Source organism: Phoxinus phoxinus (assembly GCF_949152265.1).
Source record: "Phoxinus phoxinus genome assembly, chromosome: 13".
NCBI classification, from domain to species: Eukaryota; Metazoa; Chordata; class Actinopteri; order Cypriniformes; family Leuciscidae; genus Phoxinus; species Phoxinus phoxinus.
The window spans coordinates 3,135,519-3,196,748 of NC_136888.1; the positions used below are offsets into that span (position 1 = coordinate 3,135,519).

The window sequence follows — 61,230 nt, forward strand, 5'->3', positions numbered from 1 at the left end:
TCATTACATGTAATAAAATAAAATAAAAATCTATAAAACAAATATATATATATATATCTATACATACATATATTTACGTTAGTAAACGAGTCGTTTTGTGTTGTAATAATTCTACACAATTCATTAACCACGGGTTTTGTTGCCTTTTATATTTTTGCAGTTTTCCAAAATGTTATGTTTCATAATTATTTTACTGTTAAAAAAAGCATAGAAATTAGATTTAACATTTTTCATAGTCAAGACCTTAATGTTTTTGTCTATAGATACAGAAATGTTCCAAAAATAAGAAACATTCAATTGTGTTCATCCATTTGACACACTTTCATCCACACACAGCAACTTACTTTACATTTCAAGTATGCATTTGTATCTGTTCGTGCAATCTGCTGATAGAAGCATGATGTTTGATACACACAAACACCTCTAATACAGCCAAAACTAATATTATTCTTCAGACACCAGATATAATTGTTGATATTATTTTTTACTAGTGTGTGCAGGACACTATAGTTAATTTATGTAAGTGAGGAGAGCAAAATAAAGTAAACTGTGACATATTATACCCAAAAATTATTCATACAGTGACTACCAGTAACATTTATAAACATTTGGGATCAAAAATTATTCAGGTACTTTGAGCTGTTCATGTTTTCTTCAGTGTTTTGTCTGTAATTGCTAATGCTCTTTTTACACACACACTGAACACAATGAAGCTTTGCTTGGTCACTGGTTGAGCTAAACTGGTATTATGTAATTGTGTAGTTAAATGTAACAGCTGACAGATATTCAACATAACTCATGTGTGAGACAGTCTAACAGAAGGATGGACAAAATCAGTGAAATATCAACTTATTTTATAACTCATATTTATTACCATTTTTCTAAACTATAGTGAATAAACTGTTATAACGTGAGAAATGTTGAAGGAGTCTGAATAGATTTTGGTTTGACTGTATATATTGGTGTAACAACTAGCCCCAGCACACACACACACACACACACACACACACACACACACACACACACACACACACGACATCGATATGTGCATTACCTGTGTGTGTTTCCTAAAGAACACTCCCTGCACTCTCCCATACACCTCATAATCCACCGACAGCAGCTCTTCTTCAGTGGACATGATGATGAAGAGCACCTGAAACACTCACAACATCATTATAACAGCTCCGACACCATCTGACCAATGCGATCCACAACTTACTCAACTCTGTCGAACACACTGTATGACGTACCGGTGGATGGACGACAATAAACGGCTTTCTAGTTTCTGAAATCCGGCGTGAAATCGACTTTATTATCGTTTCAACCTCAACACACAAGTTTCGCTCATGAAGTGGCGCATGCGTAGCATCATCATCACCACCACAGCGCGTCCTTCATCCGGGTGACGTCATCGCGGCATGACGTCGGACGCAACTGGCCAATAGCAAATGTGAAGGGAGTTTGCGTTGTCTTGTTGCTAAGCAACTAGTGTAAACACAAATGGAAACTGACCTGAGGTGACCCAGCAGTTTACATTCAAAGACAACACGAGTCGGTGAGTTTAAAGCTAAGCATACATTCAATATTCTATAATGTGAATGAAAATGATAATGAAAATGGCAAGACACTAACTTACTGGTGAATATATAACGTTATATATATTTTTACAGTCAAGCTGGTCAGACCCAAGGTCTGGGTAATGTAAAGACATGCTAGATATTAACAGTCACTGTATCATAATTTTCTCCACAACCTAGTTTTTCCTGGATTCACAGTTTAATATAATATAATATAACCGCCTTATAATATTGGATACAGATGTCCTTTTGATTAATGATGGTTATCAGCAATCAAAGATCTAACGTTACAGAACAAACTGAAATAAATGATAAGTTACCTGGTAACTTAAATGAAAATTAAAAAAAATGTCGGTAAGTTAACACTTTACAATAAGGTTCATTAGTTAACATTATATAATGTATAACTAACAATGAGCAATACATTTTGTACAGTATTTATTATTTTTTGTTAAAGGTGCTCTAAACGATGCTGGATTATAAACAAATCTTGCTTGTCGGTTTAATCCTTGTTTTTTTTCCTTGCTAATACATTTTCATAAAAAAATGTATTAGCATTAGACTAATAGTTTATATAAAGCTGTTTTATTCAGTATTTAAAATGGTATATTAAAAGTGCAAAAATAATTAAATATAAATGTTAAGACATAAACAGAATTTCAAATCAAGAAAACTTAAATATAGTATATTTTTGTGTACATTACAAAATAAATACAGTACATTAAAAAAAGCACAGCACCATATATAATCTCTTGAACAAAATACATAAAGATCAGTGAGATAATATGGCAGAGCTATATTTATAATTTTTTTTGTAGAACATTTCAGTTAAACCTGTATTAAAAGTACACTATGAATATTAGGCCTACATCACTAAATAAATAAGCATCACAATCCAATTTTCTGAAAATAAAATAAAAATAAAAAAATTACAGAAAAACAATGTGCAGAAGTGAATAATGAAGTTTGAATATATGTATAATAATTAGGGTAACACTTTACAATAAGGTTCATTTATTAATACATTAGTTAATGTATTAACTAACATGAACTAACAATGAGCAATATATTTGTTACAGTATTTATTAATATTTGTTAATGTTAGTTAATAGAAATAAAGCTGTTCATTGTTTGTTCATGTTAGTTCACAGTGCATTAACTCATGTTAACAAGATTTTAATAAAGTATTAGTAAATGTTTAAATTAATATTAACAAAGATTAATAAATGCTTTATAAGTGCAGTTCATTATTAGTTAATGTTAACTAATGTAGTTAACTAATGTTAACTAATGAACCTTATTGTAAAGTGTTACCATAATTAGCATAGAAATGCATTAGAATTCCACTGACTTCTCAGTTTATACTTTTCTTTTTATTCTATTTTTTTAATATTTTATTTATTTACATTTTTTTAAATTAAACAAACAAAAAACAAACAAACAAACAAACAAACAAACAAACAGGGCTCAGATGCAGCTATTGCCAGTTCATTTATACCTTTTAAAAGCTTTGACTATATTTGATTTAGAGACAAATATTCCACCGAACTGTTATTTGCTCGTCAAAATGAAAGAATCACTGGATGAAGGACCTCAAAAAGGCCTTTGACCCTGTTACACAGTATCTTGTTACATAAATTAAATCAATTTAAAATGTCTTCAGAAGCTTTGCAGTGGTTTAGGTCTTATTTGAGCGGGAGACGGCAATGTGTCAGGGTCATATTATACATTATCCCTTACTTTTTTATTTATTTATTTTTATTTAACCTTTATTTAACCAGAAAAGCTCTCTGAGATTAAAAATCTCTTTCGCAGGAGTGTCCTGGCCAAAAATGTGCAGCAGTACAATCAATTCCATCACAGATAAACAGCACACAAACAAATGAACTAATTAAAACACTTAAAAGCAGTTGCATAATGTTAGATCAACTTCCATTTGCCGAATAACTAGTTTAAAACGGTCTAGAGTCAGCAAATTCTCTCATTTTAATTTAGATTGGAGGCGATTCCAATAAAACGGCGCTGCATACATAAAGGACTTCTTCCCTAACTCAGTTCGAGTAAAAGGTACAGAAAGAGTATAGAAATTTTGCGAACGGAGAGAATAATTCTTGATAATTTTCTGCTGCATAAAACAACAGAGATAAGAAGGCAACTTAACAAATACAGCCTTTGATTTTAATAATGTAGGCCTATTAGTAAATGTTGAAACTAAGATTAATAAATGCTGTAGAAGTATTGTTCATTCTTAGTTCACGTTAACTGAGGTAGTTAATTAATGTTAACTAATGAACCTTATTGTATGGTGTTACCAAAATATGTGTTTTCTATCCGTCCACAGGTTGACAACACTGTTATAACACGATTAACCTCTGCATGTGTGAGTTTACAAACGCTGCCCAACATCACCTCACACTTCTGGGAGAGAGAGACCGTATCACCAGAGCCACAGAGAGAGCATGAGCAGACCGCGCCGTCCCTCGGGAACTCATCACCGCTCCAGACTGGACGTTTTAGAGATCTCGGAGCAGAACGAATACGTTCCTTCCCGGATAGAATTAGGCAAGATATTCCCCCTCAAGCCAGTCATCCACAAGAGAGGGTTCAGCTTGAGTAATGAGTTCAAATCAAAACATCAAGACATACGTCACTCATCTACACTGGCTGATCAAGCTGCGGTCAGACAGCAACGGAAGACCGCCAGGGAGATAGATCCCATCAGTGCATCCCATCTAACCGGGAGAAAACATCAAGACCAGAATGTCCAGATGCTCCAGCAGAAGTTTTCCAAAGCAGTCGAGACTTTACAAAGAGCCCAAACAGAGAAGAATAGAGAGAGAGATCGATGTCATTTCGAGAACAACACGTTTTATGGCAATGGATACGGCGAACGGGATGAGGAACGGGACACGTATGGGACTGGGAGAGATGATATGGAACGATGGGAGGAATGGGAGCGAGAGAGGAGAAGAGAAAGTGTGAAGCGTGAGGGACGGAGACGGCCGTCGGCTTCGGACACGGCAAAGAGTCACAAGCCTGAGGAAGAGAGAGAGTGGGATGAAGACTACGGACACACCGGGCGACGAGAGAGAGGAACGGGATGGGATGATCATGTCAGAGGAAGAACCGAAATGCACGACCTCTATTTGGACCGAGATGAGGACGTGAGGCGTGAGAGGAGGGGGAGTGAAGAGGGGTCTGGTCAAGCGAGGGACAAGCGGCTGCAGCGGGTCGAGCTCACGCCGAAGGAGGATCCCGGCGCTCCTCAGCGGCTCATGCCCTGCAGCGTGTGCGGACGATGCTTCGCTGCTGACCGGCTGGAGACACACATGAGAGTGTGTGAGAAGAAGAGGCCTGAGCGCAAGATCTTCGACATGTCCCGGCACAGAGCCAAAGGAACCCAGATCGAGGAGTTCATGAAGACCAACGGCAGGAGCAAAACACCGGTAAGGAGAACCATCACCACATGTGTGACCCTGGACCGCAAAACCAGACACACAAAAAAGAAGAAGATGTACAGGACACATCATATGAAAGTTGAATGAATAAGCTTTCCATTGTTAGGATATGATCATATTTGGTCGAGATACAACTATTAGAAAATCTGGAATCGAGAATGCATAAAAAATCTAAACATTGAGAAAATCTCCTTCACTTTAAAAAATGCTGGGTTGTTTCAACCCAATTTTGGGTCAAATATGGACAAACTCAGCCGTTGGGTTAAATTTGTAAATGAGATTTTTAACCCAACGTTTGGGGTTTGTCCATATTTGACCCAAAATTGGGTTGAAACAACCCAGCATTTTTTAAAGTTGTGCATTTATGTTTGTGCTTTTGCTTCATCCACTCACCAATTTTATATATATATATATATATATATTTATGGCAGGAAATTTACAAAATATCTTCATGGAACATGATCCATGATCTTTACTTAATATCCTCATGATTTTTGACATAAAAGAAAAATGGATAATTTTGACCCATACAATGTATAGTTGGCTATTGCCACAGATATACCCGTGCGGCTCCAGACTGGTGTGTGATCCAGGGTCACATATTTGATACACAAATGCTCAACATTAAACCTGTCGCACTCGATCTCCTCAGCTCTTCTGTCTCTGTGTGTGTGTGTGTGTGTGTGTGTGTGTCCTTCTGTCTCTGACTGAGAGTTTACACTCTTTATCCAGTAAAAGTCTTTTAGTGTAACTGTAACAAGGAAACCCAACAATAACTTTGATATTGTTAGTAATATTTCAGCTGGACTGAAGCAGCGTCGCTTTACTTGATTATCATACATCATTTATTATCATAATCATGCGTATCAAATATGATCATCAGGCTTCTGAGGAAGGTTTATTTCTCCATCTCTCAATCATCATTGTATTGCATTATATGATTTAAAACTAGAGATTTGATCATAAAACTAAGCATTTAAGTATCATCCCACTAAGACATATTATTGGCAGATATTGATATTTATTTACAGTTTATGTAACGATCTGTTAAACTGTTGTAAATATCTCACTTATTCACATTACAAGCATTATATGTTCCTCACAAACTTTAAAATAAAACGAAATGATGACCAATCTAATCTAAAAAAATATTCACTTTGCCTTGTACTGTTCGTTCATGCACATTTAACCGAAAAAACGTTCATGACAATGTTTTGTTATCTTCAGTCTGTGTGAGATGAATGGTTTGGTTCTGCTGAGGTAATATTAACTCTTCACTGATGTGTCTTCACCCCCAGCCGAAGAAGAACACGTGGCAGCAGAAGCACCAGGCCTTAATTCAGGCCATGCGTCAGGGTCAGGATGCCAGGCCACAGCCGGGGAGCGACCTCCACCCGGAGTATGTGTCCTGTCCTCACTGCGGCCGGAGATTCGCCCCGGGCCCGGCCGAGAGACACATCCCCAAGTGCCAGAACATCAGGAGCAGACCAGCGCCTCTGAAGCCCCCGCCGAGCAGCGCCAGGAGGACCACGGCACGGTGAAACCCCCGCAGATGCACACTTACACCCGCATCACATCCGTAGAGAGGAATATAGTGCTGCATACCTCAGAATAAAGATACAAATAAAAAAACATAATAAAAAAGATGTGAACGTGATTCATGCCTTTGAAACCAAATCACATTTACACTCGCATAACATCTATAGAGGAATATAGTGCTGTATTTCTGGAAAACCCCATAGAATAATAATAATAATAATAATAAATGCCTATAAAAAAAACATAATAAAAAACAGGTGAACATGATTCATGCCATTGAAACCATATCACATTTACACTCGCATAACATCTATAGAGAGGAATATAGTGCTGTATTTCTGGAAAACCTCAGAATAATAATATTAATAATAATAATAATTAAAAACATGTGAACATGATTCATGCCATTGAAACCATATCACATTTACACCCGCATAACTTCTATAAAGAAGAATATAGTGCTGTATTTCTGGAAAACCTCAGAATAATAATAATAATTATAAAACCATAACATAACAGTATAAAAAACATGTGAACGTGATTCATGCCATTGAAAGCATATCAGCTGTACATAATAAAACATTTTTATATGCTAGATAGTGTTTTCTACTAATGTAACACAACTTCAAACACAAAGCAACAAAGACATTCAGTCAGAAGCCTTTGATGTGGGTATATATATATATATATATGTGTATATAATTACAGTAATTATACTGAAAGTTACAGTATGTAATTGAAGGTAAACTGATTTATGTTCATAAATAAAACATCAATCTCACATTCAAATGTCTAATGTTTACATTTTTATTTACAATTTTAAATAATATTTGGCTTTTTGCTATGCCAGTAGTTCTCTATAGAGCTTTTTTCTGTCGGACACAAAAGAAGATATTTTAAAGAAAGTTAGTAACCAAACAGTTTTTGGACCCCATTGACTTCCATAGTATTTTTTTTAAAATATGCAATTGTTCAAATACCAACATTCTCGGTCATATCATTGATTTTTCTTTCTTTTTTAAATTTCTGAATTTTTGTCCTTTGTCCTATAGATCATTTGTTTTTATTGACACCATACATCCCACTGTTTTTAAATATACAGAAGGAATAAAAGACTGGTAACACTTTACATTTGTTCAACTTATTTAATGCAATATCATGAACTAAAAATCAACATTTTACAGCATTTGCTAATATATGTTATTTTATGAATTAACCATTGATTATTGTTAACTCATCTTTGTTCATGATACATTGTGACATTTGTTAAATGCTATTTATGATGATTTATTTGTCCATCAGTGATATATTCACTCACTCATCGCCATCTACTGGTGTAATGATGGAACAGAAGGAGAAGAAATCAGGAAAGGACTCAATATGAGTGTTTTTGGTAAACTGACACTGAAGAGGACATAACTGGACAACACTATTAAATCACATAATTAACTAACATTATTATCTTTTAAGTCATTAGGGAAGTTATTAAAGTCATGGTACCGCAAGAATAAGAATCATATAATACAAGTTACACAACAGGCTGCTCATGCCCACAGATTGGCATAAGAGTTTCACTTTTATACACTTTTTTATATTTAAGTTGAACAAAATGTTCCTACAAAGATGACAGTATCAGAAATCTGTTTCCTTCTAGAACCATTTTTTTGGTCCCCATGAGGAAAACAGTTTAAAGGGTTAGTTCACCCAAACATGTAAACTCTGTCAGTAATTACTCTCCCTCATGTTGTTCAACCCCGTAAGACTTTCCTTCATCTTCGGGACACAAATGAAGATATTTTTGATTAAATCTGAGAGTGTCTCACTCCTCCACAGGCTTCTATTGTAATTGAAACTTGCCCGCCCAGAAAGTTAGTAAAGACAATGTTTAAAATTTACATTTTTGGGTCAACTAACCCTTTAAAGGTGTGGTAAAATGCTGTTTTCACAAGATGTAAAATAAGTCTCTTATTGTGTATGTGAAGTTTTAGCTCAAAATACCCCACAGATATTTTTATACAGCATGTTAAAGTTGTCACTGTTTGAGGGTGAGCAAAAACGCTTCGTTTTGTGTCTGTCCCTTTAAATGCAAATGAGCTGCTGCTCCTGGCACAGGGGGCGGAGCTACAACAGCTGGTATCCTCAACATTTAAAAAACTTTTAGCCTTTTATGTTCAAACTGGAGTCAGAAAAAGATGGAGAGACTCAAGAAGAAGTGACAACATAGACAACATTTCTGAATGGTTAGTTGATGAATTTATGTAGCTTATGTGTAGTTATCTTCTAGTCATTGATTAGCATATTCTGTCTTGATAATCTAATCTATGTTATCTATAAATCGTGTCCCGGGAGCGGGGTTTATGTACATTTTAGGGTTGGTGATGTCACTAACCCGGGAGGAATGTCGTGTAGTTCCTACCAGCCGTTTGTTGTAGTCCTTAAAAAGCAATTTCTGTAAAAGCAAATATCTCCCTTTACTTTGAACTTTGAGCGTTGTAACTTTGCAGATGTTGTTTAGGATCAAACAGCAACATTACACACTAACTACAGTTAGAAAAGTGAAATCATAATCAACCACCCCTTTAAATGTCTATGTACAATCCCAGTTTATGTCTCCACGTCAGTGAAAGCTTCACACAAATGAAAGTTTTTACTCATGCCGTTTGCACTGACGCCCCCCAATACCAGGACAGATGTTTGCTTTTGCACCGTCACTGAGGACAGTCTGGAAGATCCTTGACTGAGACCTCGATGTCCATTTCCCCATAAACAGCTGAAACATGGACTCATCTGATCACAGCACACATTCCCACTGTCTGAGATGAGCTCGCACTGAACTGATGTACAGACATGGGGCCCTATTTTAAGGATCTGAAACGCAAGTGTCAAAGCGCAAGTAACTTTGTGGGCGGTTCCCGGCGCTGTTGCTATTTTCCCGGCGGGATAAACAACTCTTGCGCCCGACGCAAATCTAAAATGTGTGTGTCTGAAGTCGCTTCATTACTCATAGGTGTGGTTTGGGCGTAACGTGAAATAAACCAATCAGAGTGTCCTCTCACATTCCCTTTAAGAGCCGGCGCGCTTGTTCCACGGCGAATTGCTATTATAACGGCGGGTTTGCCGGCGCACGCCAGGAGCGATTCACAGCCGAGGAGACCGACGTTCTCGTCAGGGCCGTAAAACACAGAGAAGTGACATTGGGGGGGGTGATGGGAGAAACCCACAAATTAGCTTCGGTTAAACAGGCGTATAATAATTTGGGTAAATGTGTAGCCTAATCTAGATTTTTTTTTTTTTTTTAAATCTAGATAGATCTTTTTCACATCTTCACGGACACAACAATGATTTCCCTCGTGTGTTAATATTTTTCCTTGTAATAATGTATGATTTGCAAAAATGAAAACTGCTGCGTCTGTTTATATTAGAGAATCAAAGTGGATGCGCGTTAACACACTACATTATGGCCAAGCACGCGCCCTTAAAATATCATATCACTAACGCGCAACGCACCACTGTCTTTAGACTGTTTTTTTCCTGGTCAATGGCGCAATTGCTTTCTAAAACTGGAAAATATCACCAGGGAAGTTTTGCGCCGGAACACGCTCCTCTTTGCGCTGAACCGCCCCCGCGAGCGCAAGTTCATTCCCTAATTTACTGATGTGCGTCTGTGGAGGGAAAAGTCCGCTGTGCGCGGGTGCAGAATAGGAATGAGACATGCGTCGGTGTACAAAGTCAATTGCGCTGGATGCAAGATAGGGCCCAATGTCTTTTGGCTTGCTTAGTTGGGGACATCAAATTTAATATTTACTTTTTAATTGCATTGACAGCATTATGTGAGAACTAAACTGAGCTGGACGATGACACCACGGTTTTCTCCAGAGCGGCTATATATATATATATATATATATAAATGAACAAATTAAAAAAAAAATGAAACATCACTGAACTTACAACAGAAGTTACGGTGGCTAACAGGAAGTGATGTCGTCGTCTGGAGACAGCAGAGAGTAGCCAGTTTCTTTACAAAGATGAAGTAAGAAATTATGTTTACTTTATTATTCAAGCAAAACTAAATGTTGTTGCGAATATTATTGTTGATTGTTCATCATTGTGTTTTATTCGCAGGCTTTAGCTTCTTTTGCACGAAGAACAACACCGTGACGAAACGCATTTGTCCGCTCAGGGCCACCGTAGAAACATGTCGATGTGTGTAGACAGAAATCATTCTAATCTAAGGTAATAAAAACATAACGGTTCATTATGTAAGGGCTTTACACACCACTGAAAACAGTTATGTGTATAATATTGCATTTCTGTCAACAGATCCTCCTAAATATTTACACAATGCACCTTTAAGCTGGACTATCTCTTCTGTAAACAAACTTTGTTGCATTATTTTCCTGTGATCTCTGTAAAGCTGCTTTGAAACGATCTGTATTGTAAAAAGCGCTATATTATAAATGTGACTTGACTAAACTATAGCTTTCATATGCAGCGTCAGACTGTGTTAGGTGAAAACGGGTTTCTAAAGTACTCCTGATGTGGCTGTATTTCAGTAGCATGATGGTTTCTCATGCGATGCCGTCTGAGGGGTCAAAGGTCACGCACATTCACCGGAGGTCTTCTGCCTTAACACAGACTGAAGGTGTGAGCATTCCTTAGAACACCCTAGCAACACCATAGCAACCACCCAAAATACCTTACTGTGCGTTCACACCGCACGCGGCGAGAGCGTCAAAGTGGCCGGAAGCCATTCATTTTCAATGAGAGCCGGCGGCGAGCTCCGGCGAGAGCGGCGCGGCGCGTCTTGGACGGCGAGAGCGGCGAGAAGAGTTGAAATCAAGTCAACTTTATGGTAATAAGCTATGACGCGGTTCGGCGGCAACCAGCGGCAACCAATCGGAATGTAGAAGTCCTCCGCCTGAGAGGATACCAGAGAACACAATCCTGTAAACTTTGGTTCCGACCACATTAGTTCCTAAGCAAAATGGAGGACAAGTTAATCATTTCTGTTGCGGGTTTCCCGTTATTGTACGACGTGTCCCTGTTTACATACAGGGACATTAATAAAAAGAACGACGAATGTAAAAGGTGTCTGAAATTGTTGGTGTTTTGTTACTTTCACATTTAAAATATTTTAATAGGTTAATTTATACCCTACGTGTGGCCAGAATGCACAAAATAGGATACTGATTTATGTTCAGTTCTTATTTGCTTTGCGGCTCCTTTAAATAAAGTTAAAAAAAATCACGCATTCTAAAATATACGTCAGAGCGTCAGAGAGTCCCCGAATCTCACGGCGTCGATGGCAGGGCGTCAAGAGCGAATTTTGCCGCTCTCGCCGGCGGCGGTGTGAACGTACAGTTAGAACTCCCTTGCAACACCATAGCAACCACCCATAACACCCTAGCAACCACCCAGAACACCATAGCAACCACCCAAAATACCCTAGCAACCGCCTAGCAATACCATAGCAACCACCCAGAACACCCTAGCAACCACCTAGCAACCACTCAGAATACCTTAGCAACCCTCTAGAAACACCCTAGTAACTTTAAACTACTTCAAACTATACTTTAAACTATTTTAAACTTTAAACTACTTACACTTCAAATCACTTTAAACTACTTTAAACTTAAATCTACTTTAAACTACTTTAAACTTCAAACTACTTTAAACTTCAAACTACTTTAAACTTTAAACTTTTTCAAACTATCTGGACCAAACTTTCACAAGCCAACTTAAAGTTTGTCTCAACAAACTTTTTAATCTAAAAGTGGACTTCGCTGACAATAATCGCTCATTTGGGAACGCCCTGCAGACGTCATCAAAGAAAGTCAACGACGGGGTCGCGCAGATTATGATATAACCAGAGAATGTCTAATAAGGGGAGAACATAAGCTGCGTTTCCACCGCAGGAACCTTCCTCAGGAACTAGGAACTGTGGGCTGGTACTCGGTGTGTTTACACCGCAGGATCAGGGTCTAAATAAATTTCCAGGTAAATATTTCCCCCTCCGAAAGTCCCTGCTGGCGAGGTAGTACTTTCTCAAAGTTCAGGAACTTTCGGGGGCGGGACTTGGTGGGCAAGTTGGCGTCACTTTGACAGCGAATAACTTTACATCTGAGGCGTTTAAAGACTCCATTTGTCCATTATTTATTCCTAAAGAAACACGACAATGTATAAAAGGCTCCATTACCTTGTATCTTACGTTATGGCGGCGTAGAAGCTGTTTTTGTAAAAATAGGCTAACGATTGCGTCATAACCACGCGACTCTCTGTCGCACAGTCGAGAAGTTACTGTATAGACCGGTGGAGAAGCTCACGGGCAATCGGGGGACGTGGAGGCATAAAGTCTGATAAAGTCAAGGGAGAAGCCCACAGAGCAGGGTTTCTCAAACTCGGTCCTGGAGGGCCACTGTCCTGCACAGTTTAGCTCCAACACTGACCAAACACACCTGTACAAGCTAATCAATGTCTTCAGGATCACAGATAGCCTCCGAAGATGTCCACTAGTCCATCACTAAGATCGCCAGGTCAGCATCGCTGTTGCACCCATTGTTGCTTTTTAGCTCTCGCCATCGAGTGAAAGCCTGACCGAGTGACTCTTTTCTTTTCCTCGACTCTTCCGACCGCGTTTTCTTCATCAACTCTGCCATGATTCACGTCTGAAATGCCTGCTAGTGTCTGTCATAGAGGCTGCTTCATATGTTGTTGATGTGTGTGACGTTGTGCTGTAAAGCAAGTTGTGATTCTCGTGGGATTTGTCGGGGGTGCTCCTCTCAAACTTGCATTGCTGGTTTTCCCCAGGCTTTGCTTTCAAGATGATTGCTCTACTACGAGTTTGTTTGCCATCGATATGATGTTAAAGCTGTTATATTAAGGTACAATTCTTACATAGTGTGCCTTTAAAGGGGTGGTAAAATGCCCTTTTCACAAGATGTAAAATCTCTGATGTCCCCAGAGTGTGTGTGTGAAGTTTTAGCACAAAATACCCCACAGATATTTTTATATCGCATGTTAAAATTGTCACTTTTTGAGGGTTTGCAAAAACGCACCGTTTTGTGTCTGTCCCTTTAAATGCAAATGAGCTGCTGCAGAGGGCGGGGTTTCAAGAGCTCATGTGTGTGTGTGTGTGTGTGTGTGTGTGTTACCTGCTGCGATTACCTCACACACACACTAAAATGAAAGAAACTGTTCTGCCTTTAATGTTAAACCGGAGTCAGACAAAGATGGAGAGACTCAAGAAGAAGTGACAACATGTAGAAGCAACAGGACGTCTCTGAATGGTTAGTTGATGGATTTATGTTGCTGATGTGGAGTTAACTATCTTCAATTAGCATATTCTGTCTTGATAATCTATAAATCGCTCGTATAGGAACTGTTGTGAGACGCACACAGAGTGGCTTTCTATTGCATGTGAAAAGATGGATGCTAAAGTTTGAGCTGACTCACAAATGTGCTCGACTACAACAACTCTTCCTCTTCTCAACATGGACTCGTGTTCAGGGGGCGGGGCTTATGTAAATTTTAGGGTTGGTGATGTCACTAACCCGGGAGGAATGTCGTGTAGTTCCTACCAGCCGTTTGTTGTAGTTCTTTTCTTTAAAAGCAAATATCTTCCTTTGCATTGAACTTTGAGCGTTGTAACTTTGCAGATGTTGTTTATGATCAAACAGCAACATTACACACTAACTACAGCTAGAAAAGTCAAATGATACTGTTAGCAAGGATTACCTGTCCTCGTGTCTCTGCTTTGGCTTTCCCCCGGGCAGATCAACAGCAAACGCCATCCTCGCTCTCAGACTTCTGTCAGAAATACACCGGGAGTTCATCTCATAACAGCCTGTCGACCTCATTGACCTTACAATCCCCCTGTGGTGAAAATCAAGCTTTTAATGTTGTTTATATGTCTGTGGTGTTTTGAATATGATAAAGTCCCCCTGCAGGCAATAATTTATCCCTTAAAACTCATCTTTGATCACCAAAATTAAATTAAATTTTTTTTTTGATGCCTTAAAATTCTTGCCTCATTTAGTATGCACAGTTCTATGAATATGCAAATGAGCCCCACCTCCACTCACTCACTCACTCACTCAGAGATCCACTGGTTGACGATCACACGTTGATCTGATTGGTTACATGGTAGTTTGTGACGTCAGAAACACCAGCGATTTCAAACCGTGTTTTTGAGACTGTCTTTGGTTCACTGCAGTTTTAAGCAGAAAATACTCAGCAATGCTGTTGACTTATGAACTTACACATGGTGTGTGTAAAAGCAGATTAAAAACACCACATAGACACATAAACAACATTAAAAGCTGGATTTTCACCACAGGGGGACTTTAAAGCTACACTGTGTGATTTTTTCCCCCATCTAGCGGTGGAAAGGTATATGACCATCCAGTGAATATTAGTTTCTGTTCCTCTCAATTCCGATTTCGTTTTAACTCCTACGGTGGCCAATGTAGTCCAAGATTAACATGGCTTCCAGTTCGACCTCGTCCATTGTGTTCCTTCAAGTGATGAGGTTACTTTAGAAAACTATTATAATTTGCAGTAATTTAATTGGTCAGTTAACATATAGGTTATGACATCTATGTAAAATGAATAATAGTTTTATGTTTTCGTTATTTTTTTTACCATTTTATTGCTAACATCAGCTATCAGGTAACTATTGGAAACTATGATACAAATTTTCATGATTCTTTGATGAATAAAAAAATAAAAATAAAAGCATTTATTTACAAACGAAATATTTTGTAACATTACACACGTTTTAATGTCACCTTTGATAACTTTAATGCATTCTTACTGAAAAAAAAAAATCTGACTAACCAACACATTTTTGAACGGCAGTGTACATTCAGTAGGTTATTATTTATTGCAATATAAACACTGTCAGAGTGATCAACAAGGTATCTCTTCATTTACCAGTCGAAGACGGAGCAACTTTCTGCTCTTATGTTTACTCCGTGCACTGTCAAGGTCTTCATCATGTTTGTCGTGGTACCGGTCTTTGCAGCAATTATTTTACCCACACTTTTGATCGACTTTTCCACATCTTTAAGGTATTGTGTGTGCTCGCGTCTCAAATGGATATGTGCGCAGAGAATTTGTGTGTGTGTGTGTGTGCTCGCGTCTCATATGAATGTGCGCGGAGAATTTGTGTGTGTGTGTGTGTGCTCGCGTCGCATATGAATGTGCGCGGAGAATTTGTGATTGTGTGTGTGTGTGTTTCTCGCGTCTCATTTGTCTTGTTGATTTGCCTGTTGCGTTGCCGTCTTAATTCTCTTTTTCGCTTCCTTGGCGACTCTGATACATATCCTCGAGAATAAGAGTGATCCTCCATCAGCAACAGACATTTTTAAAAAGGCTTTCAGGTTTTTATATAGCAGTCTCAAGCAATCCCCCTCTTCACATGTGCCGACACGGTGCCGTTCCATCGAGTGTTAAAACGCGAAAGGCGAAGCTTGAATTAACGGGTATGTCCCTCTTTGGCTAATGTACTTTCAAGATGGAGGGGCAACATGGCGACCGGCATTCGAACCCCCCACCCGTATGTATATTCAATGGCATATTATACACTCACGAGAATACTTTATTACTTGAACGAAGTAAATATACATTAATGAGCACATATATTTTTGAAAGAACTAAGTGTTTTTAGCTAAGAATAAACTAAAGAAGTTACACAGTGTAGCTTTAAGACTTTAATCCTGTGTTTTCGCTGGTTCGACCTCATAACAAATGTGGCTGTCACTTTGCGTACGGTCAACAAATTAAAATGTCAAAATGATGTACTTTGCAGGGATCTCAGCGTATCACGTTGAAATACAAGTTTGAACAGGAATGAAAACCTCTACCTGAAAATCTAGTGCCATCTACCAGAAAATAGGAAAAACGAGACGAAGCTGCAGCACCTTTTCACTTTTCTGACTCGTTAATTACCTCCCTTGTGAATATTTTATTCATATTGATAGCATTTTATGCTGCAAATTCGTGACAAAAATTTGTTGTTTGGCAAAAAGGTCTACTGTACAACACAACAGTGCAGTGATGTAATGTATAAAGCTCAGCTCACACAGAAGTCTCTTCAAGCAGCTTTCTGTTGGTCAGTGCGGTGAATTCGAGTGACCAACATAGACCCATGGGTAAGCGTGCTGATATACATATAATTCGTAGAATTCTGAACACCCTAGCAACCGCCTAGCAACCACCCAGAACAGCCTAGCAACTACCTAGCAACCACTCAGAATACCTTAGCAACTGTCTAGAAACACCATAGCAACCACCCATAACACCATAGCAACCGCCTAGCAACACCCTAGCAACCACCAAGAATACCCTTGCAACCACATAGCAACACCATAGCAACCAACCAGAACACCTTAGCAACGACCAAGCAACGTCCTAGCAACCACCCAGAACACCATAGCAACCGCCTAGCAACCACCTAGCAACCACTCAGAATACCTTAGCAACCACCCAAAACACCTCAGCAACCACCTAGCAACACCATAATAACCAGCCAGAATACCCTAGCAACCACCGACAATGCCTTAGCAACCCACTAGAAACACCCTAGCAACCGTGCCAAATTTTGCCACTGCCAGCACCACTCACATTTTCTTCAGGAAATGTACATTCTAGTATTGTGATTACTATTAACCGACAAAATTTTGGCACGCATCAGTATGCATACTGACATTTTTGGACCTTACACGAAATGCCTAATTTCTTTAGAAACGACTGGAATTCACCCGTGAAAATCCGCCGAACACCAGTAAACGTGACTGCACCTTGAGCAATACTGTCCCGGTTCAGACCTCTACTCGTTTTTAGTGAGAATTTTCAACAGCCGTTTATGAGCACTGTTGATTAATATCACACATTTAAGCTAAGCTTTATACACACTTTTATAATACAGTGAGCTAAGCACACTTTTATAAACTCATAGTGCACAGTTGAGATTTCAGTATGGAGACAAAGGTTATGATTTTTCAGTACATCGCGTGTAAATTAGCACCGTTTGTTTGCTTTTGGCATCTTATGACGTCAGATTTAAGCGGATTGAGACAAAAATGTCTTAAAGTTAGAAGTATACAAAAATATTTGATCCACTTTTAATTAGTGTTGTCAAGATGTTAACGCCATTTTTTTTACATTGATTTATTTAATGAAACATGGGTGTTTACATAGATGGTTGATTATTAATGTTGTTTATGTATTATATATATTTTTTATAACGTAGGCTATTGTTATTCAGTCTATTACTAACCTTTTTCCAAGTGTATGTATTAAAATGTAGGCTATAACATATAATAAACAATTTTGTATTTGGTTCAGTTTTTATTTTTATAATTATAGGTCTAATAGAAGTTAATGATAATCATACAAGAAACAAACAAACAAATAAACAAAAAAAAAAAAAACGAATTCGGTTCCTGGAGTTATATAAGAGTTCCTCTGGAATTCTTAAACAGTCATAGGCCTAATTATGTATAGAAAAATATTAATCTGATGATTTTGACTGTTTAATCCCATAATTATGATTTAGTAAGGCATACGTCATAATTTTCACTTTTTACATCTAATAATTTTTTCCTAAAAATGTCATAGTTATGTCATAACTATGAAATAAAAAGTCAAAATTATGAATTAGTATGCCCTAACATCACATTTTATGTAATACATGTGACTTTTTCAGTCAGAATTAAGTGTTACCAACGAGTATTTTTCTTATGTAGTGGAAATGGGCTTCCTTACGATAGATACTGCACACACAGTTTACTTGTTGTTCTTAAAATAGTAAGCAACACGCTGTACATACTTTGCAGTGTGCAGTGAGTCAGTCTGTGTAATGTGACCCTCCAATGGCTGTGTGAGAAACCCCGTACAACCGGAAGCGGAAAAAAACTCCCGCGGCATGAGTTTCGCCGCCATTTTGCATCAGAGCTATTGAAAAGAGTGAGATATCAGCAGACACGGCGGGATCTGGCCACTTTATCCTCTTTCAGTACATTTCTCTCTGGATTTATCCCAACATAATCCAAGATATTAACTGACAGGTATGAGAACGCTCTCTTCAGATTTCATAAACGCGGTGAAGTGATGCTTTGGCTTTCCGTAGCGAGTAGAGAGTGATCGCACCGGCACGCGCGCGGCTCAACTCATCACATATCAGACGAGCGGCATTCTTACACATTTTATGCATAATTCACGGACTATTGTTTGCTTTCTGTGCACGTAAAAGTAGTGTGGTAAAGTCATTGATGTGGTTGCTGGTCAAACACGATGGCGCCCCCCCCTCCCTTCCCCTAACAAACACACACACGTTGTCAAATAAACACATTTAACACGTCCAGCCATGACTATGAACTTGTTTTGTTCTTTTGCCTTTAAAGAAAGAAAACGTGTGATTTCTGATTGAAAGACTTAGTGGAGGTGCTGAAACAGGCTTTATCAGAGTGTCCACGTAGCGAGTGTGTGTTGTGGCCTAGCGAGTGTGTTCTTGTCATCACTGACACAACAAAGAGACACGGCCCGATGAGAATACATGATATTTACTCATTTTATCCACCCTGACTTGTGTGTGTGAAGTTGATTTTAAACGGGTTGACTCAGTCGCTTACTATCTAAATAAACGAAATCAATCATGTTATCCAACAAAGTAATGAATTGTCAACGTTAATGTGTCATCGGTTTGTAAACTGCACTGATATATCGTGACCGACCGTTTTCTCGCTAAACGTCATGTGCTCGTGCTCGTGAAGCGGGAGTTATTCGGAACACGTGGACGTCTGAGTGATGAAATACAGATAAAAACCACGAAACCGCTAAGGGTGTTCTTTAAAGTACTATTGCAAATATAATACACTAAAATATTACTATAAATACGATGGAACATGAATGCGAATATTATTTTCGTCAAACACGAATTTTCTGTACAGAATTAGCGTTGCCGGATTCGCCAAAGGAAAATGAGGGACCGTATAAAAAGGGACACTCGAAATATTTGTACTGTACCACATGGTGTATGTCATTTCGGTGCATTTTTGACTGAATTAAATGCTATAAAATTAATATCAGACATTAACACATTTCTGTCTTTACGTTTAAACGACTTTTTTTGGCTGGAATATTAAAAAAAATTTTTTATTCATGCATCATTATTGTTTTAAATTCATTTTTTCCTCGTAATCTTGAATCAGAATATCTTCCCCTCCCTCTTGCAGCGACATCTCTTCTCTGAGACGAGGGCGTGGCAATAACCTGTCACTCACATGAGATCCGACAATAGCAAACCACGCCCACCCAATCAGTTCCCAACTGACACAAATCAAGCCACGCCCTACTTTTTTTTATTTCGCTCAGATATGCGTCACATTAGGATAGTTACGATGGCAACTTTAAATTGTTGAAATTAATTGTGCATAAATAATTACTGCATTCATTCTCACAGTTGACACAAGTACTGTATAGCATGTGCTTATCAAAGCTGTTTAGTACATACAAGTAACATGAAAGTTGATGTTTGAGTTCTGCCAGTTTTTGGCCATATTGATAAATAAACCAGACAATGCTTTGAGTCGATGAGCAGCCTCAATATCTCAATATGGCAAAAAAAGAGCTATATATCAGTGGCAATCGTTCATATCTGAGACCATCTCTGTGTCCTAAAAAAATATTAAAAGGGATGAGTAGCTTTTTGTCCTTTATCAGCAGTTTGTAAGATTAAAATATCTAAAGTATGCGTGACGCGTGAGAACCAATGAGGTCTGTTTGAGCATCCATGATTAGCATATTATATGTGCACTTTTGTAACGAATAACTCGTCGGGTTTTTTTCATGTCAATTATAGACGATAATTTTCAGCCTATCTTGAGATGATGTTGCCATTGCGTGTTGCTATGGGTTGCGTAATTATTCGGCTTATTGTACATAAAATACAATACATTTATTTCAGTAGACTCATATTGACATTGTGACAGATGTATACTTTATATAATGTCTATAAAAACAATTACTGTAATAATTGTTATATTAGAAATATTATAGTGATGTAAAATATTATAGTACATTTGAGCTATTGAACAAGTTTGTGTTTACATGTGTGTGTGTGCACTGTTTAATTATTTTGTGTAGCCTATTTAAATACACACATGCAAGTGTAAGACAAATGTGCTATTTATATATATAAATTATTAATATTTAATATAAATATGTATACGGTATACATGCAAATATTTCTTAAATATAGCCTACATGCTTGTGTGTGTATTACTAAATAATTATACACCGCACACGCGCATATATTATGTAAACACTAACTTTTAATTAACAATTTTGGATGCGATTAATCGTTGCACACACAGCACTACTACTAATATAACAATATAATGCACTAAGGATTGATGAGCTGCTGGATTCATGAATATTAATCACGTTGTCAGTGTTCGCTCGAACTGATTTGCTGAAATCAAAACAGCGATGAGCGCCAGCCAATAAGATGTAGCCGTTTACGCATTAGTCCCGCCCACTAAAGAATATCGTTTACATGTAGCGCGTCGATTCTAGTGCTAGTGGGCGTTCCCGCTACTGGTTGCCTAGTAATGTTTGTGAGTGACATTCACGGATGTTACTCCATGTTGTAGACAACATATCCGTTTTCATGCTGTTACAAACAAATATTTTGGAAGGAAAAGTCTAAACATAAATGTAATCAGTATAACATGCATAATATTAAAGATGAACGAGAAACAGCGAGTGCTCTTTGCCATCGCGGCTATTTAACTGCAGCAAACGGGCAAATACCGGTCTCTGGGCTCACGAAACCAATCAGGATCGGAGTCAGTACGGCGAATACCACTGTATGCACACGGAGATATATCACAACTTATAGGACAGTTTCTGACGGCTAAAATTAGCTTCTCGGATTACGCGCGCTCCACTGACTTCACTCCTATTGGTTGTCGCTCCCAAAAGTCGCTCTTCATTTGCATAAAGTTAAACAGATCTCAACTTTGTCGCGTCGCCAGACACGCCCCATCCGCTCCCCATTGAAATGAATGGTATCGTGTCGCTTGTAGTGTGAACGCACCTTTAGTGTTCAGCGAGTGATATCTATGCATGCTCAACTTATACTTAGCCTAGCCTCTCACACACACACACACACACACACACACACACACACACACACACACACACACACACACACACACACACACACACACACACACTGGTGAGTAACATCTGAGAATGGCTAATGATAGACATTATTCAGTGAAGATTTAGTCGCATATATGTGCAATAAGACGTGAACGAGAACTGAGTTTGCGATCACATGCTGAGAGGTTTTCCGCGGCTGCGTGTGTTTAACACCGAGCACGTCCCGCTCTTTGTGTTCTCATTCATGTATTTCATCTCTGAAGTGTCTATAGTGCTATTAAATACTGTGATATAGCAAAATCTCTAACGATAAACATTGTGTAGTATACTGTGTTAACGATATACAGTCAAACCAAACTTTATTCAGACACTTTCTCACACATGATCACGGTTTATTCGCTATAGTTTAGAAAATGGTAATAAATATGAGCAATAAGTTGATATTTGACAGGTTTTGTCCGTCCTTCTGTTAGACTGTCTCACACATGAGTTATGTTGAATATCTGTCAGCTGGTAAATTTAACTACACAATTAGATAATACCAGTTTAGCTCAACCAGTGACCAAGCAATGCTTCATTGTGTTCAGTCTGTGTGTAAAAAGAGCATTAGCACACAGTTAAAGACAAACATGGTCTGATTTTACTGGTCCACTGTATGAAGAATTTTTGGAACTAGTTAAAAAATATCAAATTATATTTAGTGTCTGAAGAATTTTTGGTGTGACTGTATCATCATTAAACTCTCACAAGTGTGTCCTGCAGTGTGTCCCCGTCTGTTAAGATCGCTCACCTTTGACCCAGTTCTGGATTAATCTGGCCCTTTCCTCCGCTCAGGTCCCGGAGACATGGCCACGGAGCATATAAATGGGAACGGCACGGATGAACCGGTGGAGTCGTCGGCTGCGGTGCCGGTGACCCATTCAGAGCATTTCCAGACGCTGCTGGACGCCGGCTTACCCAGGAAAGTGGCCGTCAAGCTAGACGAGATCTACATCGCAGGTGAGGCGTCACTGCCGCTCGGGACCGGCTGGGCCTGGCACAACTTCCACTGTTTGCTGTATTATTATTATTACAAGAGATGCACCAAAACTGAAAATTCTGGATGCATTTTGCCGAAAACCGAACCCGAAAATGACTTTGAAATGACTATAAAAAAGATTAATAATTATTTTGCATAATTGTAGTATTTTAAATTGCTTGAAATATGATTGGAATCACTTAGGAAAAGGAAGATATAGAGAAGTTCAACATGTGCAGCAATATTGGCTTCATAAACTTATAATGAGAACATGACTACAGGAATGCTGATTAAATATGAAAATACATTACAAATACATTTCAGTGGTAACAGATAAGGTGATGATGATCATCTTTCTTTATTATTGTTAGCACTAACAGTTACCTCAAACTAAAGCGGCGTCTCTTCGGTTCGGAGCTGTCATTTTCTGAAATGAGCCGCGGCAATGTTTCAAATGAGCTTCTAATGCTAGACAAACGCCTTTATTTTCAACGCGATCACCTTGTACCTGAACCATTTCGAAACTAAGGAGCCATTTGTCCGCCGATTACATACAAGCTCCTCGGCGCCGCGTTTGCGGGACTCATTTCACGCTGTTGGGGATTTTAAAAAAGTGACTTGAGTGGAAGGGGGGCGCCGGCGCCGTGTGTGTGTGTGTGTGTGTGAGAGCGGGAGGCAGAGCGACGGAGAGATGCGACAGAGTTGTGAAATTGCACACTGTAAAATCCGATTAGTTCCGCTTACTCAAAAAAAGCATGCAAACCGATTGCACTTAAAAAACTAAGTACAGTGGAATCGGTATTGCGTGTTGTATTAACAAATCCTTGTTTAGTATGGTAAACTTACTCTTGAGTTTAAGTTACTAAAATAAATGTGTGCGATGTACTCCTGACTTAGTATAGTCTACTCAGAATTACTATTTCAAACAACTAAGTAATGCCATGTGAACTTTACTTAAAGCGATTCTGATTTACTTGTTAAAACCATGCAAACCGAAGTAACTGTTACTTCTGTAAATTAAGTACTTCAAACATTAATTTTACAGTAATCAATTGACATTGTTATTCAGAAGATATTCTCAATCTCAAACACCAAATGCTCACCTATATGTTAACTCTGTTCTGCGAACTCACTATACACTTGTCACAAATGTACCAGAGAATAAGTATAAAGTATCATAAAATAGAAATATTTAACACACAACCACATTATAGTTGAAAAACAAGTTTATTCTTTGAACATTAACCATTGGTATTTAATTTCCAATGTTAAAATCAAAGTCTTAAAACCTTTTGAATCTGATAAAGTATACATTACCTTGACATTTTTAATTTTATTCTGATTGTATTTTATCATCTTATTTGTCCAGATAAACCTTGTTATTTCAATCAATCAAATTTTGGCACAGGATTTCACAATTTTGAGTTCTTGACTTGGCTGATAAGTTAACTTTTTTTAACCGGATTATATGTATTAATATGAATTTTTGAGAAATATACTTGTTTTTATGAGTGTATCCAGTACAGAGATGTGTACTGGGAAAACAGTCAAATCTGTACTTTAGACAGCTGATAGAGATACTAATTGGTTTCGAAGAGATTAAAATGTTAGTCATTACTATAAGTGATCAGTACCACTTGAAGACAAAATTCAGATTAAAATTATCAATGTCAAGGTATTAGCGCCAACCCCAGAATGTCTTCTTAAAGAACTAGAATGCGCACACACGCTTATTACACTGCCATAAAATATAAAAATAAAAACATTCTTCAAAGTACAGAGTGAAAGCAACACCCAGGGGTGTGAACAACGGAACGGACAGCGGAATGTTTGCCTATCTGCACATATACAACGGTACCAAAATTGTTTTTCAATAATCTCCCAGTAATATACAGTACACAACATTGTCATTTGTGGAAAAACATCCACTGTGTCAAGTTTGTTCTGTCCCAGGCCAAGCATCACTCGTTGAATGTGTTTTTCATAGCTTTAGGGTAGTCCAAGTGTAGCGCATAGCCCAAACAAGAGGCAAAGTGCTTGAGGTAGGTTCTGGAGAATGTCCATTACAATACCTCCTTCAAGAATGATGGCAGTAGACACTGGGTCAAGATGGAGATGATTTGGAGAGAGAGGCGCATCTTCACTGATGACAGTCAGCAACCCAACAGATACCTGGCCCCAGGCCTCATTACTGTCAGAATCCTGTATACAACCAACGAAAAACAACATTACAACAAGTAAATGTTGATAGGCATTATCAATTGACATCAGTTCATCTGTCCTGCCAACACTTCCCTCCAGCCTATTTTTATTTAAGTTTTCACTTTACACCCAGCTTAAGAACATGAAGTAAATTAAGCTCTGATGTCTGTCCTAATATACAATTTATTCAGATACTGTATATCACTCTGTGTGCTGCATGCTGTGACCCACACGCTGTTCTGATTGGCTGTGCACTTGCCGCGAGACTCCGCCCACACGCTGTTCTGATTGGCTGTGCACTCGCCGCGAGACTCCGCCCACACACTGTTCTGATTGGCTGTGCACTCGCCGCAAGACTCCACCCACACGCTGTTCTGATTGGCTGTGCACTTGCCGCGAGACTCCGCCCACACGCTGTTCTGATTGGCTGTGCACTTGCCGCGAGACTCCGCCCACACGCTGTTCTGATTGGCTGTGCACTTGCCGCGAGACTCCGCCCACACGCTGTTCTGATTGGCTGTGCACTCGCAGCGAGAATCCGCCCACACGCTGTTCTGATTGGCTGTGCACTCGCTGTGATACTCCGCCCACACGCCGTTCTGATTGGCTGTTGGGTTTTATTGATTTTTACGGATCTCGTAGTCACGTCTAGTGTGGACAGACAAATTATTTGTTGCTTGAATCTTATCGCATCGCGTCTGGTTAGGACACGTGTTTGGTGTACTATGTTTATTTTGTATATATTAATCTCAAATAGGACGCGTTTGTTTGAGTTAATGAACGATGCTGCGAAGCGCTTCATTGTACCAGTGATCATCTTTATCTTTAGCGTGCGCAGCTCAAACAGCAATGCACATTAATAACTATTTGGGACTGTCATGTACATGACATTATAATGAAGTATTGTAACGTAAGGTTGTGAACTCTCTGGGTTTAGTCGCCGTGTTTCAGCGTGTTGTTTAGGGAAGAGCGAGTTACGCATTCTGACCATCACAGTCACGTTCACTTGTGCATTCTAGTGTTGTCAAAAGTACCGACCTCGGTACTGAAATTTTACTGAAACTTTGAGCGCTGTTGAGCAGAATCGTAAACGCCTCGGAATGGCCGGCCATTGTCACGCGCTCATCATATATGTCTGTGATTGGCTACAATGATCAGCGCTTCAAAAACATGTTGTAAATATTAGGGGTGTGCCAAAAAATCAATTCACAGAAGAATCTAGATTCTCATTTGCAACGATTAAGAATCGATCTGAAATGTCCAAGAATCGATTTAATAAATAAATAAAATCAGCTGGCTGTTCGCCTCCATTATTGTAACTAGCCTATACGGGACGTCACCACGCAGCCGGTTTTTGAACGTGAGCGGCAAATCACTAAAACAAAGAGGAAGCAAATATGGATGAGAGGTAGATCTTTCGTTCCTACCAAAACATTAGTTCCGAGAAAAAATAATTAATTGCACAGTTTAACCATCATAGAGTGAAAGTGTATCATTTGCATGTGTTTTTATGTCCTGTCAGATTAACAGGGCGCGCTTGACAGGGTATATAAGAACGAGCAGAGAGAGAGAGCGCGCGCGCACACTCACCCGAGCGCTGTCTGCTCTCTCTCTCTCCCTCGCGCATATCAAAATCAATTAATACGATGGTGTCGGAAAAAAAACTCTCCAGTGATGAAATGTTTTCTGTGTTGACAAATCTTGTGCGATATCCTAAACTGCCGAATGCATTGCTTGTTTTTTCTGTTTACATTTCATTGTGAATGCTGCTACGTCAGAGCGGCCAAAGCGTCAACAAGATTCCCCGTACTTTTTGACAAGCGTCCTTGACAGGGCGGCCATAGCTTTTTTGCAGCTCGAGTCGGCGGCGTTGTGAACGTACAGTCAGCCGCCAGCTGCAGACCAACACACACTGCAGTGCCCGAGAGGGCAAAAAAAAAAAGAAACACCTCGGTCTATCGCTGCTTCATCGCCAGGTAGCTGGGGTACGATTTTTCATTTTGAAAGAAGCACTTTATTTTCATAACTTGTTATTCTTTAAGTTACTGAGTCTGACTGAGAAATATAGATGTTTTTTGTTTTCACCGGTTGTGTTCTACATGATATTGGTGGTAAACTGCATCTATTTTCAACCATTTTGTATTATGAAGAAGCACTTTATTTTTGTTCCAACTTATTTTATAGCTAGCTACTAATGAGTAGCAATTGAGAACCAGACAATGCTTTTGATAAAACACTTGCCGTGGAGATCTTTGAGTTTCTGTGTGTGTGTGATATGACGATAGTTTTCCTCAAATGAAACGGTAAAATGCTCATGAAGTGACTCTGGCGAGCGGCTCTGGAGATGAATTTCATCATGTCGTCATATCGTGAGGCAGCAGAGACTGAAAACAGCGCGAGCGTCACTCGTGCTTCAGTGTGTGTGTGTGTGTGTGTGAGGTAAATGAAACCGCGCGTCTGCACCATTCATTCACACAGAGACAAGCAGAACATGCAGGGTTAATATTTAAATAGTATATTGCAGTTTAATGCACACAGACACTATATCGTGGTATAATAGGCTACAGTGCTCATAGTAAAAAGTTAGTCTGGAGCCCCGCGCTTAGATGAACACGGGAGCGACTGAAAGCAGCGCCTATTAGTGGGGACCCAATATACTACAGAAATGCTGATAGCGTAACATTTTCAGTACCGACTTGGTACCGAAGTACCGGTACTTTGACAACACTACCTACCAGTTATCAGATTTAGCGTCAGCGCCCACTCAAACCGTAATGCACAACATTAATAACTATGATGATCGGGACTGTCATATTCATAACATTATAATTAGAGATGCACCGATTGATCGGCTGGTGACCAGAATTGGCCGAATTTCACGTGACGGGCTGGTCAGTCTGACATATGCTGATTTAATGCTGGTCAAATGCACTCAGGCGCCCCATGATTAACATCGCACAACATCAGCATCACACGTGCACACAGAACACACATTTAGGAAACGTTTCACACCGCAAGCGTGAGCAGCGCGTATTTTTTCCGGCGTGCATGTTAATCAATGAGTGCATTCAAAAATATTTATAGAAAATGTATCCATTAAAACTTGTTTTTATTATTCAGTTTGGGTACAAGTGGCCTATATGGTGTTTTATTAAAAAAAGTTTATAGAAAATAAATATTTGTGTGTGCTGTAAAGTGGTTTGAATTTTTTTTATCAGAATCGGCAGGTCAAACTCTATGAAACGTCCGGAAAATTGTAATCGGTGCATCTCTAGTTATAATTGCACACACTATTGTGTTATAAAATGTCTTTGGGTTTAGTTTTCTCCACAACATGAGTTCAACATTCTGACTATGTAACTTAGTTCAAGTTCATCTGTGCGTGACTTTGTGCAAATATAAGTTGAAATATTATGTTTATTTTGTATAAATGTCTGATTTTTCTTATATTGGATGCGTTCCGCTTAGTTAAAGGGTTAGTTCACCCAAAAATTTAAATTATGTCAGTAATTTGTGCAATATTGGCTGGTGATGGGGTGGGGGGCTAGTTTCGGGGAGCATTGTTGGAGTGTGCGTGGGTATGTGTGTGTGTGTGTCTTTGTACTTATGTGTTTGAAATTATCTTTAATATTTACTCTTTATTATCTTGTTTTGTTTGTCATTATTGTAAGGACCCCCTCGAAAATGAGATGGTACATCTCAAGGGGCTATCCTTGAAAATAAAGAAACTACTCTCCCTCATGTTGTCCAACCCCGTAAGACTCACATTTGGACCTTCAACCCATTATTTGCCATTGAAGTCACTATTTGGAGAAAAATCCTCGAATGTGTTCCTCAAAAACCGTAATTTCTTTTCGACTGAAGAAAGAAAGACATGAACATCTTGGATGACGTAGGGGAGAGTAAATTATCAGGATTTTTTTTTTTTTAAAGTGAACTACTCCTTTAAGAACAAGGCATGCATGTGACAAAATCATCATCTGTGATTCGATGATTAGCGCTTATAAAGTCTCTCTGTGTCCATGAGGTCCAGTCAATGGCTCGGCTCTGCTGTGTCAAATTACACGTGACATCAGTAGCTCAGATCACGTCTGGCATCAGGATGTTAAAATAGTATCTTATATCCAGTTAAGTGAAATGTATGGACCGATTGCAGTGGGTTAATAAGTGTGTGTTTTTGCGCAGGGCTCGTGTCTCACAGCGATCTCGACGATCGAGCGATTGAGGCTCTGAAAGAGTTCAATGAGGAAGGGGCGCTGCAAGTTCTCCTGCAGTTCAAAGACAGCGACCTGTCACATGTTCAGGTACGTCCCAGAACGCAAAACTAACGCAGTCGGACATTTAATGTTTCATTTCTCCGGGTTTCTTTTGGTTAGCATGTTTTTGGCACTCGTTGTTATTGACACATTACGATTTCTCTTTAATTGAGCTCTGTAAATCATAATAGCTAAAATGACAAAGCATGGATTGAAAAGTATATATGATTATGAACATAATGTAAAAAATTACAAATGTGTGACCCTGGACCACAAAACCAGTCATTTTTTTAAAATTGCGAATCTGAAAGCTGAATAAATAAGCTTTCCGTTGATGTATAGTTAGGATGTGATAATATTTGGCTGAGATATTTGAAAATCTGGAATCTGAGGAGTAAAAAAATCTAAACATTGAGAAAATCTCCTTTAAAGTTGTGCATTTATGTTCACGATTGTGCTGCACTCACTCACAAAAATACATGTTTTATATATTTACAGTAGGAAATTTACTAAATATCTTCATGGAACATGATCTTTACTTAATATCCTCATGATTTTTGGCATAAAAGAAAAACTTTATCCAAGTTATCTGTAATTATCATAAGTCAACTTCCTGATAAATTAAGGATAGTTTGTGTTTGATTAAGTTTTGTCCACACATCAACTGAAAACAGCATCCAGACTGACTAAATCAAAATTTGCTGACAACAATGAACACTGGTTTACAAGGATGTTTAGTTGTAGGCACACAAACACACTCCTGTTGCTCATGTTTTGAACAGAATAAAAGTGCGTTCCTCTGTGGCGTGATGAAGACGTACAGGCAGAGGGAGAAACAGGGGACCAAAGTGTCAGACTCCACTAAAGGACCCGATGAGGCCAAGATCAAGGCAAGTGTACTCCCCCATCTGTTGCCCGTTCACTGATCTCTCTCCGTCTGCTGGTACAGTGACTTCAGGAGCTGTCTCACGGGCCAGTGTTTTATTTGCTACCTCTGCAGGCTTTGCTGGAGAGAACCGGCTATACGCTGGATGTGACGACAGGCCAGCGCAAGTACGGTGGTCCTCCTCCCGGGTCGACCCATGCCGGGGTTCAGCCCACCGTCGGCACCGAGGTTAGTGCTGTGGAGTCCAGAAAACACACTGGGGTGATTTACACCTGGCCATGTGTTTTCTCAGATCGGATCGCGATCCAAAACGTTTCCATGTACACCTGCGGCCGGTTTCACAAAGCTATTTTAGACCGGTCTATAGTGTTAGACAAGTCTAAAATGTGCTCATAGACTAGTCTAGTGCAAGTTAGACTGTTTCACAAAAATAAAGACTGACTTAATTTAGACCAAAACAATTAGACACCTTACCCCCAGGCTAACTTCGGTCTAAGACTCTGTGACTCTATGTAAGACTGTGTAAAGTAACAATCAGTTACATCACAAACAGCCAAAAGAAAAGTGAAAACGGCTCATAATTTGTGGTTGGCAGACAAAGTGGAGAGCGCTGAGAAGGGAAAGGGTTTTTAGGGAGCGCAGTAACCTACTGGAAATATATAATAATGAGGACTTCATCGTCGGTTTCGTTTTTGTATCTTTTCTGTACGTCTTTAACGCTCAACGGTCGGATTAACGCTGTTAACTGTCTTTTTCCAAACATTTCTTCTTGTTACTACATTCTCCGCTAAATTTCCCACGTAAAATGTTACTCGATCCGCCATGTTTTTTTTGTTTTGAAAAGTGTCTTAGTTTACCCAGAATGCATTGCAGTGTAGTCCTACTTAAGATAGTCAAAGTCTTAAGTGCTTTGTGAAACGGTCTGATTTAGATGTCTATCTGAAGTCTGACTATCTACTATATCTAAGCCATAGTCAACGTCTATCTTTGTGAAACCGGTCCCTGGTCACATAAATGTGTGTTCGCAAAACGGATATAAAAAAATTGAACATGCTTTTTCATGAACATGCATTTATTGCATGGATGGAACTAGACATGAAGTGTCTAAAATACATGTGCACAATTCAGTTGAATGATGAAGTTTCCTTTAGCGGTTTGCTTAGCACAGGATTAATATATAAAGCAAACAGTGAAATATCCACAACTTTAACATCTACACTGATAAGAGCACGGTTCATCTGTCCATCAGATGCATGCAGAAGTTGTTTTTACTATAGGCTCTTTGTGCTCTCAACACGTTTTCTTTTAGGATTATCATTGGCTAATTAGAAAGAAGTTTAAAAAATATATTTTTTAAAGATCAAGACCGGTCACGTCAAGTCTGTGCAGTGCAACAGCATTAGCCTTACGTAACATAACCTCTGAATCGTGTTTTTTTTTTAACTGGTTCATTGAAGCAAACTATCCGAAATAATTTTTCATAGAAATGAATCAGACTTCCAATCATTATTAGCAAGCGAAAGGCAAATAAATGATAAGCTTTGTTGAACTGAAAAGGGTTTTAAAAGAGGAGTTTTACACTTGTCCAGTTACTCTGTGCAAGTCTTATATTTTTAACCCTGTGAAGCCTGACATATGATATAATAGTCAGAAAAATATATATTTTCTTAAAACCAAGTTTTGTGGCTCATGTATAGTATAAAATATGAAGGATAAAAACTTTAGAGGTTTATTTAGAGGACCAAACCGAGCAAAAATATGCAATTTGGTGCAATTGCTCATATTTATATGGACAAAAACATAAGATGACATTTGGGTGCTTGTAATGTAAATCAGTGAGATGTTTATAACATTATAACAGACTACTTTCATTAAATGCATTTAAATATAAATATCTGCCAATAAAATGTCTTCGTACGATGGAATTTAAATTATTAGTTTTATGATCAAAGCTCTGTAGTTTTAAAACATGCAATGCAATACAATGATGATTGAGAGATGAACAAATACACCTTCCTCAAAAGCCTGATGATCATATTTGGACAGTGAATGTCATTGTTGCCTATGGCAGGGAAACGTTGGCTTTCCACCAACAAATTCATTGTTGCCGTCACTAACGATTATTTTGGTAATCCAGTAAACGGTTGAATATTTTGACAATTAGTTGAGCAATCAGATATTTTTTTTGTGGTAATATAAACAGACCTAAGCAAACAATAGCCTTTCAAATGACTTCAGACACATATGAGGCAGTCATTTTTGGTAAATAAAGTACCAAAATCAAGTAATCGTAGCAAATAACAACACTTTAATGACTAATGTACTTGCTTCTGACCTTCGATGATTCAGTTAAACCATAAGCAAAAATGACTAGATTGTTTTTGTTGGTAAAGTAAGTGTTAAACGTTCTTCTCCTGCATCTATTCTTCTGTGATCCAGAATAAGTTTTGTTTGAGCGGCGCCCTCTGCTGTACAGGAATGAATCTGCATTTCCTTCAGCCTGAGGCTTATTATTTCACTTTTAGTGTGAAAGGGTCTTTACATTTGCCCAAAAATATAACTTTTTTTTCTTACAAAAAATACAAGCCCCGCCCAGGTGGAAAAAAAGTAGTGTAAAAGTAACGTGTAACATTACTTTTCTAAAAAAGTAACACATTTAGTTACTTTTTAAGGGAGTAAAGCAATATTGTAATGCATTACTTTTCAAAGTAACTTTCCCCAACACTTTTAACCATTTTTGTTCATGTGTTTAATGAAATTGCACTGTCCCCTCTTAAATAAACCAATAAACAAACAAACACACAAACAAACAAGACCAAATGACGGATGCACAAACTCTAAAGATGAATGTTTTCAGTCTTTTTTATTATGGCTAATGTTGGTCTGATGATATCTTCACATGTTCATAGATCTTTGTGGGAAAGATCCCTCGGGATCTGTTTGAAGATGAGCTGGTCCCTCTGTTCGAGAAGGCGGGGCCGATCTGGGACCTGCGCCTGATGATGGACCCGCTCAGCGGCCTGAACCGCGGATACGCCTTCGTCACCTTCTGCACTAAAGAGGCGGCGCAAGAAGCCGTCAAGCTAGTGAGTGACTCTTTACTAGCGGTGTGACGATACCCTCATGTCACGATTCCACACATATCACGACACAATATTATTGCGATACTCCAAGACATATGATAAAAGGTTAACAAAAAATGTGCTTTGGATTAAAATGCTACATTTGGTTTTACATTGTGAGTGTAAATTAATAGTCTTGGACTTGGAAACCCAAAGCACAGGACAATAGAGACTCCAGAATAACAATATTCATGATTCTGAAGCTGAAAATACAGAATTATTTTAGATGAATATGCTTTCACTGACTAGATATATTTAAAATAATGTTGTCCACTTTTTACTGGTAACAGCAGACATTAGCAGGACCCACAAATATTCCCCCATTACATTATATTTAACATTATATAGTAGTTTAATGTAGTACTGACACTAAAACTAAAAAATTTTTTTTTTAGGTGAACTATACTCTACATATTGTTGCATTTTTGTATTGCGATCTATTGTGACACCCCTAGTGTTTACTGTTGGTCAGTGCTGGTCTTCTGGATTCTGATTGTAATGTTTCCTGCAGTGTAACAACAACGAAATTCGACCTGGTAAACACATCGGCGTATGCATCTCTGTTGCCAATAATCGTCTTTTTGTGGGGTCCATCCCGAAGAGCAAAACTAAGGACCAGATCGTGGAGGAGTTTGCCAAAGTTACCGGTGAGTTTTGGTGTTGACTATCATTAGAGGTCGACTGACATCTCGGTTTCACAGATTATCAGGACACTTTACAGTAAGGTTCATTAGTTAGCATTAGCTCCTCAGCGTGAGAAACACTAGGTGTGGTGTGTGAACGGGTTGAAATGTGTGTCTCGCGCCCAACGCGTGATATCCCTGTTTTATCCTTTTTTGTATTTCTCGCTTTGCTGTACATCATTTGTATATAGTTTTTTTTATATTATTATTATCAAATTTATTTCATTTAATAATTACTAAACTAAGACTAATTACTGTTAGATTTCTAAAAAGGTTCAGGACTATTAACATTAAAGGATAATTCCGGTATTTAACACCTTGAGTCTATATTGTAGTTTGTTTTGGATGAACAAGAGTGGTGGACAACATTTTTTTGACAATGGTTCCTCTCTCGAGTTTTTGACTATAATAGAATTGGCCATGGACCCATTTAACATTGGAGTCAATGGCCATGTCCGAAAACGTCATTAAAACAGCGAATAATGTTCGTTTACAAAACTGTTAAACTCAGTTAGTGGTTAGTGGTGTTCGTTGATGATTATAAACAATATATCGTCGTAATATATGATTCCAATCCGTTTATTTTGCTATAGTGGAACTATTTTTTCAGACACTTCACAACCGTGTAACTTCCGCTCAATATTTGAATCTGAAGCGTTAGCACACTCCTGACCACTTGATGGCGATAACTGATGTTTATGTCTCGCGGGACACTCACGGTCACAGTCGAGTTCAACTTCATATTACAAGTAACAATTAATGAAGGTTTTCTTTGTTTATTTGGCTTACTCTCCCGGAGCACAGTTGCTCTGCTCGCTAGCCTTATGAGAAACGGAAGTGAGCAAAAAGACGACATCGACCAAATGTAAACCGCCCCCTTTCCGTTTCCGGTAGCGCATTTATATTAACGAGCACTCAGTCCTTCAACAGAATTCAATGGGATTTTACAAAATGATGAATAAAACACGACAGAAACTGTATTTCGCAACACTTTTTGTTTCTGGAACATCAACTAACACCACTAATCACTCGGTGAGTTTAACAGTTTTGTAAACGAACATTATTGGCTGTTTTAATGATATTTTCGGACATGCACATTGACTCCAATGTTAAATGGGTCCATGGCCAATTCTATTATAGTCAAAAACTCGAGAGAGAGGAACCATTGTCAAAAAAATGTTGTCCACCACTCTTGTTCATCCAAAACAAACTACAATATAGACTCAAGGTGTTAAATACTGGAATTATCCTTTAAGTGGAAAGCTTTTGTTCATATTATTGTTTTAAAAAACTATTGGCTGACTAATAGGTTCTCAGACAGATTTAGCACTTTTAATTGTAGAAATTAATCAGTTTAAAATCAGTTAACCTCTAAAATGCAGCGCAAGTATGTATTTCATAAAACGAAAAATTGTGTACATGCATTATCGATCAGACGAGGAAAAAATCGAAGTGTGATTTTTCTGGTTTGAATATTGCAATCACAATTTTAAAATATGGTTTTATTTTTTATTTAATAAGGAACACCAGTTTTGTTTGTAGGACTGCACAAGTTGTCCCACATTTTGTGCTTCTATCTATATGACTATATAATAATACTGAATTAAAATATATATATTAAAATATTAAAAACTTATTTGGCTTATGATTATGGCTTACAGCTCAAAATTAGAATATTGTGAAAAGGTTTTCATAAGCTGTAAGCCATAATCATCAAAATTATAACAAATGAAGGCTTGAAATATTTCACTTTGCATGTAATGAGTCTATATAATATATTAGTTTAATCTGTACGTATTAATGCCCACATTTTCGTGCTTCTATCTATATATGACTATATAATAATAATACTAAATTAAAATATTAAATACAATACGTATTACTAGTGTAATACACTATAAAGAGTATTAAAGAACAATAGTGTTTTTTTTTTACACAATTCTTTATTTTCAGAAGTTAAAACAATCGTAATGCTAATAAATCTAGAAAACGGGGAATTAGCAGATGCTATTGGTGCATGCTTCATGCGTGTGTGTGTGTGTGTGTGTCCTGTCCTCTTGAAACTGAGGTTTGCTCCTCGAACAGCAGCATGTCTGCGCTGAGAATCTCCCGTGTGTGTTTGTGTAATTGTTTTGAAGCATGTTTGAGTCCTGAGAGTGTTTTTTTTTTTTAAATGATAAACTGAAGAGTTGAGTTTTGAAGTGTGATGTATTTGATTTGCCAAAACAGTTTTCCAGGAAATAATCTTCCCTCCTCAATCCCAACAGAGGGCTTGAATGACGTCATCTTATATCACCAGCCCGATGACAAAAAGAAGAATCGAGGCTTCTGCTTCCTAGAGTACGAGGACCATAAGACGGCGGCCCAGGCGCGGCGCAGGCTAATGAGCGGCAAAGTGAAGGTTTGGGGGAACGTGGTGACGGTAGAATGGGCCGACCCCATAGAAGACCCCGATCCCGAAGTCATGGCCAAGGTACGCCGTTTTCTGTTAGCACAGTGCAAGAGTAGCATGTTGTGTCCAGGTGAGGGTGAGAATATGGTGCAAAAGTTCATTTATTTCAGTAATTCAACTTAAAAGGTGAAACTAATATATTATATAGACTCATTACCTGCAAAGTGAGATATTTCAAGCCTTCATTTGTTATAATTCTGATGATTATGGCTTACAGATTATGAAAACCTTTTCACAATATTCTAATTTTGAATTTGGGGTTTTCATAAGCTGTAAGCTCATAATCATCAAAATTATAACAAATAAAGGCTTGAAATAGCTCACTTTGCATGTAATGAGTCTATATAATATATTAGTTTCACCTTTTAAGTTGAATTACTGAAATAAATGAACTTTTGCACCATATAACTTTTTTCCCAGTTTCACCTGTAGAATGTCAGTTTTTACTTTATTATTCTCACACATTATTTTTAATGCATAATAGCACTATATAATTAATATGAAACATAGTTAGTTAGTCATCAAGAATCCACTAATTAATGCATGCATTCGTCAACTCTGAAAACAAATAAACCAAGCTCCGGTTTCTCCATACTTGCGCTCGGCAGGCGTTTAAAGTCTGCAGTCTTTCCCACAAGCCCAGTAACACAGACTACGGCTGCAAAGTGATAAAGGCCGAAATTAGCAGGGTATAAAAAATAACGAAGTATACCATACGATAATTACTCAATAAATACACTTTTAAACAAGTCTTTGAATATCTAATAAGCATTTAAGTAAATTAAACACTCTTCGGTGAATCCAGCTCGTCTGGTGTGCACAGCCTGCATAACAATTCATGTACTTTGTGCATGAAAATATAATCACCAGATTAGAATAAACTGTTAATAAACATTTATGTTCTTTTAATGTGTTTTTAGCATCATTATCTTTATTTGTGAAAAATATTTTAATTGGATTACAGAATCGAGAAGTTGCCGTCTAAAGTTTTACAGCATTTATTTATATTTTACAAAGTTTTCCCCCCCAATTTTTTTCAAATGATTTTTTTGTACATATGTAAAATAAATATTAAATATATTTTTTAAATGTGTAATATATATATATATATATATATATATATTAGGGCCGGGACTTTAACGCGTTACACAAATTAATTACACAAAAAATAACGCGTTAATTTTTTAACGCATTTTAAACGCACTTATTTTTGCACCGCGGAACGTTTCTCACTGGATGAGTTTAGGTGGACCGATTATACTGGAGCACCAATAGAGTTCATAACCGTTTATGTTCATAACTTGATAACTTCAGACAACAACAAACCACAGTGAACATGAACACAGAAGCTGACGAGGCCGCTTTGGTTGGCCCCGTGGATGGGACATTTTGTTATAAAAAACGAACGGATGGAAGCGTCGATAATAGCGTGGTTGTGTGCAAGCTGTGCAACAAGGAATCCGGAACGGCTATTGCTAACGTTACACTTAATGGCAAAAATAGCACTGGTCTGCTGGACTTGGTTGAACAAAAATAAACAATATTTTGTTGCTTAAGCTTATGTATTCAGTCATTATTCAATGGTATACTAAAAATCCATGTGAAAAAAATTACTTCTCACTGTTCTCAGGTCAAATATTTATATGCGATTAAAATGCGATTAATTTCGATTAATTAATTACAAAGCCTCTAATTAATTAGATTAATTTTTTTAATCGAGTCCCGGCCCTAATATATATATATATACACACACACACAGACACAGACACACACACACACACACACACACACACACACACACATATAAAATAAAATAAAATTATATATATATATATGTAAAGTATATTTTGTTTAAAAAAATTATTCTTAGAGAATTATTAAAACATGACAATTGACATATTACGGCAATGAAATTGAGTTTTTAATAATTTGAATGGAATGTGCTTAATTATGTACATTTTAGATTGCAAAACATCTTAATGTTTATTGTAATTATTTGTGAAAAATATTATAATTGGATTACAGAATCAAGAAGTAGCTGTCTAAAGTTTTACAGTTTATTTTACACTCAATTATATAATACACTAATTATTATTATTATTATTTTACACTCATTAAATAAACAGCATTTATTTATATTTTACCAAGTTTTTTTCAAATGATTTTAGTACATAAATAAATTATATTTAATAAATATTAAATATATTATTTATATATATATATATATATATATATATATATATATATATATATATATATATATATATACATACACACACACACACACACACGCACACACACATATATATATATAATATTTAATATATTTTTTATAAAAAAATTATTTTAATAATGTGATATTTAAAAAAAGCCTAAATGGGCTTTATATCAGCTGTCGGTCATTCTGCTCTCTAAGATATCAGCATTGGCCATCAAAATATGTATATCAGTTGACCACTAGTAAATGCATTAATAAAATGTGTATGCTGATGGCAGTAGTTCAGCAAAGGTTGATCAGCCAGGTAGCTGTAAAAGAAAAGTTGCATTATGTAAATGAGAACTGCGAAAGAATCAATAAAACATGACAAAGGACATATTACAGCAATGAAAGTGAGTTTGTAATAATTTGAAGGGAATGTGCTTAATTATCCCAAAAAAATCTTAATGGTTTTAAATTGGCCTGTTTATGCAAAATATTTGTACTTTCCTGTGACTCACAGTTTTCTCCTCACGACAGTCTCGAATCAGAAATGGTCTAATTATACTGAAGCTTATTTTGCTTGTGTCGTTTAGGTCAAAGTCCTTTTTGTAAGAAACCTGGCAAGCACAGTAACGGAAGAGCATCTCGAGAAGACGTTCTGTCAGTTTGGCAAACTGGAAAGGGTCAAAAAGCTTAAAGACTACGCCTTCATCCACTTTGAGGAGCGAGACGGCGCTGTTAAGGTAACCGCCTCTTCCTCTGCATCGCTGCTGGTGACTTCTGCACAGATTTGAACCAGTGTTTTTCCACAGGCTCTTGCTGAGATGCATGGGAAGGATTTGGAAGGGGAACAAATTGAAATCGTCTTTGCAAAGCCGCCTGATCAGAAGAGGAAAGAGCGAAAGGCCCAGAGACAAGCTGCTAAAACTCAAATGTAAGACTGTTTGTAGCCGCTCATGAGCGTTGTCTTGTCACATGACTCTCTTCCACTGAACACAAATGGAGAAACACGGGAGCATTTTCTATACAAGTGACTTTAAAATATCAGAACAAAAGTCCGCATATGACCCTGGATCACAAAACCAGTCACATGACGCACGGGTATATCTGTGGCAATAGCCAACTATACATCGTATGGGTCAAAATTATACATTTTTCTTTTATGCGAAAAATCATTAGGATATTAAGATCATGTTCCATGAAGATATTTAGTAAATGTCCTACCGTAAATATATAAAACATGTATTTTTGTGAGTGAGTGCAGCACAATCGTGAACATTAAATGCACAACTTTAAAGGAGATTTTCTCAATGTTTAAATTTTTTTGCTCCTCAGATTCCAGATTTACAATAGTTGTGTCTCGACCAAATATTGTCCTATCCTAACACACCACACATCAATGGAAAGCTTATCTATTCAGCTTTCAGATCTCAATTTCCAAAAATTGACCCATGTGACTGGTTTTGTGGTCCAGGGTCACATATAGATATTTTTTATATTATATATATTATAGACAGTCAAACATTTCTTCTGAAGAGATCACTATATAGGATCAAGCTTTTAAGCTTTTTTTCCTATATAAACGTTGATTAATTATCAAGTGAGCGTCTCATTCAAACTATTTTTTTTAAACTGCCGATCTGTTCAAGACTGAGCCAGTTGTTTATGATTGGGTAAATTAAATTTTTATTCAACCTACTCTTCAAAACGCTGAATCATTCAGTAATGACTAAGGGTGTCACGATTTCGATTTTAAATCGAAATCGATCGAAATTAAGTCACAATCTCGATCATCGAATTAAAAAATGGAATCGTCGATGCTGCCACGCCCCCATGTCACGTTCTATGTCACAACTCGAGGTATCACACACACCGGACGAGAAGTGCCGGCGCGTCTATGACAACTCGAGGGATCGTACACACGAGAAGCGCTGCGGCGCGTCTATGACAACTCGAGGTATCGCACACACCGGACGCGCACTTTCATGTGGCCTGCAATATTATGTTTAAGGACATTATGGAATTAAGATCATATGTCTATGTTATGAGGCTACTGTACAACGTTGCTTTAGTCTGCACTTTATCTCTATCTCAGAGAGCGTCCGTTAACTGAATGTATCCTGAAAATCCGATAACATCAGCAATTTTCATTCAACCAGCTGATTTCTGTAAATGAATGTAAAACATGTTTATTGCAGCAAAGTCATAACGACGATTTGAGACAAATAAATGTATATAAAATGTATTAATTTATAATAAATGTAATATACAATGTGAATGGCGCTCTCTGGCGCGGCAGGATTAATTTTGAACAAGGTCCTGAGCCGTTGCTGGGCGCCGCGGACAGACGGCGAATGGCGCCGCCGGTGTGTGTGTGTGTGTGTACACTCAGAGAATAAAGTGTTATAATTTTAAAGACGTGGCTCTGCGCGACGCATAGATTTATCTGTTAAACTGTTTGTTTGTTTGTTTTGTTGTGAACTTGAATGTCATCTTCTGTGAAGAAGACTGCCGTTACAAAAGAGAAACTAGATCGCAGGTTATTTTGCTTAAGTTTCCAATTGACTGAAGAAGTATTGTTACATTATGTTCTTAATACATGTTTTACATTTGACAATGTAGTGTGGTACATTGCGAACAAAGGTCAGATATTATGCATAAAAGTTTGGTCTAAAAATGGCATAGCAACCTGTGCTAAAAAAAAAGAAAAAAAAAAAGATTAAAAACCGAAAATCGAATCGAACTGTGACCTTAGAATCGAAAATGTAATCGAATCGAGGATTTGGAGAATCGTGACACCCCTAGTAATGACACACTGAGTGTTGCTGTGAGATGTGCTCTGGTTCTGCTGTGAACTTTGTTTGGAAATATTTTCGCTGCTGAACCGAAACAAAAACAGTCAATATCGCATCTAAAATGTAAGTGACTTAATAACTACTTTTTTTACTGAACTGTTGAATGAAATCAGGGTCTCATTTTCAATCATGATGGTATTCAGGAAAACAGGACTTTTGGTTGTGTTGCTTAACTGTATCTACCGTATTTTCCGGACTATAAGTCGCTCCGGAGTATAAGTCGCATCAGTCAAAAAATGCATCATGAAGAGGAAAAAAATATAAGTCGCACTGGACTATAAGTCGCATTTATTTAGAAATTTATTTCACAAAATCCAAAACCAAGAACAGACATTTAATCTGGAAAGGTTATTCAGCTGCACAACAGCACACAGAACAACAGCTGAAGGTGTCCGGTGTGTTAGCGTAACACATTAGCAGTTATTCAGCTGCACAATAGCATAAAGAACATATACTGGGAGGCTGAATAGGCTAAACTAACATTAGCCAGCGAGTCCAACAAGTTACCGGTAAGCAAGTTCACCAAGCTCCCGATCTCACTCCACAACACTGAATACATTGAGTTCTTCCTCTGTGTCGCTTCTGAACAACTCCGCTAACTAGAGCGCCCTCTCGCGGCTGTAGACGGTAATGTTTTCTCTCGGTTCATCTCAGTCAGTGTTAATTCATTTTGATATATAAGTCACACCTGACTATAAGTCGCAGAACCAGCCAAACTATGAAAAAAACAAACGTTCGGGACATTTCCCAAACACACTCGAAGCGCTCGACCAATGATAACACACTGATCCAGCCGACCAATGAGAGCACAGTGTGCTTTTCAGAAGGAGGGGCTTCATATAGACAGGAAGTAAACAGAGCGTTACTGACAGAATGGGAAAAGAGGAGCCGCAACAATGGAGAATATGAGGAAATAATCAACATTCAAGCAGGAAAAGTTTGTAAACCATGTGCATTTCTTTTCCAGGTATGATGATTATTATTACTACGGCCCACCGCACATGCATGCCCCGACAAGAGTGAGAGGCCGAGGCGCTCGGGGTTATTCGTATCCTCATGACTATTACAGCTATGAAGATTATTACGATTACTATGGCTATGACTATCACAACTACCGAGGCGGATACGACGATCCCTACTACGGCTACGATGACTTTCAAGCTCACGTTAGAGGAAGAGGCAACAGAGGATCCCGCGGCCCCACACTGTCCAGAGGCCGGGGCTCGAGCGCCCCCCGAGGCCGGGCCGGCTTCACCCCGCGCCCGGGTCTGGGCTCCAGCAGAGCCCGAGGATCCCGAGGAGTCCAGCAGAGATGTCGAGTGGTACGTGATGTGTGGGTGGAGCACTCCTGCAGTGTTGGCAGGAGGTTTTGAAACCCTGTAGGCTAGATTTTTGTAGTCTTTTTAAAGTAGACTTTATCATGACAAAGGACGTAGTGATCAAAACACATGTTTTGGCGTTTGTTTTTGCTTCCCCTCCTTTTCATATTGCTTACATATGCAAGGCACCTTGTGGACGAAACGGACCAAAGGTTTGCACTCTCCTTTCATTTATGGAAATTTAATTTACAGCACTTAAGTACACTGGTTTGTGTTAGTCTGCTGCAAGTACTCTTGAGTAATGAGGACTGGGCAATATAGCGAAAATATCATTATTATTCAGCTTTTTTATATTTTTTATGTTTGCGCTAATTGTGCAATCAAATTCCAGTAACTAAACAAATGAATTTTTGGTTTCGGCTGAAGCCGTTTTAAAGGGTTGATGATATCGATTTGTTGTTCGTTTTGATGAACAGAGATCTTTTAGTCTGTTTTCAGTTTTCACCACACCGTTTAAATGTTTATATTTCAACAAAATGGATTAGAAACATAAACCAAAAGTTGTAAAAACTGCCTTATGTGCAATGTACATTTTTTTTTTTTTTTGAGTGTTTGATTAAATAAACTTGATTAATTGATTATTAAGTACCTTTTATTTTTGGTTCTCGGCTAAATCAAAACTTAAATTTTGTTGCATCACTAATATTTGCTCTGAAATGGCGTTGTGTGCGCAAAGTAGGTTCTCCAAATGCAAAATGTAAAAGTAAAACACTAAAAATCAAGTTAAAAACCAACCCTGCATGTTTTCACTTAAACAAATGGAAGAATATTCAATCATCATGTAAACTTACCATTTAAAAACTGTTTTTTTGCTCCTGATGTTTAAATTAGAGGCTTTTAAACCCCCTGTATTAACACACTCATATGCTCAAAGGAGGATTGTAAAACTAGTCTAAAGATTGACTCTTCATGAAGCTTAATGATAGAAATGTATAGCCGCTATGCTGTAAATGATCTTGTCTTTCAGCCTCCGCTGTAATGCATCGCAAATGTAATGATTTATTTGTAAGAGTAACAGGTGCACTCCAGCAAATTGAGCTGCTTAATATCGGGTTACACTTTATTTGAAGGTGTCATTGTTGCAGTGTAATTATATATTTAAGTGCTGAGTAATATTAAGCGACTACATGTACTTACTATAGGGTTAGGGTTTGGTTGAGGGTTAGTTGCATGTAATAATTTACTGTTATTACTATGGTAAGTACATGTAACATAAGTAACAAGGACACTGTAAAATAAAGTGTTACCGGATATTATGCCACTGATGTCTTCATAAAATGTTCTGGTAACTGGGTTTTTCCGAGACTTTGTTGTGAAGGTCCTGCATGAACCGGACTGATTTTACACCGTTACTTGTGTTTGCATAAATAAAGCATGCGTGTCTTTTGTTCCACCAGGGAAAGGGGGTCGAGGCTGGTCCTGACCAGGTAGTATGAAGACTGACTTGTTGTATGGGGTTACACCGGATGCTACCAGTGTTCATAAGGTTAAAGCAAACTCATGATATTCCAGCCTGTATTGAAGCATATCTCCAGTACTGCCACTCCCAACAAACCATAAGAGTCCCAAAAAATCCCCAACTTGCCGTTTACACATTCGGAGCCCGTCTAAATAAATGAACTCACAATTGCCCCCCGCCCGGTCACATAGCCAACGCCTAAGCATGCCACATTTTGGGACTGAAGTTCAGACTCTCAAGGATACCAATACGTCAGATGTGTTTTGCACTTTTTCTTTTCTACTCCTGCGTTTGAAGTGGCTCAAAGGAGCTTGATGCTGATGTATATTTTTGTGCTAACTACAATTTTTTCTTGTGGGAATGTCCATGTTAACCTAAAAACGTTTGGATTCTGGTAGAGAACATCTGCGGGGTTTTGGTGTAACCGCCTCACGTGGACACGTCAGGCATTCCAGGAACGTGGTTCTTTTCAGAACTTGTCTTTTTAAAGGGTCGGTTAACTACCTCAGTAGAGAGGATTCAACTACCCTGCCTGTACTGTAAATAGGGACACTTAAAAACAAAAAAAAGCATAGGAGCAGGGCTTGTTTCTTATGAAATATGCACAAGAGCAGCAGCTCAGAAGATATTCTTAATGTAATATAGTCAATCCGCTGCTGCTCTGACATTGCAAACAGTAAAACTGGGCATGCAAATGAATCTCATATGATGAGCTGGAACAAGCCCTGCTTTTATCCTCCTTTCAACTGAATTAGCTGCCTTGCTCCTTCAGATTATGTAGTTACTGGGTGTATGATTGTATGATAGTTTGGAATAAAATGTTACTTTTGTATTGGCTTAAACATCACAAACGCACCCGCTGCGTTTGCTAAGCCCTGCAGTGTCCTTTTTTCGGTCAGTTCTTGCGAACAATGAATTATGTAGGTTTTATAATCAATCATGACTATTGTCGAACGATTAATATTTCCAGTGGCGGCGATCACAGGCATGAGATGAACTTGTTTCTGGAGAAAAAGGGACACTGCAGCTTCAGTTTATATTCCATATATAGCAAGCAGGTGACCGAACCATTCAACCGGTTTTGTACACAGTTAACTCCCTCTCGATAAAGCTGTAACATTGCAACCTTTTGACAAGATGTGAGCAGTTTTAAACTATTGTTGGTGGCCAACAATGTTTTTGCATTCCAGCAAATAAATTGTTTTATACTGTAAAATGAGGTGAGTGTAACTTATTTTTGTAATAAAGGTTTTGAATTCTATCTTAAAACCTGTTCACTGTCGTCATCTTGTTGTCTGGAAAGATAAGTACATGCGGTTTGTAAGTGTTTGGTCATGTAGAGTAAAGCTTGCCCACAATCTCTTGTGAACTAATTATTAAAAGAAAAATTGTATGACACAAAAATGGCAATCCACTCCAGGAATCTCGGTGGAATAATTAGGTATTGTTGGACAGTTTTGCTAATAATTATTATTAAAAGTCTGGGATATATATATATATATATATATATATATATATAAAAAAGCCAAGTCGTAGAGATCTCAAATTTGCTGGGATGGGTACAGATCCCTCCGACACTAGGTGGCGGTATAATGCATGAAATATGATTCATTATTATTAAAATATTTGCTTTTTGTTCAGAATTCTCTAACTATGTAATGTTATCAAAATGATTTTAATAGTTTTTTCAAAGATAAATCCAGAGATTTAAGCCAATTAAATGGTCTAGCGTCACCTATTTAATAATATTGTATATTTGTTTGACGCATTGTCCGATCGTAATGAAACTTGTTGCTCATGGACAGCAGGACATTCTGAGGATACACACCAAATGTTGTCCAATTCTGCCCATGGATTGCACTACAATTAAAAGCCTGACACTGTCCGCTACAGATGTTCAAGGGAAGATTCATGTATATCTTCTTTAAGTGTTAACCAAGCCATGAAAAATCGATTGAAGATATCAACAGAAAAGCCACCAGCAGCCAATCAAATAACTTGACTAAACAATAAAAAGGTAACTGAGAATGTGTATTAAATAAATTGAGAATTGGCCACAATTTGGTGTTATAAACAAAATGTGTGTTTTCCCCCCGGTAATAACTCTGGAACTGTAATAATAAAATTTGTCTTGCTATAAATCCTTCAATGCTTCCAAATCACTTGTTCATACAGGTATGCATATCTGTCTCCTTGTCATTTGGCAGATATGGCTGATACATTTTTTGGTTGTGGCCAATAATACTAAATTGGCCTGTAATATTTTGAGTGCAAGTAGAAATGCACAACAGGACGGCTTGATAAAACCTGCTAAAATGTCTTTACACACACAAACAAAAAGACTAAAGGCATTACATGCATTTATGCATCTTGTATGAGGGTGTCAAGTTTAGATTGAGAGAAATGTTTGTATACAATTGTGTTATTAACATGAAGAAAATAAGTGGACATTTTGATAAAAAGGCACCATGTCATTTAAATTCACACACTTTCTGTGCATTTTGTGTCATGGGATGTAGGGATCATGTTTCTGGCCAGTTATTGAGGCCATTGTTCCTCTTGAGCCCTGGGCCTTTCATCCTCCACCTTTTGGTTCATCCGCACAGCAAAGTTTGAAGATGTTGCTCCCGAGTAAAATTAGCTTTATAAACTGGATGAGACTTCAGTGCCTGTATTGTATAGGCTTGCAAGTCAGTCAGGACTCATTTAAAAATATGACAGTATTAAATTATAGTTTTGAAGACAGAATTCATAAAAAGAAAAATAATTTAAAGCAGTTTTATAGGGACATGAATACAGTTGAGTTTATAAAAAAAAACAAAAAAAAAACAGTATTTAAAATTGTACTTTATTTACCTATGCATTAAAGGTACACTATCATTTTTCGTCGCTTATTCAAAACGAGTACAGCTTGGGGTTTAAAAGTCCCATGACATAAAATTTTCACTTTATGAGGTTTTTTAACATTAATATGAGTTCCCCTTGCTTGTATATGGTTCCTAAGTTTCTAGAAATTTTAATCGGTGTACATCGAGCTTTACCTCACCTCCCCTTTCTCTGCTTTGCCGCCCAGAGAATATTTCCCGCCCATGAGAAATTGAGCTAGGAAGTAGGAACGCGTGCGCGCGATTTTAGTTTGTCCACGAGAGATATCATGGCTTTTAAGCGAGCGAAGCATAATAATTGCTTATACAAATGAACACCGAAGCCTTTTTTTAGTTCCTTCATCCAAGCCCCAGAAGAAGCAGTGGATTAATTTTCTCTGGAAATGCGCTGACACAACTTCCCAAAGGTTTGTATGGTCCAAACATTTCACCGACGACTGTTTCCTCAACTTGGGTCAATAGTACAGAGCTGGCCTCGATGAACGTCTGAAAATAAATCGATCGAGCCAAGCAACACTTTCTGATGTGTAATTGTTCAAGTTCAGACAGTAATCTTTCTCTCAAAATCGTTCTGTTTGCTAAGTCAAGTCAGTGACTAAAATATCAACTTCACATCGTTTCTTATAGTAGGATGTAAATAATCTTATTTAAATTGTGAATAAATTATATACAGAAAGCGATCGAAGAACAATCTTTCCACACAGCGCGATCGAGTTTATCTGGACACTTGCCAAACTCGTTATGAAATCAATGACGCACGTTAGACTGCACATGATCGCTCTTACTGTATTGGTGAAAGCAGAGAGAGTGCAGAAACTGCGTTGCAATGATAAGATCTTCATTCTCGCGATCAACAACAGACTGTCATCTGCTCAATGCTCATCACGGCAACGTGTTATGTGTGTAAAAACTTCTGATGATTCGTTAATCTCGATAGCTGTAGTCAAGGGCGTAACTTTGGGTCTACCATTGGGGGGGTTAAACTCACGGCATATTTATTTATTTATTAAATAATTTTCTTGTGTAAAAGGTAACATGCTAATTTGCCGTTCCTGTGTTAGAAATACATTGTGATACTTTTACTGATTTAGGCCACTTAACGTAAATGCAGCTGTTCACTTGACTATTTATGCCATAATGACACAGTAGTTAAATTAAGTGTTTAAGCACTAGCCAGCAGTGGCAGCTTCCACTTAATTGATTTTTTGTGTGTTCAATATCTTCTAAAAAAAAATAAAAAAAAGAACTTAAAGATTAATCAATTGCATCACTGTATTGGCACCTGCATGCAGCAAATGTATTATGCACAATTCAACTCTCAATACATTACACAATACAGGGTGGCACACTGGAGTGCAGCTTGCACCTTTATTCTGAACAGATTTCACATATTGGTGGGCATCACCAAAACTCACCATCCACTAACAAAATCTAAACAAAAGCATGTAAATACAAAAGAAGGCCTATCTGTAAATCACATATCAAAGGTATGTTACAACATATTAGGCTGCAACTTAACACACATACCATTCAGATAAAAGCACCAAACACCTGTTTACGTCTCGGTGTAAAAGAAATGAACTGTGCACACACTGACTTCTTAGTTAAGAGGTCCAATTTGTCCTGATGGATGTGACACACTGCAACATGGTTCAGCCTCTGCTGTGTCATAGTTGTGCGTAACCAAGTCTTTAATCGTCTAAGAGCACTAAAGCTCCTCTCTGCCTCAGAGGACGAGACTGGTACCACAAGGAGTAATCTGATCAGAGTTTCAACTTCAGTAAATAAGCCTCGCACCTCTACTGGCAAATCTTTGAGAATTTTTGTAGCCTCTCCACAGGAACTGTACATGTAATTATGTTTGAACATGGGTAGCTGGATTTCCAGTAGCTGGGCATTAATTTCTGGGTAGTCATGAACCACCGGATCAATCTTTCCAGAAAGCAAGGTGTTCTCCAGCTTTTGTAGGGCAAGAAGACCACCCTGCTGGAAACGTTCAGTGAACTGCGTGTGAGTGGTGTCAAGTACCTTATAAAACTCAACTCTGTAGTATTCCATGGGAGTTTTAGGACTGAAACCACTTGATTCTCCACTATAGCGCTTGGGTGGTTGTCGAACTCTTGGCATTGTTATGGGTTCTAAGTCTAAAGAATTCACAACTGTAGATGCCCTCTCAAAAAGGTGTTGGAAGGCATCAACACTCCTCTTGCCATTGAGAGTAGACTGAACCTTACAAACAGCAGCCTGCATGCCAGAAACAGTCTGTGTCCTTCTCTGAAGAGACTTGTTGAGACACTCTAGCTCTCCAATAACTGCTTGTGCCATCACAAGACCAAGTACAGTACTGCCTCTCATAAACTGCTGAAATAGACCATTTGCAGTGGCTGCAGTGGGAGAGTTAGTCCCTGCCATTTCCTCTAAGGCAGTGAGGATAGAGTCATACTGTGTTAAAGCAGAATGGATGGCACCGTGTCTAACAGTCCACCTAGTTTCACAGAGTGGTTTCAGGGCACTTGAGGTTCCATGGTCAGATATCGCAATCTGATGAAACATCTGTTTGAATTTCCCAGACTGTCCACACAAAACTCCTAATTGATGAACCCAGTCAAGGGCATCTCGCACAACTATAGAAGCTGTGCATGCCTTCTGTGCTATCAAATTAACACAGTGTGCTCCACAGTGCACATATAAAGCAAGTGGTTGTTTCTTCCTAATGTGAGCCTGTGTTCCAGAATATTTGCCAGACATATTCGCTGCACCATCATATGTCTGACCACGCAGTGCTGACAATGGCAAATTTAGTCTGCAGATTACATCTAATGCTACATTTGCAAGAGATTCTCCTGTGGTCTCAGGCACTGAATACATCCCAATGAATTCCTCATGAGGATTTAAGTCATGATCCACATAACGAAGACATACAGATTCTTGTTCTTGACCTGATGTGTCTTGTGTCCCATCAACAATCAAGGCAAACTGTGTGACTGGGAGGCATCGAATAGTGTCAGCTATTCCTCTTATGATGTCTTTGCTCATTATGGCTAGTATTTCGTTTTGAATGAGAGGACTTGTGTAATTCTGCTTGTGTGTCACTAACCACTTCTGAAAAGCAGGGTCATCTTCTGCCTTTTCTTTCAGATGATGGGATAGATTACCCTTCTCTTCCACATGACCTCGTAGGGCTAAACCTTGCCTAGCTAAGTATTTGATGGAGCCTACAATCTTCATCAATCCATACCTTGCTTCATCCTGTTGTCTGGCAACAGCTGAAGAAAGCTGTGAAGCCACAGTGTTACCTTTTTGTGCACAGATGTTCATGGCATGGATATGCAACTGACTTTTTGCATGTTCTGAGAACTTCTGGATAGCCTTTTTCCAATTTCTAAAGCCTACACTTACAAATGCAGGGTCACACTTGCTTGCAAATGTTGACTGATTAAAAAAAACCTTGGCACAGTGAAAACATATGACCCCTTGTAAAGTGGCACTGTAATGCAACCAAGGAAAAGTTGTGAACCATTTTTGTTGAAAAGACAACACACAGTTAGCTCGCTTCTGCACTACTATAAACTTAGGATCAGGTTGTGCAGGCTTTGTGCAGGTGATGATGTCTGAAACATCAAATCCCTCTCTGTCCCTGTTGTCGGTGTTCGACTGGTCCCTGACATGGGGCTCAATATCCTGTTTAAACATGACATGAAAACGTGTTACTCTCTGAAATAACAATCCTATTAAATTAATGTATTGTACATATCAATGACACTATTCACAGCTAAATTATGTTGCGTTCTCACCTGCTCATTTGCCTGACTGCTGCCCTCATCATGTGACCCTCTGTGAGGAAACCACAGGAACCAAATTACTTGCTTTACACAAATCCTCTCATTTAAAACAAAATACTAAGCACAATGAGCAATGTCAATGTCAAGATAAGTCAAGACTTTTTGAGAGGGCATCTACAGTTGTGAATTCTTTAGACTTAAAACCCATAACAATGCCAAGAGTTCGACAACCACCCAAGTGCTATAGTGGAGAACCAAGTGGTTTCAGTCCTAAAACTCTTATGCAATATTACAGAGTTGAGTTTTATAATGTACTTGACACCACTCACACGCAGTTCACAGAACATCAGTGTTCTGACAGTGTATGTTTGCATGCACAATTTTGTTTAAGGTCTCTTACCTGGTCAACTGTGCCTCCTGCGCTGCCTGTCTCTGTGCTCTCTCTCCCTCACTTTGGTCACCTGACCCTCTGTCGCCTCTTTTTCTCTCTCCTTCTTCAATTGCTGTACCTCCTCTGTCGCCTCCTTCTACAATTTCTGTACTTCCTCTGTTGCCTCCTACTCTCTCTCCTTCTTCAATTGCTGTACCTCCTCTGTTGCCACCTTCTCTCTCTCCTTCTACAATTGCTGTACGTCCTCTGTTGCCACCTTCTCTCTCTCCTTCTTCAATTTCTGTACTTCCTCTGTTGCCTCCTACTCTCTCTCCTTCTTCAATTGCTGTACCTCCTCTGTTGCCACCTTCTCTCTCTCCTTCTTCAATTGCTGTACGTCCTCTGTCGCCTCCTTCTACAATTTCTGTACTTCCTCTGTTGCCTCCTTCTCTCTCTCCTTCTTCAATTGCTGTACCTCCTCTGTCGCCACCTTCTCTCTCTCCTTCTACAATTTCTGTACCTCCTCTGTTGCCTCCTCTCTCTCTCTGGTCACCTGTCTCTCTCTTATCGCCTCCTTGGCCATTTCCCTCTTCCTGATATATATAAAATCTCAGTTAATGTTCAAATGGTTTGAGAGAGGCGGTATATAAAAAAATATATAACATAGATATAGTGATTTTTCCTATTTTTAAAGCAGAAAAAAATACATATTGTGCCTTTAATAAACTAGGCTTTAAGTTTAACTGTTAAAATTTATTTTATTAACATCACATTTTAAAAATGTAACATCAAATAACAGCATTAAAAACGTTCAAATAGAGAAAATGAAAGTGCAATTATATTATCACTTTGCATGAAATAAGACTCAAAAGTAGATTTTGATTGAAAAAAAATTGTTTTTGCATTTAGCCTCTGATTAACATCAAATTCAGAAACTGAGAAAATACAAGTCTGGACTAACGTTAGTTGTGCTTTGATTCATTTTGTCACTTTGCAAACTCCATGCAAAAAGAACAAAAAGAAAAAAGAAAAATAATAATCTCAAATTCCTAATAAAGTTTTTTTTGTGTGTGGTATTTTAATAAGATAACGTTACCTAAAATACGCTGCGCATACAGCTCGACTAACGCGATCATTATAAAGGTGTTTAAACAACAAAACACATCCACTTGCACATATTTGACAATCGGAATATCAGATATATCCTGCTATAGCTAACACATTTGGGAAATTTTGAATAAAAAAGGAAATAAAAGCAGATCATCAGTCATTCAGCGGATCAGCGCTATTGTGGCTGCGGTGTGACAAGCAATGAATGACGCGTCTCCATGGGAACCATAAAGTGAAACTACGATCGATCAATAACGGTCGCCTTGAAAAACTTTTAAACTTACGTGTGAAAAGGTTAAGTAAGGCTTACATTTAAATGGGTCTTTGTTTTGTTTAGAGTGTATGGTCAATAAATAAAGGAATTAAAAAGATGGGCACAAAACCTGTTTGTCGCGCCCCACTTGTCATGTCTCTATTCCCCACAGCACCAGTGGGTCGCGCCCGCGCCCCACACTTTGAGAAACGCTGAACTAACTTAACAGCTAACTTAGCAATTGGAGTACCTCCGTTTGGTCAGGATTTTTCCTCTTTTTGGCTGGTGTCGACCAACAATGAAACATTGTTCTCTGGCTGCCTTTCAGTGTCCTTTTCATCTTTCCATCCGATAGTACGTTAAACAAACCAACGTTAGTTGGTAGAGAAAGCGGGTTGGGTAATACCAAGTAGTCGGTGGTGGGCGGGGGTACATTACAGATTATTTAAAATATGATACTATCTTTCTCGCTTGCAAATTAAATTAATAACGAAAAAGTATTAATTTGGAATATTTCATATTTTAATCTGAATGATGTGATGATATTGGGGGGGTTATATTAGCTGATCTGATTTTTGAGGGGGTCATGACCCCCGTAACCCCCGTGCAAATTACGCGCATGGCTGTAGTAGTAAAAACGTATACGGTAATAGCTGTAGTAAAAGTATTCGAGAGAGTTTCACATGTAAAGAAGCTAGGGTAAGCGTACCTATTAAGCCCACCAAAATCTAAGTCTAGGTTTTTTTCATAGATATTGACATGGTTTATAAGAAAAATTATTTGTTAAAATGCAAGATTAATCTCACATTTGAAAATGTATTTATTAGTTGATGTACATTTTAGAATATAAAATTAAGATATTTGATTAATAAAGTCAGAAGTCTGGCATGGGCTTAATTGGTACTTTGGCACCATTTAAGCCCGCATGTGTTCCAAATAAGCCCACATCATGATTGATTTATACAATATTATTTTTAAAAAAAAAATTTAAATAAGTATAACATTGATATATTTATTCAGTGACAGGGAAGCATTAAAAAAAGTAATTTTGCTAATGTTTTATTAGAGCCCTGGGTGTGATTGGTAGGTGTTAGTGGCTGGGGGTCCAGGCCGGTGGTCTGGAGCCTTCAGTCGGCTTGACTCTGGAGCATCTCAGGAGCCTAGCCGAGTTGCGGATCCATACTCTTGGCTTTCAGGGAGTATTCTAGTGGGCCCCCCCACACCGGGAGTATGGAGCCTTAAGTTGGCTTGATTCTGGAGTTATGCCTGGTCAAAGCTGGAACTTTGACCGAGTGTATCCTGGGAAGGAAGCCAGACTCAGGGGTTAGGGGGGGGTCCACTAGTGGTCCTCCCATGTCCTAAGTATGGAGCCTTGAGTCGGCTTGGTTCCACATGAAGTCAAAATTCCACATGAAGTATCCAATTAATAGGCCATTAAACAATTTCTCTCACAAAGTTGATTAAACTTTGTAATTTGAGGGATTCCTCACTGAAACGCATAAGGTGGGCTTAAATGGTTCCACAGTAGGGATGCAAACGATTAATCGATTATCGATTAATTGTCGATAATACATTAATCGATCAAACTTATCGATCATCGATTAAGCAGGTTCATGCGCGTGCGTGCTGCTCAACCGCGAAACACAAGCGAGCGCGCCGGAGTTATGTTTGGGACTGTTTTACACCTTCATCATGACTATAAGTTTGCGTGTGCATTCGCAGCCTTTTGTTTTGTGCAAATATAAGTTGTAATAGTTTATTATGTGTACGTTTATTATGTGTATTATGTGTATCTATATCTGATTTATCTCACAGCCTATATTGGATGCATTTGGTTAAGAATTGTTGAAGCGTGATCTTTAGCGCGCGCAGCTCAAACGGCAATGCACGACTAATAATGACTATTGGGACTGTCATATTACATAACATTATAAAGAGAACAATAGTGTAATAAAACATTGTGAAGTATTTGGGTTTAGTTACCGTGTCGCGTTGTTCCAGGAAGAGCGCGTCCACAACATGAGTCATTCTGAATGGCACGTAACTCAAATTCACTTGTGCATTCACGTCATTTTGTGCAGATATAATTTGTAATATTATGTTTATTTTGTATATATCTGACTAATCTCATATAGATTGCGCTTCTTTGAGATAAAAAACGCGCTAGCAAAGTGCTCAACGGTTATTCATTCAGCGCGCGCCGCTCAAGCAGCATTAATGCACGACTAATAATAACGATGATTAATTTGGGACTGTCATATTACATAACATCAGAACACTATTTTATTAAATCGTTGTGAATTCATTGGGTTTAGTTGCCGTTTTCAGTGCGTTTCAGTGCACGTCTAACGTAACACACTGCAAGCACGCATCTGAGGCGGCGTTGGTGACGTTGTATTATTAGTCGTTATATTTGATTATTAAATAATTAATTTAATTATCATTCACATCGAAACATTTTACAAGCCCTTCATTTGGATTAAAAAACATTCTCATTCATTTGGTGAGTAACATAGCGTTTTGAGCAAACCCTGTCATGCTGTTGGCCATGCAGCAGACGCATAATTGATCGTTAATTTAAATTACGATCGATCATGGGAATTTGTGAAAATTGACATCCCTTCAGTTCTCTATTTGAAGTTTCCAGGTCTAGTAATCTTACTGTTACCTTTCTCAGACCAAGCATCAATAAGTGCTGCTAATGTTTCAAGTTTTTCAAGTTTACCAGATAGATTATATTATGTAGACTTAATATAGTTTTGGCTAAGCCTACCCATATAGATTTTTATTTAACATTTATTTTATGTTGCTTAATGTTTGCAACAGGTGAGCCAGTGCACAATTATTTTTTATGTATTATAATTTTCTGTGCATAATTTATTTAGTTAAACTACATAAATGCCATTCTGTACCGTATCCCAACTGTTACAATAAAACATCTTTTGAACAATATAACATGCATTTTTGTTCAGTATATAAGCAATATTTTGCTTTTTATGTTAAAGACACTATTGATACCGTGATAAATGTACATTCTCAGGAAAATAGCCGCTTATCAGTTAATCGTTAATCGATCGATAAGGTCAATCAATTAATGATTAATGAATTAATCGATAATTTGCATCCCTATTCCACAGTCAGTAAAGGTGAAAAAAAGACAGTTTTCCTTTAAAAAATATAATATATGTTTACACAGACATGCAAGGAGCTTAAATATACTGTGGACAAAGCATCATAGTAATTTCCATTGTGCCCACATTGAGAAATGTCATGTTTTTTTCATTCAAGGTTAGCTTGTGTTGACTCTAGTTTGCATGCGTTTTATGGCGCTGTACCATTTAAGCCCATCTTTAAAAAAAGTTAATTTATGAAAATAATCTTCCCAACAAAACAATTTATGATGTATTTATTTGTAAATTAATGTAAAATAAATCACAAAATATGTAGAGTTTGTAGTTCACATGCTTAATTCTTCAGCAGTCTATCTTCCAGTAAGGCTAATGGTTTGACCTTGAGATTAGCTTTGAGCGCAAACTAATAAAATTAATCTTTCCATTTAAAGGAAAATTATATAAAATTATGAATTATTATTTGTTCATACACAAAAAACAATACATTTATCTCTTATTTGACATAATATCAATGTAGTTACCAAAAGAATGGCTGAAAATTGCAGAAATGTGTTGATTTCTGAAGGGTCCAGAAACACCAAAGTTTTTGGGTGTCTTTGTTTGAGGTCCCCTGAGACCGCATGCACATGAGTGGGGATAACTTAACATTGCCAAATGTGTTTAACATGCAATAAAAATGTCAGGTAAGTTACAAATCACTGGATTGGTTAAAATAAGGAGCAGCAAAAAATATGATTTTTTCTTTTTTATATTAGACTTCAAAGTTGAAAGTGGGCTTAAAGGGTACATGGGCTTAATAGGTACACTCATATGCAAGCATGTCAGCCAATCACAGAACTGGCCGGTTACACTGAATCCCACACAGACACGCCCCATCGATACTGTACTGTACTTGTGTTATCGTTTATCTCCCACTGCATGTCCCTTAAGTTAGCTGCTCTACTAAGAAAAAATCTATTTTCAGCCCTGGAGTTTCATGCCTTAGTCCGGCCCACTTTAGTTCCCGACTGACTATATTAAAATAATAGAATTAAACCCTCAGTATATAAGTCTGCAATAGTGCACTGTTCTGTACAGCCTTATAATTCATTGTATTTTTTCAAAAATATTATTTTATATTCAGTGCACTAGCCGTACACAGGGTTTTATAAATACAGAGGTCCCAAAAGTGATCTTGCTAGGGGGTTCGGGGGCATATAATTTTTCCACTGTCATTGGCAAAAAACATATGCATCTCTGTTAAATAGGAATCCATTGTAATAAAGTTATTCTCATTACTGGGCCCACACTCTTAGAAGAAAAGGTTCTATATAGGCGCTTCATATTTGGAACCCCTAAAAGGTTCTATACAGAACCCAAGAAAGGGTTCTTTCTTGTCATTATAGAACCTTTTTAGCATAAAAGGTTCTTTGGAGTTGAGTAAAGAACCCTATGGTTCTATATAGAACCCAATGAACCCTTTTTTTCTAAGAGTGTAGAACCTTTTAGGGGTTCCAAATACGAAGCGCCTATAGAACCTTTTAAGGTTCTATATAGAAACTTTTCTTCTAAGAGTGCAGTATGCAAAAGGCTATTGCTCTACCTGCTCCCCTCTCTCATCTCCATCTCTCGTTCTTCTTATCTCAGTCTCTTTATCTTTACCTGTAAATCTCCCCTTCCCGAAGCTGAGCTTTGATTACAGTCTTTGCAAACTGATTATTTATGTCGGTCGTTTAAAACTTCTATCGTAAATCAGCGGTTTAGTTTAGCCACTTGCATCTTATCTCGTGAAGCGTCGCGTTGGGGTTCGCGCGTGGCCGCGGCTCGCGCTTCCATGGCGGGTTCAGTTTTGCATCCTCCTCCTTTGGCAACAAACAAGCATTACGCTGAAATAGAGAGTGCGTAATGCAATCTAGGAGCAGTGATTCGCCAAATCTCAAACCACATTTCTTCTGATTTTATTTTGTAGTAACAAGTAACGAAGATGCTTAGTGGAAATATAGCGGAGTAAAAGTATACATTTTATCTAGGAAATGTAGTGGAGTAAAAGTAAAAGTTTACATTAATTTAAATAGCGAAGTAAAGTACAGATACGTGAAATTTCTACTTAAGTACAGTAACGAAGTATTTGTACTCCGTTACATTACAACACTGTAAGTTATGACTATTTTTGATCTAAAAAACATTAACATTATAAGGGCAACCCAGAAAAACAAAACAAAAAAAAAGAATACCCCATGTCATGGGACCTTTAAATTATTGAAATCTGGCATCTGTAAGCATGAACGTTCGTAAAAACAGTAATGGTTTTGGTCGTTGACATTTTTTTTTAAACACATTTCAGTCTAGTCTTTTTTCGTCAACGATATTGCATGTGTTGATATAGTCACCGTTATCGTTTAATGACGTGGGTGTCATCTCTCATCGTCTTGTCTTAGTCAGGAAAAAAGGGCCTTTAACGAAATCAACACTGTTGATGACGCCGTGATTTCGGCTCGCAGTGGAGCTTGTATTATGCCTCAGACTCTTCCGCTTCTTCCGGTCATATATGTGAGGTAACAGTTTAGATACATTTGTGTGTGTTGAAAGTTATGTTATTATAATGCTTCTGTGTTTTTGCTACTATGAGACACTTGTTACCCACTGCCGTGAGATAGATCGATATTATGATTTACAGTAAAACATGGTACTGAGCTATATAAGAATGATTCGTTTTCTGTCGAGGAATGCATCCAATCAGTTGCTCACCTGCCAAATAAAACATAATATATTAAAGCATCTTTTGTGTTTCCATGGTTTCTACAACAGAAAACCGGAAATCGTGGGTATGATGTCATTGATAGGCGACGCACAGACACGGTCCGTGTCCTGGTTAAAACTGCTTATTTCAATGGATTTAAACATTCTTGGAAACATTTGGGATAAAGTACACAAGTCAACTAAATATATAACATTGTTCAAGTGGTTTTTGGCTATTTTAATCCAAAAATCTTACATAGTGTGCCTTTATTGATAATAACATCTCTCTTTTTTTGTTACAAACTGGAATGCTTTGGCGATTTTGTTACAAAGCTGCTGAGAACTTATGAAAGGCTAAAGTGAGTTTATAAAGTTTCTCCACTGAAAATAAAACAAAAGTCATTCCCTAAACTCACACCAAGCTAAAAGAATGAACGCAATATGTGCCGATGAAAGACACAAGACTGTTAAAGCAATAATTAAAATGCCTTCATGTTTAATGGTCCACATTAGTGCTCATGCATAGACTCAAGTGTGCAAGAGTTGCTGTTTAACAAAACCTGAGTGTTGAAGCTTTAATGGAGAACAAAGATGGCTGTTCAATCTATGCTTACAAATGGATTTTTATTGCGAAATATTGAATAGACAGGAATTGAGCTCAAAGATAATTCATGATTGAATTGGTTCGAGTATATGTAGCATGAAAAGATTTTCGACAACTGTTAATAAATAAAATGCAAATTTTGTAAAATATATTTTTTATTGATTTATTAGTGGCAGCCAAAGCACACATTAACACATCTTTCAGTGAAGAAATAACTCCAACAATCGGATATAACCCTAGAAATTAACGAATTGATATAAAACACATTTACATTTCCCTTTCGAGTGGGAACGCACTGCGTCCGGAGACACTGGTTCTGCTCATCTCCAGCTGGACAGTGACGTGAAGGGCCCGTTTACACCTGCTCATGTGGTGTTACTGATCGGATTTGTTAAAACGGTTCCATTTACACTTGCCTACATAACACGGATATCAATCCGATCTTCAATTCCCGCGCTATATGCAAATTTAACTGAGTTCACGTCAGAGAGAGCGGTAACAGCGCTAAGACAAGACCTTTTAGTCTCACTACTTTTAATGAAGATGATTGTGTTTTGAGTGTCGAAGATGACTTATGAAGAGATATACAGATGGCGTTGCGTGTTGTGGTAGCGCCACATGTCATATAGCTATATTTTTTAGCATTGTTTGGAGGAGTAAAATTTACATATGTGGTTTCAACAACCAGATGCATTTACACTTGTCCAGTTTCGTCTGGAAAGCGTCTCACACCTCCTCCTCAAGTGGTTTAAGCGATCGGATTTAAATCCGTCCTGAATGTGTTTGTGAGGGCATTTACACCTGGCCTTTTTTACAATCAAATAGCTATCAGATCTGAGAAATGCATGAAGTGACCAGGTGTAAACTCCTCCTCTCACTTAGAGAGTCGCTCATCTGAGGCCCAGTTAGACAGTGACATCGAGTGTTCGGCCCTCTGTGAGGTAAACCGTCTTTGATTAGACCGTCTCTGGGGTCGAACCAGATCCCACTAGTATAGTAGTGACAGGCGAGAAGTTGAGTGCCAGTTTTCCCTTAAAGCTAATGCCTTTCAGGGAGCCTGGCATTGCCTGACCAACTCTGTCCGCGCGCCGGTGAGGCTTCTTCCTGGCATTGGGCTTTGAGCTATAGGTTGTGGCCTCAGGGAAGAGAGTCACTGGCTAACATGCACAACTTGTTTAAATCTGACCGAATTCATTCCGATTGATGAATCTGAATGTAGTGTTTACATGAATGCTAAACATGTGATCGGGTTGATGTGTGCGTTTATATGTCACAAGCTTCAAATCGGGATATATTTTTGGACATGCGCACACTGCACGAATATACAGTTTCCCGCTGTTTGCGCATAATAACTATTCTCATACATTGGTTCTTTATTTGTTTTAAACAGCAGGCGATCATAATTTGGAGACAATGAGCATATGAACCGTTGTGCCGCTGCTTATATTGATCATGCAGAGAGTCTGAAACCAGGACTGGTGGGCCATTGTCCTCCTCCACTTCACAGACCGGAATTAAACCGGAACAACAGCTCGTTCAGCGCGTCATACGTCTTTACGCGATTGCTATGTCATTGCACATGCGCAGTCCTGTCACGGGTTGAGGTAGGGTTGAAGTGAGGACTCAAGGATTCAGAGGAATATGAGCTTTATTAAAGTAAAACAAAACAGAAACTACCCCGTGGGGGAAAACACTACAGACTAGTCTTGGCAGGAAACGCATACGACAGGACTCCTCAGACAGGCAGGGTAACAACAGCATGCGACGATGTGCGACAACGATCTGGCACAGGACAGCAAACACAAGGGGAATAAATGGGACAGCAAACAAGGCAGGTAATGAGGGAGTACAGGTGGGGAAACTGAACCAATAATCAGATAACAAGATGGGCGGGGTCAGACAATAGACAAGAGAACACATGGCACAGGGAAGCATAACGAGACAAGCCATGTGCTCACATCAAACATGAAAATGACACACAAGCACATGACCAACAATAACCAATTGCTAGCCATGAGCCACAGAACAAGACCGAAACACAAGACACATAAAGGGAGCAGAGAACAAGAGAAACAGTAGAGCACACTCAGACAAGCGACAGGTGAACACACTCAGGTAAACGA

General features: G+C 38.2%; 3 protein-coding genes across 3 annotated transcripts in view; 2 read left to right on the plus strand and 1 right to left on the minus strand.

Moving 5' to 3' along the window:
• Positions 1-1,381, minus strand: part of acyp1 (acylphosphatase 1, erythrocyte (common) type) — a 4,002-nt gene extending 2,621 nt beyond the window's left edge. Inside the window, exons 1-2 of the mRNA XM_079633120.1 lie at positions 1,251-1,381; positions 1,055-1,153 (exon numbers count right to left, since the gene is read on the minus strand). Coding sequence (XP_079489246.1) covers positions 1,055-1,138 — 84 coding nt within the window. The 5' untranslated portion in view covers positions 1,139-1,153; positions 1,251-1,381. The remainder of the gene's footprint in view (positions 1-1,054; positions 1,154-1,250) is intronic.
• Positions 1,382-1,425: 44 nt separating this feature from the next.
• Positions 1,426-6,721, plus strand: zc2hc1c (zinc finger, C2HC-type containing 1C). The gene is made up of 3 exons (XM_079633096.1): positions 1,426-1,555; positions 3,919-5,023; positions 6,334-6,721. The coding sequence occupies exons 2-3, from the start codon at positions 4,037-4,039 to the stop codon at positions 6,574-6,576; spliced, it is 1,230 nt and encodes a 409-aa protein (XP_079489222.1). The 5' UTR covers positions 1,426-1,555; positions 3,919-4,036; the 3' UTR covers positions 6,577-6,721.
• Positions 6,722-18,446: 11,725 nt separating this feature from the next.
• syncripl (synaptotagmin binding, cytoplasmic RNA interacting protein, like) lies at positions 18,447-45,519 on the plus strand. The gene is made up of 12 exons (XM_079633076.1): positions 18,447-18,642; positions 22,577-22,741; positions 29,148-29,266; positions 30,001-30,108; positions 30,219-30,332; positions 33,014-33,190; positions 33,738-33,873; positions 36,177-36,382; positions 39,155-39,304; positions 39,374-39,495; positions 42,384-42,738; positions 44,193-45,519. The coding sequence occupies exons 2-12, from the start codon at positions 22,588-22,590 to the stop codon at positions 44,229-44,231; spliced, it is 1,680 nt and encodes a 559-aa protein (XP_079489202.1). The 5' UTR covers positions 18,447-18,642; positions 22,577-22,587; the 3' UTR covers positions 44,232-45,519.
• The last annotated feature ends 15,711 nt before the right edge of the window (positions 45,520-61,230 follow it).

Excerpts from the sequence above, each read along its gene's own strand:
- zc2hc1c (XM_079633096.1), top strand. The coding sequence starts at position 4,037 with ATGAGCAGACCGCGCCGTCCCTCGGGAACTCATCACCGCTCCAGACTG. Across the intron at positions 5,024-6,333 it reads ACGGCAGGAGCAAAACACCG|CCGAAGAAGAACACGTGGCA; the intron begins GTAAGGAGAACC and ends CTTCACCCCCAG.
- syncripl (XM_079633076.1), top strand. The coding sequence starts at position 22,588 with ATGGCCACGGAGCATATAAATGGGAACGGCACGGATGAACCGGTGGAG. Across the intron at positions 22,742-29,147 it reads AGACGAGATCTACATCGCAG|GGCTCGTGTCTCACAGCGAT; the intron begins GTGAGGCGTCAC and ends GTTTTTGCGCAG. Across the intron at positions 33,191-33,737 it reads CGCAAGAAGCCGTCAAGCTA|TGTAACAACAACGAAATTCG; the intron begins GTGAGTGACTCT and ends TGTTTCCTGCAG.